This window comes from Eschscholzia californica, unplaced genomic scaffold (genome assembly GCF_041429995.1).
Source record: "Eschscholzia californica isolate CP2 unplaced genomic scaffold, dmEscCali1.0.p SCAF_2, whole genome shotgun sequence".
Lineage (NCBI taxonomy): Eukaryota > Viridiplantae > Streptophyta > Magnoliopsida > Ranunculales > Papaveraceae > Eschscholzia > Eschscholzia californica.
Window position 1 is genome coordinate 33,602,681 of NW_028238309.1, and position 72,089 is coordinate 33,674,769.

At 38.7% G+C, this 72,089-nt stretch overlaps 3 protein-coding genes across 4 annotated transcripts; 1 reads left to right on the top strand and 2 right to left on the bottom strand.

The window, feature by feature from the left end:
* Nucleotides 1-9,854: 9,854 nt before the first annotated feature.
* On the top strand, nt 9,855-12,024 carry LOC147557477 (uncharacterized). The gene is made up of 6 exons (XM_086658324.1): nt 9,855-10,068; nt 10,147-10,236; nt 10,329-10,433; nt 10,532-10,868; nt 10,989-11,039; nt 11,772-12,024. Coding segments are annotated over exons 1-5 (537 nt in total). The 5' UTR covers nt 9,855-10,065; the 3' UTR covers nt 10,991-11,039; nt 11,772-12,024.
* A 12,905-nt stretch (nt 12,025-24,929) lies between these two features.
* On the bottom strand, nt 24,930-30,363 carry LOC147557478 (uncharacterized). Its single transcript, XM_086658870.1, has 2 exons — nt 30,014-30,363; nt 24,930-25,134 (listed from the first exon to the last, which is right to left on the bottom strand). The coding sequence occupies exons 1-2, from the start codon at nt 30,361-30,363 to the stop codon at nt 24,930-24,932; spliced, it is 555 nt and encodes a 184-aa protein (XP_086514996.1).
* Nucleotides 30,364-33,829: 3,466 nt separating this feature from the next.
* LOC147557479 (RNA methyltransferase family protein) lies at nt 33,830-46,929 on the bottom strand. Of its 2 annotated transcripts, XM_086658325.1 has the most exons (7): nt 46,674-46,929; nt 45,176-45,229; nt 42,710-43,474; nt 42,422-42,631; nt 40,510-41,402; nt 35,706-35,951; nt 33,830-34,460 (listed from the first exon to the last, which is right to left on the bottom strand). In XM_086658325.1, exons 5-7 carry the CDS (start codon nt 41,248-41,250, stop codon nt 34,329-34,331), a joined length of 1,119 nt encoding a protein of 372 aa, XP_086514451.1. In that variant the 5' UTR covers nt 41,251-41,402; nt 42,422-42,631; nt 42,710-43,474; nt 45,176-45,229; nt 46,674-46,929; the 3' UTR covers nt 33,830-34,328. The 2 variants fall into 2 exon arrangements, with proteins under 2 accessions (XP_086514451.1, XP_086514452.1); XM_086658326.1 differs by lacking the exons at nt 33,830-34,460; nt 42,422-42,631; nt 42,710-43,474; nt 45,176-45,229; nt 46,674-46,929 and adding an exon at nt 34,863-35,429 and having other exon boundaries at nt 40,510-41,381.
* Nucleotides 46,930-72,089: the final 25,160 nt, after the last annotated feature.

The following is a 72,089-nucleotide window of genomic DNA, read 5'->3' on the forward strand; positions in this document are numbered from 1 at the left end:
GGAAGAAGAACATCAAGGGTTCTTCTCGACAAAAGAAAACATTAAGGAAGGAATAAATTTGCCTCGAAAACGTACCAAGTCATAATGACCATAGGTCAAATCGCGGCTAAAAGACCGACCAAGTCAGAGGAGAATTAATGAGACTTGACGAGAGTCAAGTTCTTGTCCAATCAGAAGAGACCTCATACCCCACACATGGCATCAAAGGTACCGTGGGAAGTTAACCAAAATATCAACGTTAAAAATGCATGATCAGAAGATCAGATATGTGATATCATAAAATCAAGTGAAGAAGCAAAAACTTAATTCCCAATACACGGAGTTAACTCCTCACGTGCAAATCGACACATAGACCTCGGGCATTCTCAATTAGTGAAGGAGACGTATTTCGACCAAAGATGCAATGCGAGCAATTTGTCGGATAGAACAATTGATAAAAAAGGTCATCAAGTCCGGACGATTTAGGGATCGTAGTGTTTAGCGAGACACCGACTACAATCGTCGGATTACAAGGTAATTCGCGGCTAACTTTGTTTGAATCCTACATCGAGTTACACCAAAGAGTGTCTACTTGATCAGAAGATATGACTAGAGGGATGAGACATATATACACGGATTAGATTTGGAAATATGTCCAAAAGGAAAAGAGAAGGTCAAGGCAAAGATAGTACGAAGGACCGAGTAAAGTGGTATTTGGTTCGGGCACTTAAAAGGGTTTTAAGGGCCATTAGTGGGCCGACCAGATCTGCCCTTTTAGGGCATGTCTTGGCCGACCACTATAGTTGTTTAAGAAAATAGTAACTAGTTTCTATTTTCTGAAAACCCTAAACCTCCTTCTATTTTGGTCTTTTAGAAAACCTAATAAGGGTTGGACTCTAACTTTGGGATTCTATATAAGGCCCTCATTAGAAGATATTTGGGTGTGGAAATTTTCAAAGAGATTTCTTACTCTAAAACATCAAGTAGAGAAAGAAAGAGAGAATAGTTCCCAACTATCTATCTAGTCTAAAGAAAAAGGTGTTCTTCGTCTAACCACCATTAAAGTTCTAGATAAACTTGAGGTGGGAGATCAAGTTGATTACTCAGTATCTCAAGTATAGGAGCTACAATTGGAGCTCTTGGTCTTCTTATTCAACAGGAACGGTTCTAGGAAAAATAATAATTAAGGTAATCTCTAATCTAACTTAGTTACATTATTAACTTATGCATGAGATTCTGGGAATACTAGTGTTAAACATTAGATGTCTGAGATTCCACTTAAACACTAGGAGACACCATAACCCAACAGTGGTGTCAGAGCCTCTTGCACGTAACTAATTTTGGCTAAGTTTCAGACTAAATTTGCTTGTTTAGAAAGATAGATGAGTCTAAAAGAAGTTTAACCATCAATTTGTTTAGTTCAGAATGAGATTTAAAAGTTATTCAAGTTGATTTCAAAGTTGATGATTGAAAAGAGTTTCAAAAGATTCGATTTTGATTGATTTCAATTTTGAAAAGTTTTTCAAAAGAGTTGTTTTTCATTGATTTTAGAAGTTGTTTGAATATTAAAATTGGGTTTGTAGAAGTATTTTAAAAGTTTGGAATAGGAACTTGAGAAGCAAAGGAAAAAAATAAAAAAATTTGGAAGTTTGTAATTTTTAGAAGTTGTTAAAATCTGGCCACGACGCGTCTGGGACGCGTCTCGGCCAGTCACTTGCACATCTCGGCCAGTCGCGTGCACGTCTTGACCAGTTGCGTGCACGTATCGGCCATCCGGCCGAAACTGTTGGGGACTTAAAGTCCGGAACGTACAAAACTCGGTTTCCAGGTCGCGTCTGGGATGCGACTAAGAGAAACCGAGTCTGTCTCGGACAAGTCCGAGACGGTTGCGCGCACCAACTTCTCCAGACGAGTCTGGGTCGTCCGAATGAACTACGGCATGAATGGATGAATAAACCCTTAGAAGAGCTTGGTGCAGTGCTTCAGGGAGCCGAGCCATTTATAGCATAAGTGGAACCAAAGAATGAGATTCTTGTGGTTCAACAGAACAAAAGGCAGAAGACAAAACCCGTGTTCAAAGGAAAAGGCAAGAATGCTAAATCCACGAACAAAGGTTCCCCTTCTGATGCTAGATGTTTGTAGTGCGGTGGCAAGGGTCATTGGAACAGAAACTGCCTTAAGTTCTTGAAGAACACGAAGAACGGAACAGTAGCTTCCGCTTTAGGTGTAACCGGTTAATTTATCAAATACTGTAAAATCCTAATTTGGTATGAGATACCTAATGCCCTATCATTGTGAATTTACAGAAATAGTCGGGAATTAAGTATTTGGCTAAAGAAGAAGATATCCAAGAGAGAGCAGAAGCCAAGACTGCTAAGGATACTGAAAGGGATCAGAATCATCTTTAGGAACTAGTCTAGAATGACTTGTTTTTCTAGTTAGACATCATCTTTTGTACTAAGTATTATGGAGAATCAATAAAAGAGTTTAGTTCTTAATTGAGATGTCTTAAAGGTGCTAAATTAACAATATATATACTGAAAAGATTCTAAACTTGGTTATACCTGTAAAAGAGACACATTAAGATGTGACTCATACAACAAGGTCATCCTAATGATAAAAGGATGTGAACATAGTGAATATAACCAAGAAACACTGAGAAGCGAAGAATCAAATTGACAAGAAAGAAGGTCTTGAGTCAGAAACAAAAGTGATCGTCACTTCTAACCTATCCAAGTTGGAGCGTCCAAAAGGATAAAATTAAAGAATACAAGTCAAGCTCTGTCCTCAAGAAAGAAGGTCTTGAGTCTAGGCACAACTTCCCACACATAACCGAAATCCGTCTAAAAGCTAAAAGGCCATGTACGAAGATTACAAGGCATAAATTAGCAAATCTGACTTAATTTCTTTAGAAGAAATTTGGGCTTTAGACAACTCATCAGAGAACAAAGTGGTTGTTGCTCATGATGGTATCCTCCTAATAATTAGTTCCGAGACGAATAATTAGTTACGTTGGATAAGTGGGAGGAAAAGTCGAATACTTCGACCAAGAGCAACAAAACTGTTATAGAACAGTGGGAGGAAAAGGAATAAGTACCTACCTCGTAAGACGAATAGATATTAGTTAGAGAACTATCGAAAAGTTGAAAGTTAATCTAAAGAAGATATATCTAGTGTTGAGAGTATCACGTTGCTCCAAAGCCCTGAAGGTCATTACTACTTATCTAACAAGCTCAGAAGATTAAAGTCTTACTGATAAGAGATAAGAGCATAGACCTGCGCAGAGACGGAAACCAACTCTAATATTGGCTAGGACTCAATAGATTATGGAATCCTTTCTCATCAAGATCAGGAACCTTGATAATTTAATCAATGGAGCGAAACCATTGGATGGATATTAGTTTTCAAGGAAGAAAACTGAGAAGGTTTGTGCTGATGTCAAAAAATGGCCTTCCGCTATATCAGCATGAAACAGGGAGTTGATGCATGACAACTTTTGTTATGGTCGAATATTTTGTTATGTTAAGTTAGATTCGCAGAGTGTTCTTACTTCCAACTCTGGTTTTCTGCTTCTTTACTCCTGCTCCTCTCTCATGCTCTTTGCTCCTTGCTCCTGCTTCTTACTCCTTACTCCTGTTCCTTGCTCCTTACTCCTGTTCCTTGCTCCTGTTCGTCTGATCTCAAAGGGGAGAAAACCTGCAAAGGGTTCGAAAACCCTCTGACGCTCAAGACAGGCAGGATGCTCTTTGCAGTAAAAGAACGAATTGTGAGAACTCAGAGTTTTTTGTGACCTTTTTAGGGTTCAGAGATCGTATCTTTTGAAAGACGATTTGGGGGCCTTTTATAGGCTTAAGAGGCGGCGAAGATTGCCGTGGAGGGAAGTTTTCCTTTTGTGTTTATCTCATATCCAAGATAGATGAAAGTTCCTAAATTCAAGGATCTTTCATAGATATCCTGCCGACATGATAGATCTTTTGAGAGAAGTCTCCTCCCTTAGACGCGTGAAGTCCAAACTTGCTTAAACACTTAGATCTGTAACCGACTGAGATCTCTGTAGATATTCTGGGATTAAGTCGGTAGGCTGCTAGTTCAATTTTGCCTTCCGTTCATGCCAAGGGCGTTACAGGGTTAGTTTCCTTTAACCGGCCTCCCAATTAGGAGAATATGTGATGGATCGTCAAGGGTTCAGCTGACCTGTTGCCTTAAGCCGGGTTGACCCGATGGACTTCAGGTCTGATCTCGACTCTTCAGACGTTAGTCAACGTTTGGACATTTTATGCATCATCATGAGTCCCGCCACTCCTTAGTCGAAAGTAATGAGACCGAGGAGTAGAAATAACTCGTGTCTTTTAATCATTGAAGACGCTAAGGACAGAGGGTTAACCTGGACCAGAGCTGTTTTGCGAAGCTTGGTCTTTCCTTTTGGTTTTCCGGAGCTGCACATTTCCGAGCTGATTTGTACTGAGTCGTTCGAGGTGCTTTGTGAAATCTTCTTTCTAATCAGTACTGATAAGGTCTTCTTTGCAAGGCTATTTTCGCCCAGACTGCCCCTAGTGCTGTCTTCTCTGAGACGAGGTACACGTCTCTCTTCTTGCGTGACACGTCTCGGGCTCTACTAGAGCGATCACTTTTCTTTCCATGCGTGATTTTGTGACATCACAGATCTGATCTTCTGATCATGCATTTTCGATGCTAATCCTTTGGACAACTGCACATGGCAGCTCCATTGCCATGCGTGGACACGTGGTGTTTTGCGGGTGGAGGAACCAGCGTTGTCTCCTCGAGCTCTGCTAATGTCTCCTTCGAATGACCGTTTCGAGCTGCGAGTTTCTCTTAGTCATTATGGCTTTGCTTATTCCCGAGGTGCGTTTATTCTTCCATCTAAATGATTTTCGTTTGTTGGGGAGATCCCTCTGTGACTATAAATAGGCACCTCTAGTTCCTGATTTATTTTCAACACTTAGACCCTTGTCTTCCTCTCTTGCTTTACTGAACTTTCTAATTTTTGTCTTCAGCTGTTGGAATTTCCAGATGAGACCCTTGTTCGAGTTTATATTTGTTGCCCGTTCGATGGATGATTCTCCATAATGACCATGGTAAAAGGTGGATTTTTCCATAATGGTCGTGGTAACCCTATGTGCTATTTTGGTAGATTCCACAAGGAAGCGTGGTTACCAGTGCTGCATCCAACTGGGATGCAGAGGAGAAGGTGACGGTGATGGAGGAGAATCTTCCCTCCAAGTTGTCTTCTTTCCTGTGCAATTCTTTGGAAGGTGGTTTTTTACGGCTTCTCAATTCTTCCTCGCCGGATAGCACAGTCAATCTTTTATTGTTCTGTGCTTTTCGGTTTCCTTCCTGTACCGTTTCTTCTTTTTGTGGGTTTTATATCTTTTTTCGCAATTTCTTCTGTAATAGACCCCGATGCCCACACTCGTCTCGGTGTCCTTATTTGTAATTTCTTCTGTAATAGACCTCTTTTGACAATAAAAGGTTACCGTCTTTTATTTTGCTTTTCTCTCTTTCGTTTGCTTCTGTATAAAAAGATCATGGACAAATTTCCATTATGGTTAATTAGCCCTAATCTTACTAATATAATTCTCCTATCTTAATACGCATGCTCCAGATGATCGCTCCTGCACAAAAGAAAGGTTAGACCTATTCTAGCATGACCTGACTGACTAATTCCCTCTGCAAAATAAAGCCCAAATTAGCCCTGTGTAATTGTTTCCGGCTAATTTTCAGATCTGAGTTCTGCCCTTGGTCGTGGCCTTAACTACCAAGGCTATCTTTAGACCCCCTGGTCGTTGCCTTTAAAGGATTTATCCGTTCGGTCTGAAGGAGATGTCCTTCCGAAGGAGTGTCCTTCGACCAAGGTGGCAATGCGATCAATTTGTCAGTTAGGATAACGATGACCACACGTAAAGATCATCCAGTCCGGTCCAATTAGGGATTGTAATGCTTTGCTAGAAGCCAACTACGATCGTCGGATCAAGGAGTTGATTCGCAGCTAACATAGACCGGATCCTACAACGGGTTACACATAAGAGTGGTAGCTTGATCGGAGAGAATTGACTAGACGGGAACTGGCTAAAGTTGGATGGGATTCGACTGGAAAGGCCGAAAAGGTCCGAATGGAGATTCGGGACAAGATAGAAGGAAGGCTCTTTGGGCCGGCCATGAGATGGCCGACCAGAGTAAGTGGGCCGGCCATATAAGGCCCATGGTGGGCTGTCCTGGCCGGCCACACTTAAGGGGATTATCAAAATACCCCAAAAAGGGTATTTACCCCAAAAAGGGTATTTTGGTAATTATCTTTTCTGTGACCCAGAAATAGAAAACCTAATCTGAATGAGATTCTAATTAGGGTTTGTCTATATATTGGGTCAGTTGAGAACAGAAAAGGTGTGGATTTTTCTCTAAGAAAAATATACAGCTCTCTCTCTCTCTCTGAATATACAGCTATTGGAGAGAGAGGAATATAGAGAAAAAGCTCCCGTTCTATCAATCTAGTCAAGAAGAAGAGTTCTTCTCAACCTTCTAGTAAGTCCTAGCAGTCTGAAAGGAAGGGAGATCAAGTATATTCACTCGGTGTCTCAAGTAGAGGAGCTACAGTTGGAGCTCTCGATCTTTGCATGCGATTGGAATGGTTCGAGGGAAAAACGCGTTAAGGTATTTATCCCTCTCTAGTTTATTTATTAGTTTATGCATGTCGATCCTGGGCAATCTAGTGTTAAACATGAGATGTTTGAGATTCCGCTTACAACACTAGTTAGTGTATAGGATACACAAAACCCTTCAGTGGCATCACGAGCCGCACTACAAAAATCCGGAGTTTTCGTAACGACTTATTGTAACGGCCCCCGTGGAAGCCGTTACAATAAGAACTTTTTATAACGGCTCTCTCCAGTAAAGCCGTTACAACTAACACAAAAAACTGGCGCCACTTCCCGCGCCTATAATTAGTGTTTTGTAACGGCTTTTATTTTCCAAACGCCGTTACAAAAGCCGAAATAATGGCGGCAGAGTTGGCGCTGGTGGCAAAACAGTTGTAGCGGCCCCTAGCCGTTACAAGAGGTGCCTATTATAACGGCTTTTTTTTCGTAGGGCCGTTATAAATGCGAAACACCTAAATTAGTAGCTATTTCGTTTTAGCCTTCAACTCTTTCATCTTCTCTCTCTAACCGTGAAGGCGAAATCTCGGTCTCCCTCTCTCGCAGTTAGGGTTCTATCCTGGTAAAGATTTCTTTCTTCTCTTTCTTCTTTCATTACTCTATAGGGCATATTCCCAGGTAAAACCCTAACTCTATCTTCTATGTTGTTTCTTATTTTTCCACCTATCTAGGGTTTCTTCAAAAAACTTGTAGTCCTAGATGTTATGAATCTTCAACTTCTCTGGTACAACTCTAATTTGTTGTTACTTTAATTTTTACTAATTTGTTGTTACTTCAACCCTAACTCTTTCTTCTTATTTTTCTACTAATTTGTTGTTACTTTAATTTTTATAGATGTTATGAATCTTCCTATAACTTTCATATTTCATCGACATCCTCTTTCTAATTCACTTTTGATCTTTTCTATTTCAACAGTCGAGCTGAGTATCAATTATAGCCCTGAATTTCAACTTCTCTGGTACAACTCTATACCTTATTCTTCATGTTCACTAGGACTTTAATTTGCTTCATTTTCTTGCTTTTTCTGAGTTCTTATTTCTTATATAGTATTTTCTGATTGCAAGAAGTTTCAATTTGAACAAAATTAGGGTTAGATTGATTTGGGGGTGTTTCCATAACATAATCTGGAATAATAACACTATTATCTGAATGGGGATTAGGGCATTCAATCATTTGGGAACAATAAAGAGTACTTGGAAAGAAATTAGGGCAAAAAAATAGGGAGTAGGGATCAACAAATTAGTAGTCTTCTCGGATTTCCTGCTGTGCTTTCTAAATCCCTTTTTCACCATGATAGTTAGAAAATTTCTTATTCACGAGCTTTATAGTTAATTGGTATATTTTAATGAGTTTAGGGAATATGTTGCTATGCAGACTAGTAGCTCTCTTAATGAGAAGAGTGAGTTAATGTGCAAAGAGCAAATCATATGTTGTTGTATCGTCCCAAATGAAACCTTGGTTGGTCGGTCGGTCTAGTACCTAAGACTGTCACTCGTTTAGAAATTCCAAAGATTTGGTTATTGATATAACAGTTTCACATCACTTGGGGTAGCGTCTAGAGCCTAGACTATAGGTGAGAAGCCAGTACTTAAGTGGGCTTGTAGTTGTGAGTTGTGAGAGTTGAGGCCAATGTAACTTCGTACATGTTGGACTTTTCCATGGGTTCAGAGGCCTAGCAAGTCGCCGAAAGATTGATCGACACAGTTGTAAGATTGATCGAGACATAATTACCTGTGGATTAGTTTCAGCTGCGACTCATTGAAGAGGGCCGGAATATTATTTGAACAAGAGCAAGAATGAAGAAAGAAAATGAGGCTCAAAAGATAAAACAATACAAAAAAGAAAGATAAGTTTTGATAAAGCAGCACAAGATGACCTATTATGCTTCTTAGTTCTTTGGTTTAGCTAATAGAAAGTTTGCAGTTTTATATTTCATCTTCTCTCATTCTCTGTTACATATTTATACCATTGTTAATCACCTATATCTTAAAACAACTATGCCATTGTGTCATAATTCTATGTCTGATTACGACGCGAACATTAAGTGGTAAAACTTGATTTAACAAAGACTCTTAACAGCTTACTAGCTACTTTGAACCCAACAACTTAGGAGAGTGAACTCAAAATGTCCAAATATAACGAAACCTCTGATAAAGAAAATAAATATAAATGGAATATTGGTTGTGAAGATGAGGGAAGTTTCTGTCTCTGTCAATTTGGATGGTTTGAACTTTAATTTCCATTCACATCAATGTGAATGGAAATTAGTGTTGCTACATCAATGTGAATGGAATAGATGATATTCATTTAATTTGTTAGGGGCTTAGGGCATCGGTACTAAGAATTCTAGTTTAATATAGTCGAATATAGGAGGTGAATAATAAATTAATAACATGATTACGTGATCATACCTATTATCTCTTTTGCTTAATATAGGTAAATCGTTGATCTAGTTGGATTTATTTCGGAATGATGGTCATTTCGCCAAAAGAAGTAATGCCTTGCAATTATAATGTAATATACATATATCTTGTAAGAGTATTGTTGTTAGATATGTTTGGTAAGTCATTCGAGTTTTCATGTTTTTCTTACAGGAAACATGGTTAGCATTGGGTGGGTTTCATGATATCTTGTAAGAGTATTGTTGTTAGATATGTTTCTTAAGTGAATTATTCCAGATAAATAATATACGATAAAACTGTGATGCCAGTCACCCGCTTTATAGATCTGACCTTATTTCTGTCTATAAGGATCTTTTAGCATCGAGGTTGTGTTACTATTGAGCTTTCAGTGATATCAGTGTCTTTCTTATCTACTTCTATGTTTAGTTGTTACTGTTATGAGAGCATCAGTTTCTTAGTATAATACTACTGTAACACAATGACAATCCCAGGTAGCTTTTCCGTGTTTGTACTAAATCGTAGTATACTGAAAATATTGCTGAAATTCAGGGGCATCGATTTATCTTTTCATAGCACATCTCATTGAGCTCTTTAATATCTCCGTTCCAGCTAAGTCCATTCAAGTTAAACTACTTGCTGCTTGAAGCGATGTCTTGCCCTGGTTGTTTAGGTGCAGTTCGGCTGTGAATGGAAATTAGTGTTGCTCTCTTCAGTCTTCACATATTTCCTACATTTTCGTTATAGTATAGTATTTTTTTTATTTATTTCATATATAATTATTTTACCATGTTATTTTCTTAAAGGTGTATTTTGATTTCCCTGAGAATGACGAAGTTATAAAATGGATTAAGAAGGAACTCAAAGAAAGATGGAGAACTTGGAAAGCAAGAGTTAAGAGAGAATATTTTACACCTCACCTTCCTAATATAGATGAGTGCAGAGCAAATATCCCTCCTGGCGTTGACCCTACTGATTGGTTTGGCTTAATTCGATATTGGTGTAGGGATGACGTAATGGTAAATATGTCTTTCCTTTAATAGCTACACTGAGTTTACTTCATAGGTACTAACAATGTACCATCTTCCGATATACAGAAGGTAGCTGAGACCAACAAGAAAAACAAAGCTATGACAAAACATCCTTATGTTGGAGGGCGTCAATCTATGGCCCAAATTGGGCATGCGGTAAAAATTTTCAGTTTCTTTTACAATTTTTGGTTCAATTCAGTTGGTTTTGTTTGAAATTGATAATTGTCATTTACTTTGTATATTTGCAGTATAAAAAGAAGTATGGCACTCAACCTAGTCGATTTTGTATGTTCCACAAGACTAGATTAAGAGCGGATGGAACTTGCGTTAACCAAGTGACAGCAGATATAATTGTAAAGTTTTAATTAAACTCAATTAAATTTTATTTTGTTCATATAATGTGTAAGAACTCAATCTTATATAGGTAATCAAGCGCATGTAATGTTAACAGGAGCTGATGGAGGAAGATCAGGAGAGGCGACGAAGCGAGAGCTCGAGCGAGTTTGTCGACGCCCCTGGTCCAAATGATGTTTTCGGTAGTCATATGCCACCAGAGTCACGTGGGCGAATCCGAATGATGCCCTTTATCTCACCTACGGATGCAGGTTTTAGAAATTCAAGCTCGGGTGGTGTTTCAGGTCTTCGAAAAGAAAATGACGGGCTGAGAAAGGAATTGGCTGAACTGCGTGAAATACAAGAGAGACAAGGAAGAGATATGGCTGCACTTATGGCACTCATTCAGCAGCAACAACGACCACCATCAACTTCAGAATCTTCACAACAACTCTGTAAGCATGTTTTCTTCTTCAATTTCATCTTGTTCAATTCCTCAACCATCTTGTTGTAGTCCTTAATTTGTGAATGCGTGGTTTAGGCAAGTTTTATAAACAACTTTTCTGGTATTACAGAAGCGGGGACTATTGAAGGAGCATGCAACTTTTTGATCAATGTTTTTGGAGGTTTGGTCTCTCCTTCATGGTTTCCCATATATGTGTACTGTGTTTTGAATTTGTTTTGATGACCATCTGAATTTGGCATGTAAACTACTAAGTCTAGGTTGTGTGATTCCGATGTTAACAAGATTCCATTTGCATCTGAATTTTCCATGTAAACTAGCAAGTTTAGCTCTCTAACCCCATCATCACTCTACTAACACTACCCACTCTAATTCAGTTAAGTCATAACACCAACAAATTAGAATTTACTTCACTTTTGCATCTGTTTTATGCTATGTTTTGTTGTATTTCATAGGGAAAATGTGATCGAGAAAGGCAAACTCTTTAGTGTAAAACGTACCCTTATAGTGAGTGTGTATATGAAAGAGTACTTCTTAGTATTTTTATGAATTATCATTTCCATGCCTACAGGTTTTATGCTTACATTTGCTTTGATGACCATTTGAATTTGACATGTAAACTACTAAGTCTAGGTTGTGTGATTCCGATGTCAACAAGATTCCATTTGCATTTGAATTTGGCATGTAAACTACTAAGTCTAGCTTTTTAACCCCATCATCACTCTTTTAACACTACCCACTCACTAGAACCAACTGTAATCATATTGTAATTTGGTTACTTGTTTGTGCTTAAATTGGTTGTTTCTGAAGAATTCTCTACTGATATCTCTGTTTCTGAAGAATTCTTAATGTCATGTTAAATGCGCTAATGTGTATATATTCATCGTTTTGGCAGGGTTTTTAAAGTTTTGCGCAATGATGAATCCACACCGATTAGAGATTTTGCTTGAACTCTCATTGCGTATGAAATCTATCATCACCTAGTACCTACTTGTTATCTCTATTTCGTAAGTAGTTGAAATGCATTTAGGGAGCTGAACCGTTAGTTTAGTTTATGATATTGTACTCAGATAAACAACTATCGACATCTTGTGAAACATATTGACATTATAAAGTAGTTTACTAGTTAATTCATCATCTTTTCTATATATTTTCATCTTGTGTAGCTTAAGTTCTATATTGTGTTTGGGTTGAATGTTTAAAGGTTTTGTGTGGTTGGGTTGAATGTTTATGACTTTGAAACAGGGAAATGTACAGCAAGTAAAAGCAGCAAAATAGTGCTGCTGGTTTTCAGATTTTGCTGCAGGTTTTTTTTTTTTTAAAAACAACATTTGCAACGGCTCAAAGCCGTTACAACTATTTATTTGTAACAGCTGGTCCTCCCTCACGGCCGTTACAAATTGACTCCCGCCAACAATTCCCGCGCACTCAGTTATAACGATTTAAAAGAGCACAGCCGTTACAATAAAACTAGTTGTAACGGCTTCTGCTCGTTACATTTTTTATTGCCACGGCACTTATTGTAACGGCCTAGGCATAAATAGTAACGGCCCCAGGCCGTTACAACTACACTTTTTGTAACGGTTTTTCTCTTGTTGTAACGGCTTAAAGCCGTTACAACTAGTCCGTATTTTTGTAGTGCCGGTTGCATGAAACTATCTCTGACTAGTCGAATTAGATTCGAGCTTGATTGATTAGATGATTTTATGTTTAAATAGGGATTTAGACATGAAATTGATTAGTTTAAATTAGATTTAGACTTAATCGGATAGAAAATTGAAAGAGTTTCAATGGGAGGACTTTAAAATTTGGTGTTTTTGAAAAGAGTTTTCAAAAGAAAATTTTAAAGTGGATGGTTTTTTGAAAAGAGTTTTCAAATTGCTAGTTTTTGGATGAAGAATTCATCAAAAACAGCAGCAAAAAGATGGAAGAAATCGAAAATTAGATGGGAAGATGGTGCTGTCCAGGAGCCGGACTGACCAGGACGCGTCTGGCCAGTCGCGGACGCTCAGGACGCGTCCCAGTCCTTCCCGGACTGGGAATTCGAGAGCGTCTCGGATAAGGACGCGTCCGAGTTTTTCTCGGACAGGAAGACTCGTCCGAGAGCGTCTCGGACTGGGAGTCCGAGAGCGTCTCGGACAGGGACCCCGGGAGATCCGCGTCTGGCACCTGAGGTCGCGTCTTCCAGACGCGACCACAGAGAAGTCCGGACGCGTCTCGGATTGAGAATCCGGACGCGACCAGGACTATACCTCTTCCAGAACGCGTCTGGGACGCGTCTGGTGAGACCAGAAGCTGTCTCGACTTGGAGTTCGAGAAGCATAGGCTTGGGCAGAGCGTCTAGGACGCGTCTGCGGGGCTAGGAAGCGTCTGGCCTAGGGCCAAGACGCGTCCACCCGAGGGACTTGGCACGGTCTGGAACGTGCCAATCCGGGTCCGACCTTGGTTCGGACGTTGACCTTGACTTGACTGGGTCTAGTCAAAGGGTCCCTTGACCAAGTTTGACTTAAGTCTTTGGAGTTAGACTCGGGTCTTTTGGGCCTTGACTTAAGTGGGAGGTTTCTATTTTCTTCTTCCGACTTTGACCATATTTTTTCCGAAAGCGACCCGGGCCAACCAAAGCCTGAATCGGAGTTTTTCCAAAACGATTTTAAAATCTTTTAGGATAAAACCAAACGAGCCATTAGTTGGACTTAAGGCACGTTAGACATAGAGATGTCGGTAGTATCTCCCGAATAGCTATCTAGAACATAGCAAACCTAGATTGGACATAAGGAAGCGAATCTCATACATACTTGGGTGTTTTATGAGTGTCATATTATTATGTATGTATGAATGTGAATGCGGGTTCTAGTATGGCCATAGAATTCTTCTATCTTGTTTTTAAGCATGGATGGGTGCCCGATGTAATTAATTTAATTTCAAGTTTTATACGATCTGCGAATCGTTGAGTCTTGTAATTAGAGTTAAGGGTACAATTGAGTCCATTGAAGAGCCAAAGGATGAGATCGTGGTTCGAGTGGGAGAATTCAATGGATGTTCGAGGATGGAGATCCAGGCGAACGGAGGCTAAACAAGCAAAGAACCTAAGAAGATTAGATCTTTTAGGTTAGGGGTCATACTAGGATCATGTCTGCTTGATTTATTTTCTCGCGCGCATTTACTTATTTACGTTTTGTGTGGTGTATGATTATGTTAGAGTTCACAGTAATGCATGCAAACAAAAACGTAAGAGTCCCCAAAAAGAATTTTGAGTAATGCCTACCCAGATTAAGACACCTGTTGCGCCCTTGTTCATCGATGGTGGGTCATGCCAAAGCAGGGTGCCATCTTTTACCTCGGGACAATACGGGTAGACCTATGAAGAGGTCTACATGTCTAAATGGTTGTTCTCAACGAGTCAGCAAAAGGGTTTTGGATTTCGAGGCAAAAGGATGAATTGAACACATAAGTGTTATTCATCAACCAAGAGTCATATGAGATATGATCAGTAAGGAGTTACTCACCCAGGAGGGTGAAGTTAAGGGCAGTGCCAAAGTACGCTTAACTTCACAGGAATGGGATCTTGGAATCGTATTATTCATAAGGGGACGGTTTTCATTGAATAATATGGCAAAAAGTGTTTTTGCAATGATAATAAGTTTTAGGATTTTGTTTTATTTTCTTTTAAAAGTAGAGAATATATGACTGTTAGAAAATAGTTTTCCAACCTTCGTTCATTCCTTTAGAAGGAATTAAACGAAAATTATTTTCATGATTGGAAAGGAATCCGAGAAGCGTTCTCGAAGTCGAAATAAAGAAAACGTCCGAGAATATATCATTCCTAATGTTCATTGTTTCTTCGGACGACTGAGGATATGATTATCCAAAGTCTTTTGTGAACATCCATAAAATTCTTCTCTAACGTAGGGATTAATGATATGGATGCGTGCACAACCATTCGACAACTAAAGGAAGAGTTCCACTAGAAGTCGTGAATGGAGAGGATGGTGCCTCTAAGAAAGTCGTCTTGAAAAAAAACATTGAGGAAAAGTGAATCTAAGAAACGTTCTTAAGATTCAGCTACCGAAAGAATATAAGAAGAGTTCTTATGATTCAAAAGGTTAAAAGGGTCGATGTAAAAGTTTGGCTAGGCCATTCAAGGAAACTACCCTGAGTACCTGGAAGACGAAAGAAAAGGAATTATGAATTCCGATTCTTGTATCTTTGTTAATTAAGTTAATCTAGCAAGTTTTGTAGATTCCCTTCGTGGAAATAACATACTTGACTGAAAGAAGAGAGGATCCAAGAGGGAGCAGAAGCAAGAGTTGCTAAGGATGCTGAAAAGGATCAAAGTCTTCTTTTAGACACTAATCTAGGTAGAACTTAATAAGAGTTATTATGTTCTTCTAGAAACATCAGATGTTTTAAAATAGTGCTAAATTAATGAAAGGTTCTTAAAGAACCAAGAGCATTAACAATGATACGATAGGCTATAATCAAAGGATTCGGAGAGGTCAACTCATGTTTTGTCATTGGTCAAATTGACATAAAACACATGAAGAAGATCCAATGGTATGGATTTCTAAGTCTAATGATTTTGAATCATACGACACATGTGAATTTTGTTCAACGTGGCCATTTGACAAAATCGCCTTTTAAAAGGGGAGAAAGGGCTAGTAAACTAATAGTTTTTGTACATACAGATGTACGTAAAACTATTGGTACACTAACTAGAGTCAACCTGAATCCACTTGACGAAAATATAAGTCATTCGATTGGATCGAGATGATGAATATTTGAATCAGAAATTTGATGACCATCAAAAGAAGTTGAGAAATAGTTTCTCACCTTGCTCCACAAACACATCATATGGATGATGAGTCTAGTGGGAGTAATCGAAGATGTGAGACATGAGTCGATCAGTGATGGGTTAAGGCCAATCTTCCGAACACTTTCTAGGATATATTCTCAAACACGGTCGTTCTTCCTAGCTAACCATATTCCGTCAAAAGCTGAAAAGACACCATAAGAGTATGGGTTTGGAAGGGTTCCAAAAGTGGTCTTTTCTGAAGGTCTATAGATAAGAAACGTAAATGGTTTCTGAGAACCAAGTTTGCGTATCAGGAAAGAATATTTATTTATGGGATAATTAAATATTGGGGATTCTTCCACAAGCAATCAGAGAACAAGGTGGTTGTTGCTCATGGTGGTGTTTTCCTTGAAATAAGAGTTATTTCAAGAAGACAAGTGGGAGAAATATTAGATATCGAAGAAATTCGATCTGAGCAACAAACTGACACCGTTGTACCGATGTCAGAAGTCGCGATTCCTAACTATTCTGAGCCGATAGAAAAGGAAAGAGAGGAAGAGATGGTAGATCTCGGAGATCCTCCCGCGCAGGGCGAATGTGATTCGCAGGAGAACCCTCAAGGAGTTGAGAGTGTCTCAAAGTTGCTCACACCCCTTATAGACCTTGAAAGCTCATAAATCTGTCTCAGAGGATGGAGATCCGGCTGAAGAAGAAAATGAGCTAGCTACACAGAAGCTGTGACGGAATCACTCCGAAACATGGCTTGGAGCCATATGATCAGAATGGAATCCATGTCTAAAATCAAGTTTAGAACTTGATCTATTTTGCTTAAAGGAAGGGTTCCTGTTAAGTCCAAATAGGTTTTTCAAAGTGAAAAACAGACAAGGAGGGAAACATTGGTGTTTCCCAGAGCATGACCATAATGATCTATTACTAGCAAAGGAATGTATACATGACACATTCAGGAGGAAGTTTATTCTTCTAAAGCTAGTGAGAATGCAAGCTTCAAAATCCATCAAGGGATTAAAGCGAGCAAGTAGGAGTTGAAATCTTCGATTCAGCAAAGAATACAAGAGTTGTTTTCTTTGGGAATGAAGAGAAATCTTGAATTTAAGAAGTTCAAGAAGGTTAGTGGGAGTGACCCAGTTTTCTTTGGTCCGGTATGTAGACGACATACTAGAGATTGAGAACAACATTCTGATGTTGAAAATAGTTTAGAACTGACTCAATAAAAGGACCACATAAAGGTGAAATGCTTTTGGGCACCAAAGATCTATGGAGATGGATCGAGAAGGCGATAAGACTTGTTCAAGAAAGGGTCTTGAAAAGTCCAATGTGAAACACTCAAATGGAGTATTTCTACCCAAGTCTCATGGCACACAGCTTAGCAAGATTTAGAATCTAAGGATTCTGATGAGCAAGCATGCATGAGAAAGATGGTTATGCAAAAGGCATAAGATCGGTCATGTGGGACATGATTAGCATTCGCCTCGACGTCACAAAATACTTGGAGTATTTATGGTCATCACCAATCAAATCCAGATAAGCTGATCTTGATCACACAATGTACTTGAGAAGAACTTGTGAGATCTCGGTATGAAAATAAAAGGTTGAAAAGTCATATGTTGCAAACTTCCAGAATAAGATGACAATCTTGACTTGGAAGAACAGTAAGCTGGAAGGGTTCCAGGCAGAGACTGTTGCAAACTTTACAAATAAAAGAAAATAGTTAAAACTTGGGAAGTTTTAATTCAGTATAGCGATACTGGAGATTATCATCGGATGATAACAAACAAAATCCATATAGATTTGATCTATTAACTAAACTGTCACCTTGACTAAGTATGGTGGTAATACTAAGGTCATAGGCATTAAGCTTTCCTAAAAAGCTTAGACTAGTAAACTTGGGGGTGTAAGGAGTTACACGGGAAGGCTCAAGATTTACAAACTCTTATTATCAGAAATAAGTTAGTTATTTCGTCGTTAAATCATGGTTTAGTGTTTAATGACAGTCCAAAATAATGAGGAATTCCTGGTAGGTTTATCGGATACTTGATCTGGTAAATGGAACCCTACTAAGTGAACATGGAATAGATTCATTATTGAGTCCCTAGTCCAGGTCATTGCATGGACAACAATGACTCAAGAAGACTAGCATGGGAATTGACTGATAGGGCAGTTCCATGGGCTATAGGAATATAGTATTTAAGTCAATTACATGGGTGTAGATTGGGGAATCTACACTGGATAACCCAAAGATGAGAGTTTTTTCAAGGAGTTGAAAAAGGCGTCACAAACTCTCATAGGCAAGATTGGAGAGATTTCGTAAACATGAGTGCTCCACTCATCTTATGTAAGGAATGTCGAACTTTGGTACTGTCAAACGCCGCGCCGTAAAAGGAGGTTATAAAGGCAGCATACTGGGGGAGACAGGAGAGACATGAAGTTAAGTGGGAGTACAAGACTGGATGATGTCCTCCTATTAAGTTAGGAATAAGTATCTCCGGGCCACTTGAGGAGAAGCAACTGGAAAATGTGTGGCCACACTCAAATGGATTAAGAGTTAATCATTTGAATTGACAGTTGTTCTCCGGATCAAGAAAGTCTGAACAGTGTGACGTATCAGATGAGATACTAAGCGACATGGGAATCGAGCATTGCACTTGTTCTAAGTACAAGTGGGAGACTGAAGGATTTATCCGTTCGGTCTGAAGGAGATGTCCTTCCGAAGGAGTGTCCTTCGACCAAGGTGGCAATGCGATCAATTTTTCAGTTAGGATAACGATGACCACACGTAAAGATCATCCAGTCCGGTCCAATTAGGGATCGTAATGCTTTGCTAGAAGCCAACTACGATCGTCGGATCAAGGAGTTGATTCGCAGCTAACATAGACCGGATCCTACAACGGGTTACACATAAGAGTGGTAGCTTGATCGGAGAGAATTGACTAGACGGGAACTGGCTAAAGTTGGGGGGATTCGACTAGAAAGGCCGAAAAGGTCCGAATGGAGATTCGGGACAAGATAGAAGGAAGGCTCTTTGGGCCGGCCATGAGATGGCCGACCGGAGTAAGTGGGCCGGCCATATAAGGCCCATGGTGGGCTGCCCTGGCCGGCCACACTTAAGGGGATTATCAAAATACCCCCAAAAGGGTATTTTGGTAATTATCTTTTCTGTGACCCAGAAATAGAAAACCTAATCTGAATGAGATTCTAATTAGGGTTTGTCTATATATTGGGTCAGTTGAGAACAGAAAAGGTGTGGATTTTTCTCTAAGAAAAATATACAGCTCTCTCTCTCTCTGAATATACAGCTATTGAAGAGAGAGGAATATAGAGAAAAAGCTCCCGTTCTATCAATCTAGTCAAGAAGAAGAGTTCTTCTCAACTTTCTAGTAAGTCCTAGCAGTCTGAAAGGAAGGGAGATCAAGTCTATTCACTCGGTGTCTCAAGTAGAGGAGCTACAGTTGGAGCTCTCGATCTTTGCATGCGATTGGAATGGTTCGAGGGAAAAACGCGTTAAGGTATTTATCCCTCTCTAGTTCATTGATTAGTTTATGCATGTCGATCCTGGGCAATCTAGTGTTAAACATGAGATGTTTGAGATTCCGCTTACAACACTAGTTAGTGTATAGGATACACAAAACCCTTCAGCCCTAACTACTAGGGCTATCTTTAGATCCCTTGATTGTTGCCTTAGCTACCAGGGCTGCTTCGTCGGCTTGAGCACGACTAGTTTTGCTAGGACTTCTCCTTAGGCCCCTGGTCGTTGCTTTCGCTACCAGGGCTATTGTCATTGGCTTGAGCTCAACTAGTTTAGCTAGGACTTCTCCTTAGGCCCCCTGGTCGTTGCTTTCGCTACCAGGGTTGTTTTCGTTTGCTTGAGCTCAACTAGTTTAGCTAGGACTTCTCTTTGAGACCTCTGGTCGTAGTTTTGGCTACTAGAGCTACCTGTTTTCACCGGCTTGAGCACAACTAGTTTAGCCAGTGTAGTGTTACGGATGTGTCTAACACACCTTTTCTAGTGTTTATTGCGGAATCTCAAACATCTAATGTTAACACTAGACTCCCAAGATCTAATTATATACATGTACTAATCAATGAACTAGATATGGAAAGATGATTACCTTTAATCGCTTTCCCACGAACAAAATTCCGACAAGATTCGGAAGATCAAGAACTCCAATTGTACTTCCTCTACTCGAGACACCGAGTGCATGACTTGAACTCCCTCCTTCGAGTTAGCTAGAACTCTCTTGAAGGTTGAGATGAAGAACACCTTCTTCTTGACTAGATAATCGAGAAAACTCCTTTTCTCTCTTTTGGCTTTTCTCTCTAAAAGCTCTCTTGAATTGTCTCTTGATTTCCGTCCATAATTATGTCTTATGGAGGTCTATTTATAGGGACCATATAGAAGGTATTTGACCCAAACTAGGATTCCTAAAATATCTCCTTCAAGACATATCTTTTTGTGTCCCATATGAAACCTAAAAGGGTTTATGTGTGGCCGGCCAATATAAGATTCGATGGGCTTTATGGCCGGCCCACACAAGGGGTCTAACTGGCCATGTGCTGGCCGACCCCTTCCTAAGGTCGGCCATCACATGGCCGGCCCCTTTATGGGCACCCCCGGGCTCCCTTTTTAGCCCTGTGTTATGTACACTTGTCCGGACTCTTCCGAACTCCTTTTGGTCTCAAATAATGGATCCAATCTACTTATTTTCCACTTCTCCTTGAGACCTCTGGTCGTAGTTTTGGCTACTAGAGCTACCTGTTTTCACCGGCTTGAGCACAACTACTTCGGCCAGTTTAGTGTTACGGATGTGTCTAACACACCTTTTCTAGTGTTTATTGCGGAATCTCAAACATCTAATGTTAACACTAGACTCCCAGGATCTAAATATATACATGAACTAATCAATGAACTAGATATGGAAAGATGATTACCTTTAATCGCTTTCCCACTAACAAAATTCCGACAAGATTTGGAAGATCAAGAATTCCAATTGTACTTCCTCTACTCGAGACACCGAGTGCATGACTTGAACTCCCTCCTTCGAGTTAGCTGGAACTCTCTTTAAGGTTGAGATGAAGAACACCTTCTTCTTGACTAGATAATCGAGAAAACTCCTTTTCTCTCTTTTGGCTTTTCTCTCTAAAAGCTCTCTTGAATTGTCTCTTGATTTCCGTCCATAATTATGTCTTATGGAGGTCTATTTATAAGAACCATAGAGAAGGTATTTGACCCAAACTAGGATTCCTAAAGTATCTCCTTCAAGACTTATCTTTTTGTGTCCCATATGAAACCTAAAAGGGTTTATGTGTGGCCGGCCAATATAAGCCTTTATGGGCTTTATGGCGGCCCACACAAGGGGTCTAACTGAACATGTGCCGGCCGACCCCTTTCTAAGGTAGGCCATCACATGGCCGGCCCCTTTATGGGCACCCCTGGGCTCCTTTTTTAGCCCGGTGTTATGTACACTTGTCCGGACTCTTCCGAACTCCTTTTTGTCTCAAATAATGGATCCAATCTACTTATTTGCCACTTTATATCTAGTCAATATCTCTCTGTTCAAACCATCACTCTTATGTGTAACCCTTGTAGGATCCGGTCTATGTTAGCCGCGGATTACCGAAGTTATCCGACGATCGTAGTTGACTTCTAGCTAAGCATTACGACCCCTATTTGACCAGACTAATGATCTTCCAAATAAGGCCATTATGATCCTATTCGCCAAATCGTACGCATTGTCATCTTGATCGAAGGACATCCCTTAGAAGGATACCATTCCTTCGGACCGAGGGAATATATCCTTCAGTCTCCCACTTGTACTTAGAACAAGTGCAATGCTCGATTCCCAAGTCTTTTCATATCTCATCTGATATGTCATACTTATCATACTTTCTTGATCCAGAGAACAAACTGTCAAATCAAATGATTAACTCTTAATTCATTTGAGCATGACATGCTTTTTCCAGTTGTTTCTCATCAAGTGGCCCGGAGATATTTTTATCTTGATTTTACTCAGGAAGACATATTCCATTCTTGTACTCCCACTCAATTTCATGTCTATCCTGTCTCCCCCAACAATCCTCCTTTATAACCTCCTTTTACGGCAAGGCGTTTAACAGTGCCAAAGTTCGACATTCCTTACACAAACTGAATGAGTACTCATGTTTTGAGGAATCTCTCCGATTTGCTAAATGAGAGTTATGACATCTCATGACTTCTTCTCTCGAAGTACTCTCACTTGGCGGGTTTCCAGTGTATCAACTTATACACCCATGAAGTTGACTTTGAATACTCCTATTCCCATAGCCCAAGAAACAGCGCTATCTCGTCAATCAATCATGCTAGTCTTCTTAAGTCATTGTTGTCCAACCAATGACCTGGACTAGGGATTCTTATAATGATGTGCTTCCATGTTCACCTAGTAGGGTTTCTTTCATTAGATCACGTATCCAATAAACCTACCTGGAACACTCCATTATTTTGGACTGTCATCTAAATTCTAAACCATGATTTAGACGACGAAATAAACTGAGTTTATTTCGGATAACAAGAGTTTGTAAATATTGAGCACCGCATAAACCCTTTTACGTTTCTCAATTTTACAAGTCTTTTTAGGATTTTCTTCCTTAATCCTAATTCCTTAGATCCGTTCATCTTCCATGTCCGTTCCAAGGTGACAGTTTAGTTTATGTTTTTCACTTCGCTTATTATTATCAGCTTCAGAACTCCTTCGTAAGCTATTATGATAATGTCAGTTTCTTGAACTGAAATCAGCACTTCCCAAGTTCTAATTCTGGTTTCTTATCTAGTAGAGTTAGCAACGACTCCCATCATGAAAACTCCTTTTCATTTGTTTGCCCTTCCTAAAAGATTCTTATCTTTACTTACGGAAGATTGCTTTTATGACTTTCTTCAACTTCTGTTTTCAGAGACATAATTTTGAATGCTCTCAGCACTTTCGGTCCTTTCTCTGACTTTCATGGGTGACGACATCTTTTGTACTCTAAGTACATTTTAGATGTGCGGGTAAACATCAATCATCTCCATGATCGATCTTATGTTTTCCTGACATAAGTATTTCTCTCATGTTCAGCTTTCGCTTGTCAGGATTTCCAAATTCTGAGTTTGGCTTGGCAGATCTCATGTGAGATGGGTGGAAACTCTTCTCCAAGAGTTTTTGATCTCTTTCAAAACTTCTTTTGAAATGAGTCTCTTCATCACTTTAATCTATTGACATAGATTGTGATGCCCTAATAAATTTACCCTCGTCTCTTGTCCCATCGAGTCAGTTCTCTAACTGTTTTTCTCAATCCCAGTATGTCTCCACATACAGGACTTTGAAACGATCTTGTTTCACTCCCACTTACCTTTTTGTCTAACAAGACTATTCATTCTAAGAAATTGAATCCGATCAAATTTCTTTGCGAATGTTAGAGCCCCCAGTCCTTTTAGACCTCATCTCTTTAGACTCTCAGTCTAAACTCGGAGTAGTTTTGCTATAATTTCTGTGAATCTTCGCTAAGACTCACTCGGGGTTTTGATCAATTATCGAGATACCTTCTCTGTTTCTTTAAGAGGTTTCATCGTGAGTAATTTCTTACTCTCGTTATGGCAAGTAACTCCTTACTTCCATTATAGCGAGTAACTCTTTACTCCTATTTGTTGCTCTTTTTATTCGAACTTCTTTCGAATGTTTTATTTCCTCCCACTTGTCCGATTATCAAAGAACGCTTTCTTTTTAATAGGACACCATCGAGAGCAACAATCTAATTGTGTTTCGTTGATTTGTGGAAAAACCCTGTTATTCTTTGCTTGAAGAATCTATGTCTAAAGGTCTTTAGACTTGGAATAAAAGATCATTTTAGAACTCTTTTAAAATCCATATTCGTATGGAATCCTTTTATTCACTATAGCTTTCTAGGTCTTAGTGGTATGGCTTTTGTGCATTTAGACTTTTCTTTCGGAAGACTTTATGACTTTTAGACTTATTATCTTATCATAATCTTTTAGTCAGATTTGATCCTTACTTGATTCAGGTTTAGTCTCCAAGACTTCATCAAATCAAGTATTTAGTATATTCCAGTCACATATCACTTTCTTATGTCTAACATAAGCTTTTAGTGAGTTGACTCTTGAGATCTTGTCAAGTACATTTGTTTGAACCATGATTAACTATCGTTGAGGGATACGAGATCACTCAACTTTTAGCTTCATCCATGTTCTTTCAAATTTGTTCGACTAGATTAGAATAGCTAAATTGGATTCTTTAGTATAATTCTTTAAGAGTTGAGTAGGCATCTTTTAATAACATCATAAAATACTGAATATTTTATTTATCTCCATAATCTCATTACAGAGTCAATGTTCGAAAAAGAAAAAAGGAAAAAGGAAAACTAAAACAAATTTAGAGTTATCCATATGGAGTCCATGATCCTTTGCTAGCTTTATGCAGGAACTATTGCTCCTTTTAGCTTTTGACAGGTTCATCTCCTTACTCATTAAATACTCAGCTTCCACTTTGTCGTCTAATTCATAATGAAAAGAACAATTTCAAATATCTAATACCTTTTGTGGAATTGTATTTAATTGAATCAACTTTTCATATATTTTACCTTGACCGGAAACCACCTTTCTGTTCTTTTTATCTTCCAGGAATTTGGGACAGTTTCTCTTCCAATGGCCTATGCTAATGCAGTAGAAACAGTTGGAATCATATTAGGCACTTCTGTTTTTGGCAACTTGTTTGCCTTTCCATTTTCCCATCTTCTTTTTCTTGAATCTCTGCTTTCCTTCCTTTTAAATCCCTTTTCCTTTTGAACCATTAGAATTTCTTTCTTAGGTTCCACCACTGTGATATTCTCTTCGGCTGTCTGGAGCATAGCGTGTAGTTCTTCCAGAGATTTATTCCATCCATTCATGTTGTAGTGCATTCTAAACTGACTGAACCCATCATGAAGTGAATGCAGGAAAATATCTGTGGCAAAATCTCGGCCATGGTCGACTCCAAGTCGAGCTAGTTTCTCAAAATGACTAATCATTTTGAAAACATGTGCCCCTACAGGCTTTCCTTTCTTAAGGCGCATATCCAATATTGCCTTTGAAGTCTCATACATTTCCATCCTCGACTTCTTTTGGAACAAATTCCTAAGTTGTCGAATCATGGTGTAAGCATCCATGTGAATGAACTTATCCTGAAGAGTAGGTTCCATGGTTGCTAACATAAGGCATGTTACAGGTTCAGCCTTCTTTCAGAGACTTCTTTCCGAATCTATCTTCTCATCAGTCGAATCCTCAGTGATTATCGGAAGTGGTGTGTCTAGAATGCTTGCCTTGTTTTCGGATCTGAGAACGAGTTCCAGATTCCTCTCCCATACAATGAAGTTATCTCCGTTCAGTTTTTCTTTCTCTAGTAGCCAGCGGATGTTGAAGGATTCTTTGTTTGTCATAATTAAACTACATGTAAGAAACGCGAAGTGATTTAAACTTGTTATCCTGGCATAATTCCTTTATGCCTATGTTATTCTATATTTGTTGTCCCCTAAGAATAATATAATTCCCAGATCCCATTCCTCCGGAATTAAGCGTACTAAGGCACTGCCCTTAATCCATCGTCTTGGGTGAGTAACTCCTTACTGATCATACTCTTATGATTCTTGGTTGAAAAATTTCACACTTGTGTGTCAAATTGTCCTTTTGCCTCGAAATCCAAAACTATTTTGCTGACTTGTTGAGAATAACCATTTAGACATGTAGATCTCTGCTATAGATCTACCCGTATTGTCTCGAGGTAAAAGATGGCACTCTGCGAAGGCCGACCTACCATCAATGAACAAGGGACAACAGGTGTCTTAATCTGGGTAGGCATTTACTCAAAATTCGTTTTGGGATTTTTTTACGTAATTTATCAAGTTTCGTTACTGTGAACTCTGGCATAACCAATTATGATTTATTACGTAAAGTTTATGTGGGTTTGCATAAAGATTTCTTACATCTTTTAGTATTACCCCTAAAAGATCTCATCTTTTAGGTTATTTCTTATTCGCCTACGGTTCGTACGGATTCTTATCCTTGAACCACCATTGAGTACTCCCACTCGAATCATGATCTCATCATTTGATTCGTCAATGGCTACTTAAGACCCTATACTCTAAGTATTATTCGGCCACTTTCACTTGTGCTTAGGAACAAGAAACGTTTACCTAACTAAAGGTATACTAAGCTACGTAATCACATAAAATATACATACATTCAGAAATATGACAATCATATAAGATAAAGTATGTATCCTAGATTCGTTTCTAGGTTCGCTATGTCTCGTATAGCTAATTGTGGGAAATTGTGACATTCCTATGTCTAATGTGAGTTCTAAGTCTATTTTCGTAAAATACAAACTTATAACATGTTATGTTTCTTCCTTAATGATTTCCAAAATCGATTCTAGGAAAAACTCCGTTTGGGTCATCCGATGGCCCGGGTCAATTTCGGAAAAATAAGTTTGAAATTCGGAGAAAAAGTTTGAAAAACTTCCACTCGGGTCAAGATCCAAAATCTTCGAGTCAAACTCAAAAATGGACCCAAGTCAACTTTGGTAAAACCCTAGACAGACCCTGGTCAAACCCTGGTCAAATCCTTGGTCAAACTCCTGGTCAAACCCGGGTCGATCCTTGGTCAAACCCTTAGTCAAACCCTGGACAGACCCTGGTCAAACCCTGGTCAAATCCTTGGTCAAACTCCTGGTCAAACCCTGGTCGATCCTTGGTCAAACCCTTAGTCAAACCCTAGTCAAACTCGGTCAATGGACCTTTGACCAGTCAAGGATGAACCAAGGTCCGGACCCAGCTCGGCACGTTCCGAGCCGTGCCGGTCTAATCCGAGATGCGTCCGAAGATATCGCAGGTCGCGTCTGGATATCCCAGTCTGTGTCGGTTTGGGATGCGTCCGAGACAATCTCAGAGTCCCAGTCCGAGACGGACTGGGACGCGTCCAGGCCAGTCCGGCCCGGGACAGACTTCATCTTCCTCATATTTTCTTGTTGTCCCTTGATTTTTCTACTGTTCCTTCATGGTTGAGCTGCTGTTTTTCACTGTTTTTGATGATTTTCATCATCAAAACAGTAGGTTTTGACCCTTATTTGCTAAATTTCAAAACCCTAAAACTAGTTTTCGAAAACCTTTTTCAAAAAACTAAAGTTTTAGTGGATTAGGCTATTGAATCTACATCAAACCCCCTGATTTTCATGTTCAAATCTTTATTTAATTAATGGTGTTTTCTAGTCATTAAGCTCGAATCATATTCGTCTAGTCAAAGATAGTTTCATCTAACCGGCTCGTGATGCCACTGTAGGGTTACGGATGTGTCTAACACACCTTTTCTAGTGTTTATTGCGGAATCTCAAACATCTAATGTTAACACTAGACTCCCAGGATCTAATTATACATGAACTAATCAATGAACTAGATATGGAAAGATGATTACCTTTAATCGCTTTCCCACGAAAAAAATTCCGACGAGATTCGGAAGATAAAGAACTCCAATTGTAGTTCCTCTACTCGAGACACCGAGTGTATGACTTGAGCTCCCTCCTTCGAGTTAGCTAGAACTCTCTTGAAGGTTGAGATGAAGAACACCTTCTTCATGACTACATAATGGAGAAAACTCCTTTTCTCTCTTTTGGTTGTTCTCTCTAAAAGCTCTCTTGAATTGTCTCTTGATTTCCGTCCATAATTATGTCTTAAGTAGGTCTATTTATAGGGACCATAGAGAATTATTTGACCCAAATTAGGATTCCTAAAATATATCCTTCAAGACATATCTTTTACACAAGGGGTCTAACCGGCCATGTGCTGGCCAACCCCTTCCTAAGGTCGACCATCACATAGCTGACCCCTTTTTGAGCACCCCCTGGCTCCCTTTTTAGACCGGGGTTATGTACACTTGTCCGGACTCTTCCAAACTCCTGTTGGCCTCAAATAATGGATCTAATCCACTTATTTGCCATTTTATATCTAGTCAATATCTCTCCGTTCAAACCATCACTCTTATGTGTAACCCTTATAGGTTCCGGTCTATGTTAGCAGCAGATTACCGAAGTTATCCGACGATCGTAGTTGGCTTCTAGCTAAGCATTATGACCCCTAATTCGACCTGACTAATAATCTTCCAAATAAGGTCATTATGATCTTATTCACCAAATCGTACGCATTGTCATCTTGATCGAAGGACATCCCTTAGAAGGATACCATTCCTTCGGACCGAGGGAATATATCCTTCGGCTAGGACTTCTCCTTAGGCCCCTGGCCATTGCTTATGCTATCAAGGCTTTTTCCGTTGGCTTGAGCGCAACTAGTTTGGCTAGGGCTTCTCCTTGAGGCCTCTGGTGGTAGCTTTAGCTACTAGAGCTATTTTCGTCGGCTTGAGCACGACTAGTTTAACTAGGTCTTCTCCTTAGGCCACTGGTCGTTGCTCTCGCTACCAGGGCTATTTTCGTCGGCTTGAGCACGACTAGTTTAGCTAGGACTTCTCCTTACGCCCTTTAAGACTTGTCTTAGCTCATAATAATACTTCCATTTACTATGATGTCGTACAGAAGAGTTTGTACTTTGTGTGGCAAATTTTAGGAGTCCTAAGCTTTCTTCTAAAAGGCTGGCTTGAGATGCTCGCATTCCAGAGGTGTGTGAGGACTTTCCCTGACACGTTTGCTAGTCTGTACGTCCCGGGTCCCACTACTTTTACTATCTTATATGGTCCTCCCATGTGAGAAAAAGCTTGACCGCCGATGGTTTTTGTGTAAATTTGGAATTTCTCCACACCATGTCTCCTACATCGAACTTCCTTATTCTCATATGAGATCTGTGCTGCTTCGTTATTGTGTCTTTAAAGGCTAGGTTTCTTAGTTCTGCCTGGTCTCGGACTTCGTCAATCAAGTCCAGGTGCTCTAACATCCGCTGCTCATCGGTTTCGGGATCGAAATGTTTAACTCTCAGACTTGGCTTGCCTATTTTGACGGGTAACACAACGTCCATGTCGTATACCATTCGGAAGGGTGTCTCCCCCGTGGCTCTCCGTGGTGTGATGCGGTATGTCCACAACACACCAGGGAGTTCGTAGACCCAGTTACCATTATCGTGGCACTTGGTCTTAATGTATTTTACGAGAGTTTTGTCGGTTACCTCGACTTCACCGTTTCCAGCTAGATGGGTCGGGCTGACGTAGGCCGGCTTGATTCCATATTCTGTGAGGAAATTCTTCATTGGTTCGTTGTTGAATTGAGGCCCGTTATCCATGACTAGAATTCTTGGGATCCCCAATCGGGTTATCACGTTGTTCCAGAGTGCGTTGATAATCTCCTTTATTCGGGTTTTGGTCAATGCTGCCGCTTCCACCCATTTGGTAATGTAGTCCACTATGACTAATATCATCTTCTTTCCTCCGATTCCTGCCGGAAAGGGACCTACCAGGTCGATTCCCCATTGTGCGAAGGGACATGGGCTCACTATTGGTGTTAGTTCGTTGGGATGTAGCCGATAGTCGTTGGCATATTGCTGGCAAGGCTCACAATACTTGGTGCACTTTAAGCAATCCCTTAACATCCCTGGCCAGTAGTGTCCAACCAAGGTTAACTGCCTGTGTAGTGTTCTGGGATCCGCGTGGTTTTTGGTAACCCCTTTATATATTTTTGTCATTACATACTCTTGTTCGTCTTTTGCCAAACAGTGTCGTAAGGAGTGGATTAGGGATTTTCGATATAGGAGCCCTCCAAGCAAGGTGTATCTTGAGGCGTTCCTGTGGACCCTCCTAGCTTCGCTGGCGTCTTCTGGTAACTTTTGCGTTTGTAAATATTACGCCGGGGATGGTAGTTTGACCTTTAGTCATCTTGGATAGGGCGTCGGTCAGGGTGTTCTCTTGCCGGGGGATCCTGGTAATGGTGACCTTTGTGAAGTGTCGGATTATTTTCCTGACTTTCTTTACATACTTCATCATGTCGGTCTCTTTTACCTCGTAGTCCCCGTTGGTATGATTGACAACAAGTTGGGAGTCGTTGTATACTTGAACATTGGTAGCTCTGGCTTTTAAGGCCAGTCTCTATCCCGCCAGTAGTGCCTCATATTCGGCCTCGTTATTTGTTACGGCGAACTTGAATGTGGTTGTTTGGAAAGTTCTACCCTCCTCGGGACTGATCAAGACAACTCCGTCCCCCTTCATTGCTTTGTTTGATGCCCTATCTACGAATAAAGTCCAGACCTGCTCCGGCCCTACGTCTATCGCCGAGACTGAGCACTCTGTTATGAAATCCGTTAACGCCTGTCCTTTTAGTGTAGTTCGGGGCACGTACCTGATATCAAATTCTCTTAGCTCTACTGCCCACTTGGTTAGTCGTCTTGACAGATCCATTTTTTGGAGTACATTCCTAAGTGGTTGGTCGATTTGAACGACCATCGTGTGAGCTTGGAAGTAGGGACGCAGCTTCCTAGCTGTTAAGATGAGTGCGTAGGCTAGTTTCTTTACGGTTGGATAATTCAGCTCTGCCCCGCTTAATACCTTGCTAACGAAATACACCAGATGCATCACCCCTTCTACCGTCTTGATTACCATTGCTGAAACTACTTCCCCTGAGGTTGCAAGATAGACGATAAGCTCATCTCCGGGGTAGGGCTGACCAGTAGAGGTAATCCGTAATCCCATTAAATGTGTTTTCAAGCTCTGGAATGCCTGTTCTGCTTCGGCTGTCCATGCGAAGTCTGGCACGTTTCGGAGGACTTTAAAAAAAAGGGAGGACCTTATCCCCCATCTTGCTTAGGAATCTGGAGAGAGAGGGAGACCAACCTTCCTTTTAGTCGTTGGACATCCTTTCTACTCTTTGGGCTGGGCAAGTCTCTCAGTGATGTGATCTTGGCCGGGTTAGCTTCTATTCCTCTATGACTCACCATGAACCCGAGAAACTTTCCTGATGTTACCCCAAATGCGCACACTTTTCGGGGTTCAGCTTCATATTATAAGCTAAAAGCCTTCCGAAAACGATTTTGAGCTTAGGTATCAGATTTTTGCGGACCGAAGGCCATCTGTTGGTAACAATATAGCCCCCGATCCGTCAGGAAGGCAGTATGCTCTTGATCGGTCTAGTGCATGGCTATCTGATGGTATCCTGCAAAGGCATCCATAAAACTAAGCAGTTCATGGCCAGCAGTGGAATCCACTACCTGGTCAATGGATGGTAGCGGGAAGCTATCTTTTGGCAGGTCTTATTTAGACTAGTGAAGTCTATGCACATCCTCGACGTGTTGTTCTTCTTTTTCACCAATACTACATTGGCCAACCATTCTGGGTATCGCGCCTCCCGTATGACTCCTTAAGCGAGGAGCTTCTCCACCTGTCTTGCGATTTCAGCCTGCTTGTCTGGCGCGACATTTCTTTTCTTTTGTTTCACGGGCTTGCTTCCTTCCCTAACGTTGAGTTTGTGAATGATGATGTCGGGGTCTATTCCAGGGACCTTGTCCGTTCCGAAGGCGAAAATGTGGCGGTGCACTTTCAAGAAGGAGTTTAGTTCCTCTTTCTCAATTTCGTTTAGGGTACTTCCTATACAGGTTACTTCCTTGGTTTTATCCCCAATCTGTAGGGGTACGGTGAGGTCCTTTGTTTTCTCCGCCTCTTCTTCTTTTTGGACTTTTTCTTCCTCAAGTCTCTTGGCCTCAAACCTCGGTTCCTCTGAGGAAAGTTGTTCCGTCGCCGGATACTCGGTGGTGTTGTCTTCTAGGGGCGTATCCTGGGATCCGCGAGGAGTGCGTTCCTCTAAGGGCATGATTACCTGGGGGTCTTAAAGAAAAAGTTATTCTGAAAAATAAATGAGGAGAGTTCGGGTTACCGAACTGACTATTTTGCTGGAGAGATCCCCTCTTTCTAGCGCCAAATGTTGATGTCAAAAAATGGTCTTCCGTTATATCAGCATGAAACAGGGGGTTAATGCATGACAGCCTCCGTTATGGTTGAATATTCTGTTATGTTAAGTTAGATTCCGCAGAGTGTTCCTGCTTCCAGCTCTGGCTCTCTGCTTCTTTACTCTTGTTCCTCGCTCCTTGCTCCTGCTCCTTGCTCCGGCTCCTTGCTCCTGCTTCTTGCTCCATTCTCCTTACTCCTGTTCCTTGCTCCTTGCTCCTGTTCCCTCTCCTGTTCGTCTATTACCAAAGGGGGGAAATCCTGCAAAGGGTTCCAAAACAGCTCTGACGCTAAACATAGTCAGGGTGCTCTTTGCAGTAAAAGAATGAATATTGATCGATCCTTTTGGGGGCGAGTTGTGAGAACTCAGAGTTTCTTGTGACCTTTTTAGGTCTCATTTGGGTGTACAGATAGCTTATTTTAAGAATTTCTTCTATCAGCCACAATTTTTTAATATTCCAATTAAGTCGTTTGATATCTATATAACAAATTAGCTAGGTTTGGTGTCATGTCATAACTTTGATTTATAAATCTCGGTCGTCCAATTTTTTTTTTTGTAAATCACGACCCTTCTTTTTAACGGGTTTTTAAAAGATAAAAGTGTAAAAGTTAGAATAACTACCCACTCCCTACAAATTCTCTAACTCTTTTTCTCCCTTCAAACAACTCAATATAATCTCGGTTATTATTTTAAATATATTTTTATTACTTCAATATTTATATAAGACCAAAATATTTGATAATTTTGTATAACATAAATATAGAAATTTTCGTGCCCTACGGGCACGGGCTATACCCTAGTGCTATATAAAAAGTGGTTGCATCTTAGAAAGCTGGAATACAGAGTTTTGTGAAAAAAAGTGATATTTTAGACGGTGATAATTCAAGTAATATATACCTACTTAATAATGTTAACAAGAAATATATAGGTTGAGAAAATATCTACTATAATAAAACAGGTCAGACGGTTATGAGAAGTATAAGTCTGACCGTCTGTTTATTTTGGGAGTTTGATAAAGATAACATACGACAGTTGGTATAAAATCCTCTTCGTGTAAATGTACTCAAAATATAAGGGTAATTGTGTCATTCTACTTTTTTCTTATAGTCGGTTAGGATCTCTCCACTAAATCAGTTATATTATCCTTAAACTCTAACGAAACCACTTTGATGCTTAAGTCAATATGGTGTTTTTGTAGTTTTAAGAAATGAATTCAAAGTCCGAGTCAGGAATTGAACATTTGATGCCTCGCGAGAGCATACCTGATATACTTATATAGGTTTGGTTGATCGGTCTTGATGCTCGACTGAGATAAACATTGTAAGGCGTCGGTCTTGACTAGAGCCACGTGTCGGAAATAATATCCCTTGAGTGTGTATCTTGTGACACTGACATATCATCTGATAGTTAAAGTTTCGTGTGTAGAAAGTGGCGTGTTCTAGCCTTCCACGTCATTTAGCTCTGTTCACGTTATTTCAAAAACTCAGACTGGTTGAGCTCTTCGACTTATCTATTCTAAGCCTCTGACCAAATTAAGACTCGGTTAGGTAAATCTCATCTCGAATCCACCTTCCCGTGCCTCGAGGAATTACGGGGCATAAGGTGCCGAACTAGTTTCCACATACTTCCGTTACTGTTACGAGACTTGGAGCAGAGCTCTTGCCAGGGTTGATCTAGTTTCTCTTCTTGGCTTATCTCTACACTAGAGCAGAGCAGAAAGCGTCGAAGAAACTTATGTCGACCTCCCATGTTAGGGCTCAGGTGGCAGGGCTATGTTGGATTCACCTCTTTGATGACTTCAACGATGGGTGCCACATACATATTTCGGTCAATGTGTTCACTTTTTGACTTAGGTCAAACCTGACTAACATTTGACTCAACAGGAGAACCACCGATTTGGTTTAAAGGAAACCCCCAAAATAAGATTCGTTCTTCTGGTAAATTGGGTCCTCCACTTGGCTAAAACAGAAAGAGAATAAGAGCGAAAGATGGGGAGGGTTGTGGTCGGTGGTGTCGCGAAGATAACAATATTACCTGGCGCACTAATCACTCTGGTACATGGTACAGATGATACTAGTACTCAGTATGCTACCATGTGGGTATCGGATACGGTAGGAGTATACTTCTTTGGTCGCCATTTCCGATTGCAGTACGTTTTGGACAATTTTCCTAGACAATATACGCTCTTTATGATGTATTTATAATAGATACACCTACTTTCAAACATTCTTTCTCCATAAAATTTATAATTTAACAAGTTAATCAAAAAAATTCATTTAGTCAACTAACCAACAACTAGCGTTTATATAAATTTACAAAAAATTTAGGTTAACTAAGACTAAACATTCCACCACGATACACGATACGCAAAGGGGAGGAGAGTATCCGGTAACATTTAGGAGAACATGAAGTTCTTTTTTTTCTAATGAAGGTCCGTTCAGAATAACAATATGCCGACGACCCTTTGTGGCGACCAACATGAAAGAGATTATTTTTAAAACCGAAACCACGGCCTTTTTTATACTGCAGTCTTGAATACCTACCTCCATTTCTTTCCACATTTCCAGGCACTCCCAGCAAGGGACTAAAGGCCGACATGCCAAACAAGATCTGATTTCATTACTTAATAATGGGGTGATGGAGTTGAACCATTTCTCCTTCATTGTTTTTTGTTCTTCAACAAAATTGTGATATTCTTACAGTAAAAATTGCATCATCAATAGCAGAATCCAGTAACAAATCGATCAATACCAGCAAAGTCAGCAACTATTTTGACATCCCTAAACAAGTTCTCAGGATGGGTTCTCATGAAATCTTGAAGAAATTTGGACTGTTTTTCTCCATTTGTCTGCAAAATTAGGAAAAAGGAGATGCATTTTAGTGCAACTTAAATCTTTACATGAACTAATATAACGATATCAAATATGTAAGAGCAAGAAAATCTCATGTCACATTTATGGTTGGTTTGAAAAATTATGAACTCATACTACTCAATGAATGAATTTCACAATTAAGTCCCCTTGCTCCAAAATCAAGTTGGAATGATTACACAGAGAGTTCATCATTCTCAGTGTGAATCAACTCATAAATCATCTCAGTTTCGCTATAGTACCAATACACCTCAGAAGCAACTGCTGACAAAGGGTTGTTTATAAAGAATTGATGATAAGCAACTTCAACCGCACGATAAAATATGTCCAGTTACCATCACTTATCAATTTGATACCAAATGTAATGTACTCAACTCATATAACTCATGGAGTCATAACCACTTACTGTGAAGGAGAAGGTTTTTCTTACACAATGTTTATGTTAAAGCATCTCTAATATTTTTTTTTTCTTCTCTTCCTCTTCATTCTATGAGAACTTAATATACATATGTTCACACCGAATTGCAAACTTTTTTTTTTGAACTTTGAATGAATATATTAAACAGAGAAAAAACTGTACAAAAGAAGTCAGAAGGGGAGGAGAGATGTGATAGGAACAGATTCCTCACATATCCAAGCCTCCCAATTCATCACCACGTCCTGAAAAAAAACATTCCTAAAGGCTATAACGTTTTCAATCCACCAGAAAATTGTTCCTTTTACATCCTCCACATCCACCTTAGTCGAAAGGTTTTCTTCTTTAAATATCTTGTTATTTCTATCCTTCCATATGTTCCATATAATCACTGCCGGCACCATACTCCAAGCTATCTTCCTGTGATTCTTCCTCCAGAGACCCTCCCACTGGTTCACCATCGAGAGAATACTATCGGGCTTACACCATTGGATGTTCGGAGAGGAGGTGAAATAATCCCACAGGGGGAGCGCTATTTTACAATTCAAGAAGAGGTGTTCTGAGTTTTCTTCATCGTTCAAATACCGAAGTGCAAACTGACTAAACAAATTATGACATTGTGTACTCTTCTGTCTATACTCTCTTAGTTTTTGTATTTGTGTTATCTTGCAACTTGTGAGTTGTGACACGGTTGTCAATGGGCTCCTATACTTTCAGGAATTCTTTTTCAACAGGAACTTAGTAATCCTTTATGTATAGAGCGAAAAAAAAAAAGTAAATGTGTTTTCCAGAAAAATGAAATTGGTACCTCAAAGGCAAAAAATCCACCAGGCTTCAACATTGAAGCAGCTCCTTCACAAAGATGAAGAAGATCATCCAAGCCCTTCTCGCCCCCATCTAGAGCAAGTTTTGGTTCATGTTTACCAACTTCAGCTTGAAGGCCACACATCTGGTTAGCTGGTATATATGGTGGATTACTCACGAGGCCCACAAATTTACCTTTAACATCCGCCAAGGGTTCAAACCAAGATCCTTGCCTTATCTCAACTTTATCCTGCAAACAACATCAAGCAGTAGCTAGAGAAATTGAAGGAGCATTTGCAACATATGTACATAACAATGTATAAATTCACTTTGAATTCTGGCTATCGCCTTCTGCGGTTGGTATTCACAAAACCCAAACAAACTTATAGAGAAAAAAAACCATTAAATTATGTAAAAGTTAATCCATGGAGTTGTGCGACTAGAAGATCTATTATATCCACTGCAAGAAAAGGAAATTTATAGATGGCACGAAGGAAGCAGTAAATACTCACTGATTTGGAACATGTTAATGGGCAAGCAGAAAATCATGATTACGTATTTACGTTACCTTTATTACCATCACCATCGTCAATTGCTAAAAATCCCCCGACCTTTTCATCGGAATAGGAAACTATTCGGAGGGGACTTGAAGAAATCAAACTCTTGGATCCAAGATTAAAAGCTATGATGCATGAATTGAATGAAAATAGAAGTCAAAGATACTTCCTCTTTTAGATGGTACATGATCGATTTCCTTTAGACCTCAACAAGAAATGAAATTTCCCATAATTTCGCGCGAAATGTTTCCTAGTTTAGATTAGGTGCACGAAATCACACTTGCAACTAATTCCTGCATAGTTTCCACCGACATGATGGAAATTTCGACCGAAATTGGTGGAAGTTTGGAAATTTTTACCGACATGATGGCAATTTCCACCGACAATATGGAAATCTAGCAAAAAATTTGAAGAAACTAAAAGTAAAAACATTTCTATTCCTTCATCTTTTTCATCGTCATTTTCTTCTTCATTTCTCATAGATATCTCATGATTTTTATGTTATATTATTAATGTTTTTTAAATCTCTTTCAACGATTTATCTCCTGATATAATTGTGTAATCGACTATACCTTCTCAAACTAACAGAGTTTGTCAACTATTAACTATCATCAGCAAAAATGTTATCTTTTGGGTGTTGTTTTCAAGAAGTTATTCAATTTACTCCGGGACGTAACTGTGTAATTGTTAATACCCCTCAAACTAATAGATTTTGTTAATCCATTATATACATCAATTTTATGCTTCATTATGGTTTGATAATCTTGAATACAATTAGACCGCATTTCTATCATTTCCATAGATTTGTAAAATTTCCAGACTAACCGAAATATTTCTATGAAAAGTTCCCATTTTGGGTTTGACCGAAATTTCCACCGAAACTGAAATTTTATTCAGGTCACCTCAAGCGCATATCCTTCAGTGTCGTAACATAACCATATACTCCCCCCGTCCCAAAATGAATGACCTAATTTTCTTTGTGGGTTGTCCCATTTCTAAAAATAAAGAAAAGAACTTTTCGCTCTTTCCAATAATGCCCATTACTTTAAATTTAATGAGGGTACAATTGGAAAAACCATGTTATTTTGAAAGTCAAACTCTAATTAATGATGTTCACAACTCTAATTAATGATGTTCACTTAAAAAGTTGGGTTTTATAAATAGGTCATTCATTTTGGGACGGAGGGAGTATGTATGTGTTTCAAGATAAATGTCCACTTCTTATAAGGATCCTTCTTATAACCCTCGGTTATTGGTGATTGGACAAGAATAGTGGAATTAACTTAATCCAAGCTCTCAACTCTGGTAAAAATCTACAAACCTATTTTTATTGTCAAGGTGTATAAATGGATATATTCTCCAATTTCTCTATGAGCTAGTGAGTGATTGAGTCAATATCTAATACAAGCAACGGATAGACATCTTAACACTATGTGAACTATAACTATAAAACATAACAAAAACAATGTTACTTTCATTGTCAAATCTTCTAACTCCGAAGATTCTTAGCTATACGCTAGCCACCAATCAATAAAATCTGTGGATGTATCATTAGTTTGGGAACCCATTGTGGCATTAGAAACTTTTTTGCTGAAAACTACATAACATTCACGTAACAATCTTGATTTGTTTTCCTCCCAGATACTTTTTCAGTAAGTTCTGTAACTCCCATCATCATTTCTTTGTTTTGATTTAGGTTCTACTTTGTTTTGCCCCTCAATGCAGATGTAGCAAGAGATCGAGGATCATCATATCGTAATATTAAAGCAAATCGGACAATAAAAAATTAGAATATTTCAGATTTTCCCATTTGTCGCACACAATATTTTCAATTTGAAGGTACTAGGTAGTAGGTACTAGTGTACATGTTTTATATTCTTCGTATACTTATTTCACCAAGCATACTATCTACCCTTTCATAAATTTCATCCATCTATTGATCTTCTCCGTCACAGAAGTTGGTTAGAAAAATGCGATGATGCCTTACTATATTTTTCGCATTATCCCAAAACTCCTCATTACTAACTGTTTTTGTACCAAAATTTGTACTGTTATTAGTTGATCACCTCACTATATTTTTCGCATTATCCCAAAACTCCTCATTACTAACTGTTTTTGTACCAAAATTTGTACTGTTATTTGTTGATCACCTCACCTTTCCAACTTATCTTTTCATGTTCCACCCAATTACATTTACAAGTGTCTATTAACAATTGGCAAATCGCTTCAACAAAATGTAATGTGATGCAACACTAAGCTCTACTCTTAAAAGATTTAGTCTCGAATGAGCCCTAACTATAGATAGAGAATGGTCTACAAAGTGTTTCAAAATATTGTTTTCCCCTTACAAGTATTTGTAAACCAATTGAATACTTCTCCTATAATTTCGAAACTAAGATATTAAATGGGAACAACAAACGGAAACCAAAAGATACGTGTATGCCTTTTCAACAATCTCTTTGGAGTTAAGATTGTTGGATTACCCATCATAACTTGTAAAATATATGTCGATCCTACCTCTTCAATTACTTAAAGCAAAAAAAAGTTGAAATCAATCAACCAATTCATCTTAACCCCTCGAAAAGCAAGGGATTTCTTAAAACATGCTTGATTTGTAACCTTAAGAGATTTATTTATTGTTGTGATCATCTCGTAAAGCAAGGGATTTCTTAAAACATAAAAAATAATTCATTTGCGTAGAAACCCTTCATATCAACTATAGGATATAAGCAAAGCTTGATTTGATTTTGAGAGTGTAGAATATGAAGTTACAAAAAAAGTCTTACTTTTCTGTGACACTCTTTATCTCACTTCCTCATATTGAGCTTTATTGTTATGTAAAAATCACATCCTGTGGTTCTTCATTTTCCTAACTAGAACACCAAAGAAAGTGATGATGAATACGAGTACATGAACTAGTTACTACTAATGCAGATACTCTCTAATCAATGTACCACATACCCATGCCACGGCCCGACCGTACAACATTTTAGGTAATATTGGTTAATATACAGTGAGAGTATGAACTTCTCCAACGTCATGTTTATGTTAGGTAGTCTTGGGCCTTTTGCATCTCCAAGTAATCTTGGGCCTCTCTCACTCCAAAAGCTAGCTCAAGAAGTGAGGCTCTCTTCACACTTATAAACTGATCAACATTTCCTCTCACGACCAATGTGGCATGAATTCAAGTATTCAACCAGTTCTCCTTTTACATACTAGGACCTGGAAAAAATTCTTTCCCTTTCACTATTTGACCTGATTACCTGAAAGACTTCAGTAAAACTGGACTCTAATACCATTTATTGGGAGGCATTTGGCATCTTTTGACCCAAAAACCTAGTTCAAGAGGTGACGCTTTTAATCAAACTTATAAGTTGATAAAGGACCCCCACACACAAGAATCTTTCCCTTCAGAATCAGGGACCTGGAAGAAAATATTCCCCTTCCACAGTTGGACCTGAAACACTTTGGTAATCATAGACTTCGATACCATTTGCCAATCAATTGACTATGTTTTTCATACAAACAGGATGCTCTCATGACTTGGTTTCGTAAGTAAAAACAGCAGACACTGAAAAAGAAATTGGACTGCGTATCCATTTATCCACAATGTGAAAGGAAATAGGTTGAATTCTAGAAGGGCCGATAAAGTAGTCTATATTCATTCAGTTTCGACTTCAATCATCTTTTACTAAAATCTATAAGAACGGTCCTTATAAGGACATTAATCCAGGGTACATATACAAATGATTTGTCGTGAGACTAGATGATAGGCGTCTGAGGTCTCCGTATGATGATCGTGTTGACGATGATAATGAAGAAGACAATAACTTACCAGTATACTCCTATTATCTTTTTTAAGTTTCATGCTATTTTATGTTTTATCTATAAAGATTAATAATATAACTAGTACTGAAGTTTCAACATCTTGAACTTTGAACTAAATGTTTTCAGATTAACATAATGCACTCATGACTTGCTTTTGAAACTAAGAACAATAGACAAAATTAAAAGACCTGGATCAATCTATATAATTGTGTTATAGTGAAGTGAACTTAGCTTACTAATGGCTGAGTCCGCCCCGAGCATACTTGAACAAAACCCTAAGTAACCTTCAACTAAATAACATTGCCAGAAGATTACTACTTAAATCGAAATCATTAACTAGCGAACTTTGAGGATAAAAAAATCATAAATTAGCAAACATTGAAAATAAGAAACAAAATTGAAGAGTTACTGGTATATACTAACCTGCAAATCATACCTCTTCACATTGAACTCAGATACAGCAGCTGCAATTGGACTCAAATCTGTAGCAATAACCCTTCCTTGAGTGCCTAAAATCCTGGCAATTGCAATAGCAAGTGCCCCACTTCCAGTTCCCAGATCCCCCCATAAACCCTCCCTAAAACACCCATCTTCCAACACCACCTTCTCCACCAAATCCACAATTAATTCAGTCTCAGGTCTTGGAATCAAAACTCCTTCTTGAACAGACAAAATCAAATCCTTCCAATGTTCACATCCCACTATATACTGAAAAGGCCTCCTTTCCACAATCCTTTGCTTCCATAAAAGATAAAGTTCTTCCAAATTTACTCTTAATCTTATTAATTTCTCACTTTCAGAAGACACCCAAGTTGCGGAATAATCTTCAATTGCATCTTCTAAGAACCATTGAAGTTCTCTGCACAAAATAGTGACATCTGGGCCATTATCAATGTCTGAAAACTTGGAACCAACAGAGAAAGCTAGGTTTTTAGCCCAGTTGTGCCATTCTTTGAGGTCTGATGAAGTTGCAGAGAAAGTGGATTGTCGTAAAAACAGAGGAATTTGAGGGGTAGAAGAAGTGGGTGTTGTTGATATAGATGAAAGGAGAATGGGTGATAGTCGTAGATGAGCACAGGAAGGAGACTGAGGGTGATTGGTGAGTTTGCAAAGGAGAGAGAAGCGTGAGACGGTGGAACGGAGTGGTGATAGAGACAAAATCATCTCCGAGAGAGTCTAACTGCAAATCATCAAATAACTCTTCGCTCAGAACGTTGAAACTTCAACATTAGCAATCCTAGGAGATGTCATAAAATATACGGTAATGTTCGGAGGGTGTTTGATTTTTTAGCACTGAGAAGTAATAGCACTTAGGCCTCGTTTGGTTCCGCTTAAAAAAAGCTAAAAGCCAGCTTTTAGCATATTTTAAGCGCTTATTGAAAACTTTACGCGTTTAGTTCAAAAAAGCTGTAGCTTATTTTAAGCTAGAAAAGTCTATTTTCTCTAAAAAGCAGAAGCCACAATTTTGTGGCTTTTTTATAGCTGCTTATTAAAAGCTAGCTATGAAAATAAAATAAATTTTTTTTTTTGTCACCATCAATAAATATCCACCACCACCCCACCACCTCTGCCACCACAATCACTCCACCACCTCTGACAATCACCCCACCACCTATGCCACCATTCCACCACTTCCATACCACCTCCGGCGTAACTCCATCACCACCACTCCAGCACTTTCGCCGCAACTCCACCACCATCACAACTATTCTACAACCATCAAATTTTTTTACAACCACTCCGCCACTTTCGTCACCACTCAACCACCATCACCGAACGCTTCGCCATCTCCCCCGGAACTCCACAACCTCCGACGTAGCTTCACTTTCGGTGCAACTCCACCACTACCACAACCACTTCACCACCATCGCCACAAATCTACCACTCCACCACCACACTATACCACCTCCACCAACCCCATTTCACTACCGTCGTTGCAACTTTATCCCCTAACCACCAACACCCCCTCCATTCTACAACCACCATCACTACTATAACTCTGCCACCATTGAGCACCACCATAACACGTCCACCACCATTGAGCACTATCACCACTGCATTAGGTTCAAATTTTGATCTTTATGTGTTTATGAAAATTAAAAAAATTCTATTATTTTATTTTAGTATTTAATGTTTATAAATTTTTTATTAACATAATGATATAAGCATATTGTTTGATAACTACAATACGAAGATTACATTTTTTTACCAAATGTCATACCTAGCTTTTAAAGATATAAAAACACTTTTTATGTAGCGTACCAAACGACTCAGACATATTTTTAAAAAGCGCTTTTATTTATGGGCTTATAGAAAAGCTCATAATATTAGTCACTTAATAGTGCAACGCCGTTTGTTTTTTATCACTTACAACTGCAATGTCGTTCAACCACAATTCTTAACCGGGCATGCGCGCGGTTAAATATTTCTTCTTTACCAACAGCAAGTCCAGATTTTCAACTCGACAACCAATATCTTTGATTGCGATAAGGAACTATAAACCCTTTAGTGTGCGTGTAAGCAAGGTCACATAAATAATATTTATCTGCACCAACAAATACAAAATAAAATCAACATTAAAATTCTAAATGAAATCTTATTGTAAATAATGAACAAATTTTACCTCGAGGGGGCAGTGGAAATTTCAAAGCTGGGTCACGCACAGTCTCAGATAAAATCCTAGAGTCATGGCCTACACCGTCCCATCAAGCTAACACAACTAAGAACTTCATATCAAAATCTCATACTGCCATCACATTTTGAAAACACTCTTTGCCACCTCGTCCTCTAAAAGGAATTATTTTCTCAACAGGAATCACTCCATGGATTAATGTGCCATCAAATGCGCCGATAGCTCCTCTGAATTCCCCTTCTCTAAGTCGCCTATGTGTTCTTACTGGTGGCATTGGTTTTTCAAAATTTGGTAGAATTATCATTTCCTTTGCGAATTCTTGCATAGCCCTCAACACTTCATGAAAACATTTACTTATAGTTTGTCCTGAGTGTTGAAAACGATGTTTAAGCATGCGATTGGTTACTTTATGACCAACTGTCATTAAGAACATGGAAGTTTTTCTTCAACATCTACATGTTTACTATCACTAAGAAACCCTTTATATCTTAAATGAGAAGACAACTCAATAAACGCATTTTTATGCATTCCTAATAACTGATACATCACTATCGATGGACCATCTAACAGTTTTCGTATGTATGCTTTGCCAGTGAGCGAAGAAACACGTAAATTTGGCGAACGTTGTGGCTACGAACTTCGTTAGGTTTGAAACGTGAAAGTAACAATAATGTAAAAAAATAAATATTTCAACTTCTTTAATGAAATGTAGAATTATATCCGCATTTGATACCATGTCGACCAAATTTAATATATCTACAAAGAAAAAAATATAAATCATAAGCAACACAAACATTCATTGAAATAAAAATGAAAATCTAAATGTCATATAAAATAAACCGTGAAAAAGATAAAATTAGTTTATGACACTAAATGTAGTAAGAATCTTATTAGAACAAAACTTAAAGAAAAAAAACTAAATAAATATTAAACTTAAATTCAACCCTACGATTGTTTCACTAATTCTTCTAAAAATACTACCTTATCATCTACGTCTTCTTGCATTACGAAAGCCTTTTGCAATTCAGTATTTCTACAAAGTTTGATTGTAGCAGCAGCATAAACTTTTTTGTCTAATTGAAATCTGGTATGACCTTCATTGCATTTATGATCTTAAGGCGTCATTTGGAAACACCTGTAGCTTATTTTAAGAGCTTTTCTATTAGCCCGTAAAAAAATCGTTAAAAATAAGCAGTTTTTGTCGTTTGGTACGACATAATAAAATGAAGCTTTTAATCTTTAAAAGCTGAAGGGAGACGTTTGGTAAAAATAAGCTAAATGTAATTTTATCTAATAACAAATTTTATTTAAATAAGAAACATAAATCCAAATTATAAATATGTTATTAATTTTATAATCTACTAAACTAGTTGTACTATAAGAATGCTAATAAATTCAAAAAAACTGAAAAAGAAATGTTGTTAAAGTTTAAGATTGAATACATAACAACTTAATCATCATTATCATTTGTCTGGTTGACATGAGCAATAGTGTCAGCAATTTGATCTCGAATAATGTCCATTTGCATTTGTTGTTGTTGATTAATTGTTTGTGGTTGTATTTCCTCGTAGCTTTCTTCGTGTTCGTTTTCATCATCGTAATCAAATTCAGTTCCATCATTATCATATTCCTGCGTTAACCAATCTGTAGCCATTTTGTTGCGTATTGATACGGTGGCATACATTTAAGGATCGGAAACCTTGCTTTCAATACACCGAAGCATCGTTCTATAACACTCCTCAATGATGAATGACGATGATTAAATATTTCTTTCCGTGTTCTCGCTTGACCACTACGACGAAAATCAAGAAGATGGTATCGTACGCCACGATATGGAGCCAAATAACCGTTCATGTTCGGATATCCGGCGTCAACAACATAATATTTACCTAAGATTATATGCCCTTATGTATCAGTCTAACAGTATATATGATATTACCAAGTTGTGACCTGTGACGCCCCGTGTTCCGAATCACGGTTTGCCCGGCAGTTTATAAAAGAAACTCGGTCTAATACTAACTCAAACCAGTTTCAAATATAAACCCAAGCCAAAACTCTCATCACGGGTTATAAATCAAGAACAAACACAGCGGAAAATCAAATATAGTTTAAACCTTTTGAAAATATGCTCGGAAAATTTGTAACCCAAATAAGTTTTCATAAAGAGAAAAACAACTTGAATTCATGTTTATGAATAGTTCACAGAAGAGACTGAATTTGGACAGAGTCTCCTCTATAAATTGAACATATCAAACCTGAAAAACCATACAAACATTCATACATATCTCACAAACTTCTAAATAACAATAGCATCAAATAAAAAGTGATAATGTGCATACTATCTACATGTGTACAATCGCAAACGAGTGAGAGAACAATCCTAACTATTCTAGATGATACATATATAATATTAACGTTGTGATTATGTTGAAAATATAATAGAAATTATAATCTTACATAATGTGAGCCGTCAAAGTAAACTATGTCACTCCGGGTCACCAATACCTGCAACTGAACAACAACAAATAGGAATGAGATAACCCGAAGGTCAGCTCAGTAGGATACCTAGACATCCTACCCGCACCACACACATCAACATTTTAATACATTAATAGTTATACGTGTTACATATATACAGATATACATACAGAAATATCAATATGCACACGAAGCAAAGCAATATAGCAAGATAATTCTTCTAGCTTACCAAGATCACAACTGAATACGCCCTCAGTCGGGGTCACCTACTATTCGGTGAGGAAGAACCGTTCGGCCTTTGTTAGTGCGTAGGCAGGCGGCGCCTTATCGAACGTTTGACTACTGCATACACATGGATCCACTTAATACCCCGATAAGAGCTTCCGTAACTCTCCCTTCGTCATCATCGCCCATCGGGCTAGCTTGTGATCTCAATACGCATCGAATAGTAAATCTCACCCAAACAATGATAGCTTAGAATATGTCATGACTTACCCAGACGACTATAAGAGTATCGTCGCTTAGTAGAGCCATATACCCACGGCGATACAATTATCTCGTCTTGAGGCGCGTCCTATCTCCGGTCAGATCTGACGCTTCCTCGCAAGGTAACTCATTGACCATTCGAAGAATAGAATACTCAACCATATGCATGAACCTATAGTAATATTAAATGATCTGATAGGCTCCCAAAGCTACAAGAACAGAGCCCTCCTAACAAGTCCCATCAACTGAAGGAGAAGAGCGTTCTTGTGTCTCAAGGTAGGGTAAACCCTATTTAAAGCCAAGCTTTTACAAGTTTCAACTTTCAGGGATTAAGTATTTTCTTATTAAGAAAACTTGGGTAAACACCCTCTTTCAGTTCGGTGAAACATTGTAAGTATCAAACACAAGTCATTACAGAATTCAAACCACACTCACCAGTGGCTTAGTAGAATAAATAAACAAACATGGCACTGGTCAGTCCCCTAATCACTCCAAGGGTCGGAATACCCCAACTCCCAATCTCTCTCGGACCCCATTTCGGGTAAACAAGAATGGTCGTTACCAAACGGCTGACCACACGCACCGAGTGTAACCCTTAACATGAATTCATGGCTAATCCATAACAGAAATATAAACAAAGGGACCAACCAATGCCCGGCGTCAAACAATCAATACACGTAACACAGATCAAGCGATTCCGCCTCCATGTTATACACGCAGCTCAAGCGATTCCGCCACCACGTGTTTACAATTCACACAAAACGATCACACAGATCAAGCGACTCCGCCTCCGTGTGATTATCTTTCAGAAAAACTAATTTGTTTTGAATAGAGAAACATCCATAACATAGAGCACACCCCATACATTCACGTCATCCCATATCGTATCATAATTTGATTTAGATAAATATAAAAAGAATATAATAACTGAATATATATAATGGTGAAATGGGGAATACCCGTGCTCCAAGTAAGATTCATAGTATCCTACCTCTCCTTGCGCTTCCAATAATGTCTTTGACTAAGCTCCACCTCTCCTCGAGCTCCCTATAGTTGTACAATAGTCGCACTGGAATATAAAAGGACAAAATGGTCATTTGACAGCTACATAACTGTCAAGACTCCTCTTGCAAAGCAAGAATGCATAAAATGAATGAAACTATACTAGGAATGTCCTATCGGCACTATAGAGATCACAGGAACATTCTGCCGGATACCTGAAATTCATACAAACCAACCAACCAACTTCCCATAAACTCTATTTTACATTTCCGATATCCCATAAGCTGACAAATAATATAATGAACCAAATACTATGAATCTAGAACCGTCAAATCATAAAATGAAACCAATGTTACGAATCCATAACTCAACCTATCCATTTATGTTAAATACGACAAAGTTCGGGTAACTATCTTTATTCCAATTCATTATAAAACTGATCCAAATATGAAATTCGAGCACTAAAATAATTCGCCAGCACCCCGTCTATATTTGGACACCCCGAAATAGTCTACAATCTCCTAAACATGTTTCTGAACACAAATCATTCGAAGAAATTGAATAATAATCGTCTAAATAGCTCCAAATTTCGATCCCAAATGAAATTATACCCAACCATACAGTTATCGAAATAACAACCAAATAACCACCAAATACGGACGAAATTGAAAATTCTAAACGGATAGATATGTAGACCGACTCGAATAGGATTACCTGGAAGATGTTTCATTGAATTCCGTCTACCGAATGCGAAGAAAATGACCAAAGTTGTTCACATAATACGAAACCTTCTGTTTCCAAACATTAAAGCCACTGCTCCTTCTAACTCTCTGTTTGCAAATGAGGAATGAAGAGAATGGAATTGGATTTCAAACAGGGTGGGTTGGTGGCACGTGGAGGTGAAATGGGTAACGTGTTCAGCAAAGGAAGTTTCACAAGTTCTCTTAAGGGTAGTGCTATGGGCGCCTTCAATTTCCTATTCTCTGGTTGAATGGAGAAAGTGAGTTTGAGTTTTCAACAAAAAAAAAAAGAATGGAGAAAGTGAGTTTGATTCCAAATTAAAGCCAATGGATGCCACATGTCGCCAAACAAAGTAGCCATGTAAATTAATCCATTTCAGGTCCTTCATTTATATACACTTTATAAACAAATTCCACCATATATATAACCCACTAATTCAACCCTCATTAATTATTTTCTTGACCCCCAATTTAGCCTTTTCCTTTCTTTTTGACCCCACAAGTAACCATGAAGAAACTATATGGTCCCGCTAAAATTCGATACTGAAGAAAATTGTCGAATACGAAACGATAGTCAGACCATGTCCAATGTTTTCCCCTGACTAGTCAAAATTCATAATTTTTCGAGAACTGTCCAATGAGCTATCTGAAGCAATCAAAATAAGTATTCGAGACAAAATCCCAAATGAAGCCACTGGATCCGCTCGGCGTTCTGACTCGTCTGATTCTCCGACTTGAAGGTCTGGGCGCTACATGAACCGTCATGCATGCTACAACAATTAATACTTGTGTTGCCTACGGGTACGGTGGCATACATTTAAGGATCGGAAACCTTGCTTTCAATACACCGAAGCATCGTTCTATAACACTCCTTAATGATGAATGACGATGATTAAATATTTCTTTCCATGTTCTCGCTTGACCACTACGACGAAAATCAGGAAGATGGTATCGTACGCCACGATATGGAGCCAAATAGCCGTTCATGTTCGGATATCCGGCGTCAACAACATAATATTTACCTAAGATTATATGCCCTTTTTTTTCAGTCTAACAGTATGTATGATAGCATATCGATATAGTAAATCATAATTATTACATACCTGCAGGTGGATGTGGAAAATTCATCGATGGATTATTAATTGTCTCAAGAAAAATCTTCCAATCATTAGCGGCACCTTCCCATCCCGCAAGTACGAAAGTAAACTTCATGTCAAATGAGCATACTGCTAGCACATTTTGAGTACATATACCTTTACGTCCTCGAAATGGTACTTGTCTTGCCAACGAAATATGAGCACTTATATGAGTGCCATCAAATGCCCCAATACAATCCTACAAGTACAACAGTAATCATAAAAAAATCTATTATAAGTTAGACAATTCATCAGAAATTAAATTTAATTATTACCTTAAAAAAAGGCCAATATTTCGAGTTATGGCAGATATGTGATGGAACCGCATTAGTTTCTGCAGGTTTGATAATCGAAATAGAAAACTTTGCCATAGCTTTTAATACAGAATTAAAATGTCGGCTGATAGTTTCTCCAGAGTGTTGGAAACGGTCAGACATCATAGCAATTCTTTCATTATGACCAATTGTCATAAGAAAATTTGTCATTTGCTCTTCAATAGATATATACCTTGTGCTCTTCAATAGACCCTCTTCTCTCATTGTTTGATACAGTTTTATGAAAACATTTTGATCTATACGTAATAAATCACGACATGGTTGAGGGTGCCCATGCAAAAGTTCTTTTACGTATGCATTCCCGTTTAATGCAGATTTTGTAATTGGATTCTTAATAACACACTTCTCACAATAATATTGTGCAACGTTGTAAGTTGCAATTCTTATGGCATCTTCTTCGTCAGAATTCATTGAAGTTCTTCAAAAGAAATGATTTAAATTATCAATTGTAGTGACATAAAAATTATTCATAAGAAAATGACATAACTAATAACATAAATGATCAATTGTTCATAAGTAAATGATATACATTCACCACTCATAAAAATCAGTTATCATTGTCAACAAAAAAACTCATTAATAAAATCAAAATATCTAATCTAAACTGTACTAATATTTAATTATGATGGCGATGCCTTCGCTGTAACCATTCAAAACGAACTTCATCAGGTAGTGACATAAAAATTTCTCTGACATTTTTGTCCATGAAGCTGTCAATAGTTGCATAGTAAAGTTCACTTCCTGCTGGTATTACATCTGCCATCGTCCCCAGAGTCTCAATGCACTCTTTAATACTATGTACTTTTTCTATACTTTTTGTCCTATTTTCCACTGCATCTATCAATCTTTCAATGGAAGTGCTAATCTTCGAAGCTCCAGATGATCTTCTACGTCTTTTATTTTGAACTGATTGTCTACTACTGCGTTGAGTTTCATTTGGCTCACCTATTTCAACGTCATCATCAGAAGAATGTTGGGTTTCGTATGTTTGAGCATTAACTGAAGGTTGTCCATCATTAGTTTGTTTTTCAGTTAAGTTCTGAAAGAATGAAGGCGTCTCACTAGAACTTGGAGCAAATGTCATTTCACCTATTGCAGTGGTACCGCCAAAATATATTCAAGCTCTTTCTTAAATTGTAATCTGGACTCACGGAAGTCAGCAGCCTTTGGATTTCTCTGGTGAAATCAGTTGTATGGTTATTAATACTTAAATATGTATATATAGTAGCAAACACTAAATTACATGTTACCGAAATATTTTACCTGGATATAATCGTTCCAAAAATCCGTTGAAGCAGTCAATGTACCAGCTACCGGATCCCAACCCGAGCCTGTGTGGTTTATCAACTCATTCCACACTTTCCAATTTTCTTTAGTTGAATCTCAGTGGTTCTTTATCTTTTTTTCATCATATGATTTATTGGTCCGAGCAAAAAAGTTAGGACACAAATTCTTATAACCTTCTTTGTTCAAGGTACTATGTGGTTTATTTCCCTTTTGTACTTCCTCCACACACAACTCCACAAATATCTTATGAAACTCAGAAGTCAAATGTGCTCGAGTTTGACTGCTAGTTCCTGCCATTCTTCATTGAAAATATCAAATAACTTAAAAGAAAACCAAGCAGTACAAACATAGAACCAAACCAAAAGAAAATCCAAAATCCGTATTTATCTTCAAAAATAATCCATAAATCTACAAGATTGTTATGATTGGAAATCCTAAAGTTCGACTAATAATTCCGTAAACATACTTGCTTAGCTTGAACATGAATTCAATTAAGACCACCAGTTTAGTACCCTAAAATTTACTGTTCAACTAGCTCGGATTCAAGCTTGAACAATTTCAAATGTTTGAATCAATCTAAGCCTTAAACATATTATTCTCTACCTAAACATACTTGGAGATTGCTAGGTTTTTTTTAGATAGTTCTCTCTCTAGATCATTGTATAACATAAGAGAATTTTTCTTTCTCAAAAATTTTTAGAGAGATAACAGGTTCTAAATTGATTTAAAGTTATGAATTTGAATAATAAAAAAACTTATATATTTTTTAATCTCATCTAACATGAATCAGGAATTCATGGTATGACAAGAAAAACGAAGTTTGAATCAATCTCAGCCTTAAACATATTGTTCTCTCCCTAAACATACTTGGAGATAGCTAGTTTTTTTAGATAGTTTTCTCTTATCTAACATGAATCAAGAATTCATTGGTATAACAAGAAAAAAGAAACTATCTCTCTAGAAAGAAATTTTGTAGAGAGAGAAAGTGTGAGAAAATATGATGAACCTCCCAAACTATTATTTCTCTACTACAATTTCAACAAAATCACAATAAAAACTTCAAATTTCTCTGCTCAAATCCAACAAAAACAAAAACTCATCAAGTAAGAGTACAAATTTCAATGTAAATCACACAAAATAGTTCAAGTTTCTTTAACATATTCAACAAAAATATAAACTGATCAAGTAATAGTTAGAAAGAACTATTTCTCACCAAATCGATGTTGCTTTAACAAACTCGAGATTGGTAGTTCTTGTTGATTAGGGAAACCTTGGCCAAACCCTAATTTGTTGAGAAGAGTTGAAGAGGTAGAAAGAATGAATAAAAAGAAGGTTTTCAAAAAAAAAAAAACTCTTTCACGGTTGATGAAATCACCGTGAATGGCTTCACGAAAAAGCTTAAAGCAAGAAGCCAATCATTTTTGGCTTCTGCTTTTTGCGATAGATGGGCTTTTTCGGCTTAAAATAAGCCATAGCTTATTTCATCTAAACGCAAACAATTTCTTAAAAGCGCTTCAAATCAGCTGAAAGCTAGCTTTTAGATTATTTTAAGCGGAACTAAACGAGCACTAAGACATTCATCAACAGAATAAGTTTTGGCTTCTACATCTTCTTTAAGTTCTTGTTCGATTTTCTTTGTTAAAATTTCTCTATCAGCTTTGGACCCTTCAAGATGAGAGTACATTATTCCAATTAATTCATTGTACTCCGCACTTGTTCTTTTTCTTTTTCCCGAACCTTGAGACCTTTCAAGAGTAGGACTTTGTGAAATAATAAAATCTTCCACACAAGCATCATTATCTTTTGAAAAATAATCATCTTTGTCAAGATCCACAAAAGATTCACTATCATTAGAAGTGAATTTATCATAGTCATCCTTAAATGAATCATCATGCACATCTTGATCAAATAGAATGGGACTATAAGCAGTTTCTCTAGTTGAGAGTGTACACTCAAAGAGTTGCTCCAACTCCTTAAAATGATTTAAAGGTTGACTTTGAAACTTTGCAACCCTCTTATCTTTCTGCACATGCAAAAAGAAAGAAACTAAATTATTACTTATGTTATACTAAACTTAATAAACTAGACTTTATCTTAAATATGCTACTTGCCTTAATTAAAGTTTTTCGAATCTCGTCAGGCCAACCGAATGTTCTTTGATCAGCGTTGTAACCATGAACAGTCTTATGTGTGAGTTGTCTCTAGACCATATACACACTCTTCAGATAACTCCACTTATTCTTAAGGGTCTTTTGATTAAAATTCTGATTGTAGTTATTATTCAATTCCTTAATAATGTTAGACCAATTTTTTTTAGAGAACTTCCAGGGTAACCAAACACCGCAACCGACTCCAAACATAAATCGACGAAATCTTTCTCCATTGCTGGATTCAATTTCAAGATTTGCATATTTCTTTTTGTCTATTTCTTAGAAGAATCTTACGATTAATATTTAGCTTCGACATTCTTCTCATACAAAGTAAACAAACAAAAAGACTTAATAAAATTTTGAGATGATTTTTACTGAAGTATTTAATAGTGAAAGAAATCTTTTACTGGAAGATTGTATTGAGTGTTTTTTTTTGTGTCATAAAAGATTATATTTATCAATAAATAATGTAGGAATAACATAAAAACCATTATATTTTTAAATGAATTGAACTTGTTTATATATATTAATGGTGGCCAATATATGGACAACCAAATATGTTATGTGGACAATCAATTTTGGATCTGGTGTAAGTCAACTATGTTTGACTTATTTGACTTAGATTTAATAAGGAGACACAACTATAGAGTCTTAAATACTAAACCAATAATTATTAGAGGACTAAAAACAAAAACAAGCCAACTTACTCTTTATTCCATGAATACATCAACGTAACACAATAGAATTCATAAATTCTCTTCTTCAAACTTATTTTTCTAATGAGAAAATTAGAATTCTGAGTTTTTTTTCATTGTTTGATTTTTAAGCTTTTTTTTTATCGTCCCACTTCTTTGTTAACAGGAATTAAAAGTACAGAGATAAAGAAAGTCTTTCTTATTATGAACGGGGGATAGAAGAAGAAAAACACTAAATTTGAACACCAAAACCATATAAAAACAAAAGAAACACTAAATTTGTAACAACAGATTCCAAATTTCAATCTATTTTCATTTTTGCAAAGGATTGAGTTTTTGCAAAAAGATATCTTATTTTCGTTATTTCTAATATAAAAAACTACAAAATTTATAAACCCCTAATTATGCAAATCTCTCTTCAATTCCACAAAAATTTACAGCTTCAAGTGGAATTTTGCACTGTTATTGATCAACTTCTTGAAAAATCATATCTAACACATAACCACCCACAAAAGTTCTCGTAAAATACAAAGGCTTATTTGGATGTCAATTTTTTCTACTTCATGAATTCCAATTTGAAGTTAAAAAAAAGAGATATAAAAAATACAAAGGCTTGAATTTGTGATAACAATAGATTCTTAGATCAGACGGAGGAAAACATTCATGAATCTTTCGTTACCCTCGCCCTCTCTCTTATGAAACTTTCAACAGAAGTAAGATACATCTGTCAAACTTTTTAGGGTTATCATATCTATGGGATCTGAGGTTCATGAACAGACTAAGGTTAACCTGCTAGGTTTTTTTCAACAATCTATATTTGGGACATATTCAAAATAAAACCTAACAATTTGATGAAAAATCAAATTCAAGTTTTATGTTGGAACGAAAATTAGTTTCTCTTCGGTAAGATTCTTCAATAATTTAATTTGATTTTCTCATGATCAACAATCCTCCATAATTTCTCTCCTCCACAATTTCTCTCTGTAAGTTTAGTGGTGTTGTTGGTGATGAAGACGAAGAAGAAGGTGTTTTAGGGTTTATGGAAGAAAAAGAGAGGGAAGACTTAAAATAAAAATTCTAAATTTTGGGGACATAAGTGAAATATATTAGAATAATGTCCCCTAAAAATGGTTGTCCATGTGAGATTTCTAATTTTTTTCATTTGTCCACATAAAATTGTTGTCCGCATAAGGTATTTGGTTGTCCATATATTGGCCACCATATTAATTAATGAATAATGTAAAATAACTATGATAAATGAACTTGTTTATATATTCTCTCTTTGGTAATGTAAAAAAAACTATGATTAATGAATAACAAAAAAAATAAAATAATATTATAGTAATTAATGGCATAACTTAATTAATCTAAAGAAAACTATGGTGGAGACAAGACATATCAATCAAACAAAAAATTAATTAAATAATAAGAAAAACTTATGGAGAACGATACCTTATTAGGTGTCTTCTTCTCTCTCTAGCTTTTGTCTTGACCAAAATCCACACCATGGCCCTCAGCGCTAGAGTGCCCATTAAGACGTCAAGCCCAGCGCAACATTCTCGGGCCCAGCCCAAAAGTCTCTTAATGGACCCTCGTCGACTAGACCCTCCAAGCTCATGTCAAAGCCCAATCACGTGCCAAGAGTTTCCACGTGCACAAAACTCTACACGTCTGAATCTCCACACGTCTGGTGTTTGACACGTCTAGATCTCCACGCACCACGTGTAAGAGATCCCTTAATGAAGATATCCTCTACATGTCAAATATATCCATAATGACAAAGATCTCAGACTTGGTCAACGTAACTCCAGAGACAAATATCACCGATTGATGACATGCATAACATGATAACGTCTCACATAAATATGAGATCATGTACATGTACACCCAGAGTAATTACCAGAGGCCATGCACAACCATTGTGCATGTACAACTCGTGTACACGTCACCACATCCCAAGTATCCTGCCACGCATTTACTCCGTAACGGACAGCCGTTACTCCTCCCAACGATCATTCCTCACACCTATATAAAAAGGAACACTTCCATTTCACAAGGCATCGAAAAGCAGAGCAGAGCAACTACTTCTTTTTCTCCACTCGCTCTCTATGCTTCGATTGTTCTTGAGACGCTTGCATACGAGTTCACCTGGTTCTGGTCGTTAACATTACTAGACGCCTCAAGGGTGTAAAAGCTTCTCCTTGCTCGACGCTTTCAGTGATCGTCAAAGAGATCAAAGCCTTCTCGACGCTTCCAGAAAACATCAAGGAGGTCATAGCTTTCTTCTTGCTCGATGCTACTGGTAACATCTGCTCTCACAACTCTGATCATTTCACTTCCGTAGGCTCGAGCTCCGGCCATTCTACGAGCCTAGCCACTCTCTGATTACACATCAACGGTTACATCCTCAACATTCCATTTATTATCCTTTATCACATTTTGCAGACTTGACCGTCGGATGGCCCTAAGCAGGCACCATCCCGATGTCCCCCAAGTCTTCACAGGTTTGTTCGTGTCTGTTCACCTTCTTTTGCATGTGCCTTCCACACGTTGTTGGTGCCCATCAATCAAGAACTTGACGTTTGGAATTCTAGAAGACGTTCACGCTTCTAACCTTCTGAGTTATGACCTGTAGACTTCTCATTGTCTACAGTTTGGCGCCCACCGTGGGGCCTCAGCAACTAACAGCGAAGATTATCAACCAAATGGAAGAGAGCATGACATCTGCTTCACTCGACATTTCTTCTCAACTTGTTGTACTTAATGCTCAAATGCGAGAGAACGTTGAACGTGTCAAGGCATTAGAAGAAGATAATCAACTGGTCAGAGCAGAGAACCAGTTGCTCGAGGAAAAAATTACGGAACTCTCTATGACGACTCTAAGGGGTTCCAGAATTCGCACCTCCACAGATGCTAGACCATCTTCTACAAGTATAGGTGGAGCAGGCCCTTCCAGTCAAGAAATTCCTGTAACAGTTGGAGGACCAACTTCGATTCCTGACACTACTCCTATCACGCCATTACGTGTCTTCCCACACACGCATCAAGCTCTTCCAACTACTGGCCCCCCTTTACTCTTCTCTCCTATATACTTTACCTATTATGTATCCCATGACAAATGGATTAACTCAGGTTAATGCGTCTATTCATTCACTACCGTTTACATTTACAAGTACTCCTCTAAAACAGGTAATGGCAAAGAAGTTGGCGAAAATGGAAGCGTTGATTACAACTATTCCAGGAAATACCTACTCCTTTCAAGAAGAGCTTCCCCTAAAGCTAAGTCGACTCCCCCTTTGTAGACGCTATTGCACTGGTGGAGATACCAAAGAAATTCTCCTTCCCGAACATGAAGATGTATGATGGTACTTCTGACCCAGATGATCACTTTACATCTTACAAGCAGGGAATGTTCGCAACAGCTATTCCCAGAGATCTGCGTGAAGCGTGCATGTGCAAAAGTTTTGGGTCCAGTCTGACCGATCCTGGCTTACAGTGGTACACGAACCTCCCAAATAATTCAATTGCATCATTTACTCAATTGACAGATACCTTCGTCGAACAGTTCGCCAGCAACAAAAAGTTAGAAAAACTTTCTAGTGGCTTGTATGGGGTTCACCAACGAAGAGGAGAACCACTACGAGACTACGTGGGTAGATTTAACATAAAGAAGGTATCCATTCCTTATTGTAACCAGGAAACTGTTGTAGACGCTTTCAGGAAAGGTCTCCTACCAGATGGAGAATTTTACAAAGAACTTACAAAGTTCAATTGCACCACTATGGAGGACGTGTTCGCAAGAGCATAGGTTGACATTCTTTGGGAAGAAGATGAAGTCCACCGGAACAGGTCATACTCATATGAAGATAGAAACAGAGACAGGCGCTCCAGATACTCTGACAGGAGAAACGACCGTCGACATGCAGAACCGTATCAAACATCTAGAGGACCTCTGTCCCGGGATAACAGGAGACCCCCAAACACCTCTTCTGGACGACCAAGTGAAAGAACTCAGACGCCTGTTCGCTCAAAGATTCCAGAATACAATCTCAACATTGAATCGGTCCAAGTAGTTGTTGTAATGAAAGGAGTAGGCAATACAGTCAGATGACTCGCGAAGACAAAAATTCCTAGTGAAAAGAGAGACAATACCAAGTGGTGTGAATTCCACACTCATCATGGACATCCGATCGCTAATTGTATTTCTCTTCGGCTAGAAGTAGCGGAACTGCTGAAGAGAGGTCACCTTACTGACCTACTGACAGATAAATGGAAGAACACTATAGCCCAACGAGATGTTCATAAAAAAGAACCCAGGCAACCGATTCCAACGAAGACATGTTTTGTTATCACAGGAGGATCAGAAGTAAGCGGAGTCAGCCATTCAGCCGCCAAAAGAAGCGCACGTGTAACAACCAATCCAGACCCTCACTCATGTAAAACATCTTCACCTGTCTTCACCGACCAAGTTCTTAGCTTCCCAGACAGTGAAGCATCAGGGCTCGTCAACCCTCATCATGACGCTCTCGTTATCTCACTTACTATTTTTAATGTTCTTGTTAAAAGAATACTTGTTGATAATGGTTCATCTACTAACGTTTTGTTTTTACATGCATTGCGAGGAATGAGACTGAAGGAGACGAGTATCTGTGGCCGACTTACCATTCTCATTAGCTTCAGTCGCGAGCAGAAGTACACGCTTGACGAGCTCTCTTTACCTATTTTTGCAGGTGGAATCAACCTAAGTACAACCTTCGGGGTACTTGATAGTCCTTCTGCCTACAATATGATTCTCAGGCGACCTTGGATCCATAACATGAGAGCCTCACATCAACCTTTCTGAAGGATATAGTCCTTCGGTCTGAAGGAGATGTCCTTCTGAAGGAGTGTCCTTCGACCAAGATGGCAATGCGTACAATTTGTCAGTTAGGATAACGATGACTTTTTCCGAAAGACCATTTAGTCCAGTCCAATTAGGGATCGTAATACTTAGCTAGAAGGCGCTTACGATCATCGGATTACTTCGATAATCCGCGGCTAGCATAGACCGGATCCTACAACAGGTTACACCAAAGAGTGGTGGCTTGATCGGATAGAGTTGACTCATGGGAGCTTGCCTATAGATGGATATGATCTAGTCTGATAGTGTCAAAAAGATAGAAAGAATCGGGCTCAAAAGAGGAACCCGAAAAGGTGGGAAAACCCACTTATAGGGTGTCCTGATCAAGCCCATTAGGGAGTTGATCAGGACCGACCATAAGAGTAGGGTGGGTCGGCCAAGCCGAGCCCATTAGTGGGCTTAAGTGGCCGGCCACACACTAATTAAGGGAAACCCTAATTTTAGTTAGAAATAGTTCTGACGTGTTTATCTTTTCTAAGACTCTTATGGAAACCTAATTAGACCCAAATTCTAATTAGGGTTTCTCTATATAAGGGTCATTAGAGAACAAAAAAAGGGTTGGATTTTTCTCAAGAGAAAACGGTTTCTCCTCACAATATACAACTAAGTGGAGAGAGAGGGTTTTAGAGAAAAAGCTTCCAATCTATCTGTGGAGTCAAAAGAAGAATGGTTCTTCTTCTCAACCTTCAATAGAGTCCTAGCTGACATACAAAGAAGGAAGATCAAGTTATTTACTCGGGTGTCTCAAGTAGAGGAGCGACAATTGGAGCTCTCATCTTCTTCGCGATAAAGTTATTAGAATCTAGTTCGTCGGAAAGCGAATCCAGGTATTCTACTTTCAGTTTCTAGTTCATTATTAGTTCATGCATATGATCCTGGATAACTAGTGTTAATCATATGATGATTGAGATTTCGCTTACAACATTAGTTAGATGATAATGTGTATTAGATACATACAAAACCCTACACTTTCACCAAGTCGTAAGGTTCCCTGCTCCATGGGGAGTACGCGAAGTTAGAGGCGAACAAAGTACGTCAAGGAACTGCTACAAAAACACCTTGAAGACGCCTAAAGTTCCTTTATAATAATTATTGACAGAACAACCACTCCATAGTGATCCAGACAAACCAACTATGGAGGAGTTGGACGAAGTTCAGATTCACCCGGAGCTACCATATCATAAAGTGCAAATTGGCTCAGGGCTAAATTCGACACTTCGAGAAAAGCTGGTGGAATTTCTAGTCGATCACCATGACTGCTTTGTATGATCACACGCTGACATGATAGGTATTGATCCTCAAATCATAGTTCACAAATTACAGGTCGACCCAAGTTTTTCTCCTGTAAAGCAAAAAAGGAGGAAGTTTGCTCCAGAAAGAAACAAATTTATTAATGAAGAAGTCCAGAAGCTGATCGACATCGGGTCAGTACGCTAAGTCAACTATCACGACTGGCTCCTAATGTAGTTGTGGTAAAAAAGAAGAACGGTAAGTGGAGCGTCTGCATCGATTTCACCGACCTCAACAAGGCGTGTGTGATAGATTCTTTTCCATTACCACATATTGACATGTTGGTCGACGTTACCTCTGGCCATGAACTTTTGAGTTTTATGGACGCCTACTCCGGATACAACCAAATCTTGATGCATCCTGAAGATCAAGAGAAGACGACCTTTGTGACAGAACGAGGCATCTTCTGCTATAAGGTGATGCTCTTTGGGTTAAAGAATACAAGAGCCACTTACCAGAGACTTGTCAACAGAAAGTTTGCTGAAATGTTAGGTGATACCATGGAAGTATATATTAAAGACATGTTAGTTAAGTCTTTGGAGGCTGAACAACATTTAGATCATCTTCGCTAGGCCTTCGACGTCCTCAAAAGGTACAACATGAAACTTAATCCTACTAAACATTCATTTGGTGTTTCCTAAGGAAAGTTCTTAGGTTACATGGTGACCCAAAGAGGATATGAAGCCAATCCAGAACAAATACAAGCAGTCGTGAATATACCATCTCCTACTTTCATAAAAGATGTGCAGAAGCTAGCAGGAAGGGTTGCTGCACTTAGCCGTTTCATATCAAAATCTTCCAAAAAGTGCTACCTTTTCTTCACTACTCTATGCAAGTCAAAGAACTTTGAATGATCTCCAGCATGTGAAGAAGCACTTCAGAAATTGAAATTGTACCTGACTACACCACCTTTACTCTCAAAGCCCAAAGAAGGTGAGAAACTTTATGTTTACTTGGTTGTTGCAGAAATGGCAGTAAGCGCCGTGCTAGTACGAGAGGAAGATAAAAAAACAACTTCCAGTATACTATGTGAGCAAGTCACTTCTAGACGCAGATATGCGTTATAGCCAGTTAAAGAAGCTTGCACTGGTCCACGCTGCTCGTAAACTCAGACCTTACTTCCAATGTCACTCAATTAGTTGTTACAGAGTTCCCGCTGAAGAACATTCTCCATAAACCTGAACTCTCGGAATGCCTTACCAAATGGGCAGTAGAGTTAAGTGAGTATGACATCTCATAGCAACCGAGCAACGCCATCAAGTCACAGGTACTAGCTGATTTCCTTGTTGATTTTTCACCTAACATATCGGTGCAGGCAGAAAAAGAATTGTTATGCTTAACCGAAAAGAGCCAGCAAAAATGGAACCTATCGGTAGATCGCTCAAGTAACATGAATAGCGTGGGATTGGGAATAGCTCTGACTTCTCCAGAAGGAGACTTAATACAACGTGCTATCCGATGCCCGTTCAAGACAACAAACAATGAAGTTGAATACGAAGCACTTATAGCTGGATTTGCACTTGCAAAAGAAATGAGAGTTTAAAGGTTAGACGTTAAATCAGACTCTCAACTTATTGTGAACCAGCTACATGGAACTTACCAAGCACGTGACGCCAAGATGACTGCATATCTTGCTCACGTGAAAGAATTACAAGCATCCTTCAAGGAAATGAACATAACACAGATACCTCGACCAGAGAATGGACATGTTGATGCTCTCGCCAACCTTGCTCTTCAATTCAAACAAAGGTAACTCAAAACATTCCTCTAGTCTTGCTCGAGTAGCCAGCAGTATGGAAAAATCCTACCTCAGAGGTAGCTGCTTCGGGTCAAATCGATAGCTGGATGACTACCTTGATTCGGTACTTGCATAATGATGAACTACTTGAGGAGAAAGTGGAAGCGAGAAGAATTCGTGCTCAAGCCGCCAGATACACCATCATAGATGGACAACTACTCAAAAGATCATATTTAGGACCATATCTCAAGTGCATTACCCCAAAGAAGCTAGTTACGTTCTCACTGAATTACATGCAGGTGAATGTGGGAACCATTCAGGAGGGCGCAGTCTAACAACTAGAGCACTCACTGCCGGGTACTATTGGCCCACTATGAGGTCAGATTGCATAGACTTCGTGAAGAAGTATGATAGTGTCAGCTATGCACCCACATCTCATCTCCCACCAGAACGTCTCAACTCAATACTATCTCCTTGTCCATTCATGAAATGGGGAATGGACATAGTAGGAAAACTTCCTAGATCACCTGCACAAAGAGTGTACATGTTGGCTGTAACTGACTACTTCACCAAGTGAATTGAGGCAGACGCATTTCATCAAATCCGAGACAGAGAGGTAAAAAGTTTTATTTGGAAGAATGTCATTTGCAGGTTTGGAGTTCCAAAGGAAATTGTGACCGACAACGGCTCATAATTCATCAGCTTCGACTACCAAGATTTCTGTAGAGAATGGGGATCAAACTAAACTTCTCAACTCCAAGATACCCCCAAGAAAATGGACTAGCTGAGTCTTCCAACAAAACAATCATGAACACAATAAAGAAGAGATTGAAGAAGGCCAAAGATGTCTGGGCAGACGAACTACCAGGAGTCTTGTGGGCATACAGAACCATTGTTCGAACTCCAACAGGAGAAACTCTTTTTTCACTCGTTTATGGCTCAAAAGTCGTCATACTCGCAGAAGCAGAACTTCCTTCCACCCGTTACCAGTGGACGGTAGAAGAAAGTTACTGGCAACAACTTAATCACAATCTCGACACGTTCGATGAAATTCGTGATATGGCAGCCATTAGAAATGCAGCTTACCAGCAAAAAGTGGCACGTCATTATGACAAAAACATACGAACTCGAACCTTCAAGGTAAGAGATTGGGTACTTCGAAAAGTGTTCCAGAACACTAAAAATCGGAGCTCGAAAACTTGCACCCACTTGGGAAGGCCCGTATCAGAACACCAAAGTGGTAGGACAAGGCGTGTACAAAATTCAAGCACAAGATGGACACGACATAAACAACAGTTGGAATGTCATCCATCTCAAGTTGTATCACTTCTAAATTCTACTATTACTTCTTCATGGTCTCTTCTCATACATGTACTGACTTAAGCATCGGAGAGTCGGTGGGACTCCCACCGACTATGGCCCCTTGATAAAGAGCGTGCAGGTAGAAACATCTCCATCCAGTACGCGTTACACGCTTTCAAAGACATGTCAATAGGAAATAGGAAGTCGTTTTCACTCTAAATCCAAACATTTCATCTTTCGCTTCTCTTTTAAGCACTTGACTGACTTTAGCGTCGGAGGGTCATTGGTTATGCCATTGATCACTTATTTATTCCCCCGCAGGAAAACTGGGAGACCTCTTGCCGAAGGATAAGACAACATAAGTCCAACACAAAAGTTCAGCACTACACTTAGGCTAGGGGGAACACTCAGGAGATACTTTGACAAAACAAGCAGAGATGGAAAAAAGCAAGCACGAACGAAGAAACAACGATGCACGTACAGACATGTGAAGAAGCAACAAATGAAGCAATAAAAACACATGAAAAATAACAAAAAACTAGGTGTGAATTGATGAGAAACTCGGCTACAAGGCAACCCGATTGTCTCTCTTTCTCTACTCACCTTTGCAAGCATCGATTAAATGGCAACCCGATTGCTCACTTGTTTTACATGTACTCGGTAACCCGATTGCCTTTCTTCTTGTAAAAGGTTTACATGTGACAACCTGAGTTTTTACTTATCTCAATAAAGGCAACCAGGGTATTAGTTCACTTATGTGTGCACTCCAAAACCTAAGTTTTTTACTTCTACTTGTCTTTGTACGTACACAAGTTCAGCATGGTCTACATCTACAAAACATAAGTCAACACGACTTATAAAAGGCAACCCAGTTGCTTATACAAAGAACGCGTTCATAACTTGTATGCACAATATAAGCGTAAACGAAATACTTCATTCAAAATATAGCAAGTGAGAATCAACGTCTCACTAAGTTCAAGTCACAAACACTTAAAATCAAGAATGTAGTGAGAAACTCACCCATTCATGAAGTTTATCAACTAAAACAGAATAAAAGACAAACAAGCAAAGAAAGAAATGGAGTCCCCGACTCAAAGAACTCTCCTAGTCAGAGCAAGATTCCACGCTACAATCAATGTCCTTCAAGCTCACATAACGCCCAATCTCCCCCCTGAGGTCCCATCCTGTGTGCTCCTCTGCGATGTACTCCTTCATCAGCTCCCCTCGAACTACCACAACGGTACTGGCAGCCATCTCGCCAAGTATTCCTGCACACTTCTTATGCGAGATCTTCAACTTCGAGTACTTGGCCTCCAGCTCCTCGTAACGCCCCTGCATTTCTCGCTCTGACTCTGCATGACAACTGCTCTCTGCTTCGATATGCTCATGTGCATAGTTTGCACTCATCGTCGCCTATAAGAAAGAATGGAGATGTTAGCACTACGCGGGTCGATAAATTAATAATGTCCAAGAAACAACAACTATAAACCTGGTAGCTGCTCAGCGTCGTTTGTTCCAAGGCTTTCTGAACACCTATCTTGCTAAGATAGGTCGTGTCACTCTCAGAAGTCAAGAGACCAGTGTAGGGATTTACACCCTTCTACTAGTGTTTATAGCGGAAATAAGACATCTAATGTCTACACTAGTATTCCCAGGATCACATGCAAAACTAGTAATTAATCTAATGGAGATAGTAGATTACCTTAATCGCTTTTCCCTCGAACTAGTTGAATTGATTGAAGAAGACCAAGAGCTTCAAGTGTAGCTCCTCTACTTGGGACACGAGCAATCAATTTGATCTCCCACCTTGTTGTATAGCTAGCACACCAATGGTGGTTGGATAGAAGAACACCTTCTTCTTTGACTAGATTGATAGTAATGGGAATTAGCTCACTTTCTCCTCTCTACTTGATGTGGTAGAGTAAGAAAGCTTAGAGAGAAATTCCACACCTTATTCTCTGCCCTAAGAGTGTTTATATAGAACCCTAATAAGAATCCACCTCCTTTTAGGTTTCCTAAAACACCCTTTAGAATAAGATTTAGGGAAATAGTCGAAAATAGCAACTATTGGTATTTTCTCAATTTCCTAAGGAGGAGGTGCCCAAACACCACGAAAATTGGCAGATACAATATTTATTATATCAGCAACTAACCCTCCAAAATTCAGCCCAATCCGAGTCCTAGAAGTACCCGAACCGGTCTAGGCCCAAAAACCCTGTTTTTGGCCTTTTTGTACTATCTTTGCCTAATTCCTTTTTAGGCCTATGAGATATGTTTATGGGACACTCCCATGATTATATCTCACTCCCACTAGTCATATCCTAGATCAATTTGTCACTCTTATGTGTAACCCGTTGTAGGATCCGATCGAAGTTAGCCGCGAATTACTTCGTAATTCGACGATCGTAGTTGGTCTCTAGCTACAACTCTACGATCCCTAAATCAATCGGACTTGATGATCTTCCACATCAATTGTCCTATCCGACAAATTGTTCGCATTGTCACCTTGGTCGAAGGACATCTCCTTCAACTCCTTCAGACTCCCACTTGGACTTAGAACAAGTGCAATGCCTCGATTCCTGTGTCAATTTAGTATCCCATCTGATACGTCACGTCATTCAGACTTTCTTGATATCCGAGTACAGCTGTAAAAGACAAACGATTAACTTTAATCCGTTTGAGCGCGGCCACGCATTTTCAGTTGCTACTCATCAAGTGGCCTTGAGACACTTTGTACCTAATGTGATTAGGGTGACACAATCCATTCTTGCGCTCCCACTTAACTTCATGTCTATCCTGTCCTTCCCAGTATCCGTCTTTATAACCTCCTTTTACGGCGCGGCGTTTAACGGAACCAAAGTCGGGCATTCCTTACATAAGATGAGTGGAGCACTCATGTTTTGAGGAATCTCTCCAATTGTCTTTATGAGAAGTATTGACGTTCATCACGAATGATGTACTTCTCATTTGAGGGTTATCCAGTGTATAAACCTTTTACACACCCACGTAGTCGAATAGAATATACTATTCATATAGCCCATGAAACTGCGCTATCCCATCGACTCCCGTGCTAGTCTTCGTGAGTCATTGTTGTCCATGCAATGACCTGGACCAGGGATTTTTGATAATAAATATTCCAAGTTCACTTAATAGGGTTTCATTCATCAGATCACGTATCTGACAAACCTATTCGGAACGTTTTATTATCGATGGACTGTCGTTTAAACACTAAACCAAGTTTAGACGACTGGTGAAATAATACTTATTATTTCTGATAACGAGAGTTGTAAATCTGAGCCTCTTCCGTAAAACTCCTTTTACCCACTCAGTTTTACTTGTCGAGGTTTAAAATTTATACCTCATGCCTTAGACTGTGTATGAATCTCATACTATGTCTTAGGTGACAGTTTAGTTTGACTACCGTGGTAGTCGGTTTTAAACTTTGCTTATTATCAATTAATTTGAAGATTACTATCTTCAACCTTGATAATATCTAGTAATCTTTACTAGAGTTAAGGCCTTTAATTCTTTGTGTAGTATTTGCAACAGTTCCCGGCTTAAAACACTTTTAGCCTACTTTCCTTCCATGTCTGGAAGTTTGCTACGATGACATGTTCAACTTTGTACTACTTCATCCTTTAGCCTTCTAGGATGTACTAAGTAGTGTTTCGGTTTTCCAATCCGAATTCGGATGTTTAAATGCTAATCATGTCCAACATGATTGACTTTATGTTTTCGAACATAAATGTCTCTCTCATGCGTGCTAGCTCATCGGTGTCTTTTAGACTCCGAGTTTTGCAACGCCCTCTGTCATGAGTTTTTGGGTCGAAATTCTTTTAGACTTTCCGAGTCTTAGATTTTCTGTCTCGGATCTCAAGCATCTCAGCGTACTGAGTCTCTCTAATCCTATCATCCTTTTGATCTATGCTTATTATTCTTCAGATGCCCAAAATGGCATTTTATCCTTTTGTGTGTGGTCCTTTATTGAGTCAGTTGGTTACTGTTATACAACACCTTATGTCGTACTCAATCTTTTGTATGTACTCTGCATACGGACCCGGAAGGTTTGTTTACTCCCACTTACCTTCTTGAAACTCGTGATTCAAGATTTTCTTCATTCTCCAGGAATCAAATTTCTCTGATTGCCTTTTGAATCGAAGATTCTAACTCTTGCGTGCTTTTAATCCGTCGATAGATTTCTGAAGCATGCTTGTGGACATAACTTGATTGGAAGGATCTTTATTCTTCTTGTCTCGTTTCGGGAAACACGAATGTTTCCATCCTTCTCAGTCTTCTATTTTGGAAAACCAATTTAGGTCTTTTGTTGACTTAAATTATCAAGCTTCATGTCTTGACGAGATATGGATTCCACGATGATTTTGGGTTCTAGCCAAAATCTAGAGTCAGTTTCCGTTTCTGCGCAGGTCTTTTATCTCTTCAGAAATAACCTTTATTTTCTGTGTCTTTGAGATTTGACCTTTTAGGGCTTTTGAACAACAACTTGGAATTTTCTCAACTACTTTGAGATATTCCTTTAGAGACACTTTCACTTGTTTTGAGAGTTCTCCGGCGAATGACATTCGCTTTTGTGCGGTGGGTTTATAAGATCATATCTTTAACCTTTCCTTTTCCAAGGAGTCGCAGTTTGTTGCTCTTGGTCGAATTTAATCGACTTGTACAAGTTCCATGATTGTTCTTCATGACCCTCCATGATTTTTCTCATGATCGAATTAAATCGACTTGTACTTTTCTCCCACTTATTCTTGTAATAATTAGTGTTTTCTCCCAGACTACTAGGTGTGCTAATTATTAGAAGAATACTATCATGAGCAACAAACACTTTGTTCTCTTGATTGGTTATGGAAGAAGCCCAAATTTCTTTTTAAAAAAGAAATTGCGTCAGATATTAGCTAGTTTTGTAATGCTTTTACAAATTTAGCTTTAGACGGAATTTTGGTAAGTGTGAAAACAATCGTTTATAGAATATGTCCCAAAATATTCGGAAGACTGGCTTAAACCCATCTTTGATCGAATTATGCATAGCAATGTTCGATTGCTCCCACTGAATCCACCATCCGTCGGATGTGTTCCATGGAGCAGAGTTGGGAAACTGTTTCTCAACTCCTTTGATGGTTATCAAGTGTTTGACTCAAGTTTTTACTATCTTGTCAAAGTGATTCTTTACTTCGGTTTGTACTTTGTTTGAACCTTTCAAACATTCTGACTTATACTTTATGATTTGTACGTTTCCATACTTCATGAAGTTGTCAGAGTACGTATTTGAAGTTTCTCTCGTTAGCTTCTGCAAGTAAACTTATAGGTCTGCATAACACCGTATGAGTCCTAATAGATTACTAGTCTTTATGCCTTTTGAAAAGGGTGACTTTGTCAATTAGTCCTTAAGACCCAATTGACAATGCTGAAGTTTAATGAGTTTGAATCTCTTGATTTTAGCCATTATCAATGTTAACCTTCAGTTAATTTTATCACTGGTTTAAAACATCAGACGTTTCTAGAAGAACAAAATAATCACTATTAAGTTCTAAGCTAGATCAGTGTCTAAAAGAAGACTTCGATCCCTTTCAGCATCCCTAGCATTACTGCTTCTGCTCCCTCTTGGATCTTTACTTCTTTTAGTCAAGTATGTGATTTCCTTGAGCTCCCACTGAGCCGCTCATCTGGTCTTAAATACCTGATGAAGGAATTTTACGATACTTGTTTTTAACTTTGTTAACAAGGATACGGAATCGGAATTCATAATTCCATTCCTTTTGTCCTCCAGGTGCTAAAGGTAGTTTCCTTTTAAATGGTCTAGCCATTGTTCAGAAACATTCACAGTAATGAGAAATACTCTTGATCATGTACTCGGTAGCTGCTTTTCTTTGATCAAATGTTTGTCTCACTTGACTGATCCTTTTGCCCTTTTGAATCTATTTCTTAGATTCTTTGTACCAAATCTCAAGAACCTTTCTTAGACTGGATATTCCCGTATGTTCTGCTCAGTTTGTTTGTAACAACCTGAATGACTCATCTAAGGTCTTATCTATCTTTGTTCAATCAATATTGAATTGGGTGATAGATGTATTCGGTTGTCTTCCGTTAGGATGACTTTCAGATTGCCTTGGAGGTCTCGTACCTCTCCATTTATGACTTCTGTGGGAAATTCTTCCTCAGTTTGTCTTAATGGTTATGCTAGCATTCATTATTCTTCCAAAGAGAATGTTATACGATTGCTTGCAAATGGCTTTTGACCTTCTCTTGTATGAGTCAACATTGGGATTGGGTATTCTAGTGACCTTCCTTTTGAATCTGAGAATTATTCTCGGATTCATTCTTCCATTCTAGGAAGTGGATCAGCACCTCCCTTAGGTGTGATTCAATGTTGAAATCGTTTGTGTCATCTTAATACTACATAAAGAAATGGCAAAATTTTAAAACTCGTTATCGTTTTTGAAAAACATTAGTTTTCCCACATTATTCAATAAAAATCGTCCCCGATTGAATAAGTGATTCCAAGACCCCAGTTCTTCGAAGTAAAGCGGACGAAGGCCCTACCCTTTGACTCCGTCGTTCCGGGTGAGTGAATTCCTTCACTGATCATACCTTATGACTCTTGGTTAATAGATTTCATTAATGAATGACTAATCTATCCTTTTGCCTCGAGTATCCAAGACTCTCTTGTTGATCTCGTTGAGTAGAACCATTTAGACGTGTAGGCCTCTTCTATAGACCTACCCGCATTGTCCCAAGGTAGAGGAGGTACTCTGCGAAGGCCGACCCACCTTCCTCGAACAAGGGCGCAACGAGTGTCTTAATCTGGATAGGCGATTACTCAAGATTACTTTTGGGGACTTTTACGCTAGTCTGGCGTTTGTTATAGTGAACTATTTAGCCTAACTAACATCCACGACATAAAGCGTAAATAAGTAAGTAAATGCGCGCGAGAAAGTAAATCAAGCAGACATGGATCCTAGTATGGCCCCTAACCTAGAAGATCTAATCACCCTTGGTTTTCTTCTTGTTTCGCCTTTTGGTTCGTCTTAGATCGCCATCTTTGAACCTCCATTGATTTCTCCCACTCGCCTTTGGATTTCATCCTCGAGTTTCTTCAATGGACTCATAGACCCTAAACTCTAATTACAAGACTCTAACGATTCGCAGATCGTATAAACTTGAAATTAAAATTATTACAAAACATGCACCCATCCGTGCTCAAAACAAGAATAAGAAATAAATTCTATGGCCATACTAGTTTCCGCATTCACATCACATGCAATCATATAATATATTTCAAGGCTAAGAATTATATATGCATGATTATCTTGGGAGATACTTTTGTTGACATCACATGTCACATTACGGACCTTAAGTCTAAATTCGAAGAATTCAACTAATGGTGCTTTCCGGTTTTATGTTTTATGATTAAAATCATCTTTTAGAAAAACTCCGTTTTGGGCTCGAGAAAGCCCGGGTCAATTTCGGAAAAAATATTGGTTCGATTCTTAATGATTTCATAAATCAATTTAAAGAGAAATCCGTTTTGGGCTCTTGGATGGCCCGGATTGATTTTGGAATTATTTGGTTGGAATCGGAAAAAAAATTTGGCAAAAACTCCCACTCGAATGATGGTCCCTTTTCGTGGTCCGAAAAGCCTCGAAAAAAGCCCGGGACAAGTCCTAGACAAGTCCCGGCCCAAGCCCAAAAAGGGCTCGGACAAGGTCCGAACATAGCACGGCCCATAGGGCCGGCATGTCCTGGTCGAGGCCTATCAAGGCCTGATCTCGTCCTGGCCGGAGCCAGGACGCTAGTCCATGTCTAGACGTGTCTGGTATTGGACCGGACCAGCACTAGGTGTCTCGGACTAGTCCGAGACACCCAGAACCTCCCAGACGCGTCTTCAAGACGCGTCTGGTCGAGTGCTCTGGACGCGTCCAGGAAGCTCCTTCGCAGCTGCTGGTCGCGTCTTAGACGCGTCCTTAGTAGCTGCTCTGGACGCGTCTTCAAGACGCGTCTCAGCAGTTGCTCTGGACGCGTCCAGAGGACGCATCCAGGAGCTTCTGGTCCGGCCAGGAAGCTTCCTGGCCGGACACTAGGGTTTTTCAAAACCCTAGTTTCCAAAAAGAAATTTTTTTTTTTTCTTATGCAACTTTAAGTTGCTATTTTCCAATTTTAAAACTTTTCTTAAATTTTTGAAATTCCTTTTAGAACACTTCTAAAATTTTTCAAAACTTTTAGAAACTTCTTAAATTTTTCCAAATTTGTTTTGAGAGTTTCCCAAACTCAAAACTACTCTTTTTAGAACACTTCTAAAATTCCAAATCTTTGTTTTTCAAAAGTTTCCAAAATTTAAAAAACAACTCTTAATCAAACCAATTTTGGATCAAAATCTAGGTTTTTGAAATTTTTCAAAGAACAATTTTGAAATCAATTTGAAAAATCTTTGAATCCAATTCATAATTAATCAAATTTTATGTTTAAAACCTTTTTAAATATAACTATCAACATAATCAAGCATGGATTAGTTTGAAATTCAATGAAATTGAGTCTTTTAAAACACTTTTAATCATCAATTTGATTCTCAATTTGAAAATTTATTGAATCCCATCAAATTATGAGTTTAAAATACTTTTAAAAACATCTTTTAAAATACTTTTATTAACTCAATTTTCAAACTATTAAGCATATTAATTAGTTCGATTCTTAGCAAAAACTAGTTAATGGCAAGAGGCTCTGACGCCGCTGTAGGGATTTACACCCTTCTACTAGTGTTTATAGCGGAAATAAGACATCTAATGTCTACACTAGTATTCCCAGGATCACATGCAAAACTAGTAATTAATCTAATTGAGATAGTAGATTACCTTAATCGCTTTTCCCTCGAACTAGTTGAATTGATTGAAGAAGACCAAGAGCTTCAAGTGTAGCTCCTCTACTTGGGACACGGGCAATCAATTTGATCTCCCACCTTGTTGTATAGCTAGCACACCAATGGTGGTTGGATAGAAGAACACCTTCTTCTTTGACTAGATTGATAGTAATGGGAATTAGCTCACTTTCTCCTCTCTACTTGATGTGGTAGAGTAAGAAAGCTTAGAGAGAAATTCCACACCTTATTCTCTGCCCTAAGAGTGTTTATATAGAACCCTAATAAGAATCCACCTCCTTTTAGGTTTCCTAAAACACCCTTTAGAATAAGATTTAGGGAAATAGTCGAAAATAGCAACTATTGGTATTTTCTCAATTCCCTAAGGAGGAGGTGCCCAAACACCACGAAAATTTGCAGATATAATTTTTATTATATCAGCAACTAACCCTCCAAAATTCAGCCCAATCCGAGTCCTAGAAGTACCCGAACCGGTCTAGGCCCAAAAACCCTGTTTTTGGCCTTTTTGTATTATCTTTGCCTAATTCCTTTTTAGGCCTATGAGATATGTTTATGGGACACTCCCATGATTATATCTCACTCCCACTAGTCATATCCTAGATCAATTTGTCACTCTTATGTGTAACCCGTTGTAGGATCCGATCGAAGTTAGCCGCGAATTACTTCGTAATTCGACGATCGTAGTTGGTCTCTAGCTACAACTCTACGATCCCTAAATCAATCGGACTTGATGATCTTCCACATCAATTGTCCTATCCGACAAATTGTTCGCATTGTCACCTTGGTCGAAGGACATCTCCTTCAACTCCAAGTTGGAGCTTACTTTTTTGCACTTACTTTGGCATCACTTACAAGTGATTTTCACCTATTAAGTGAAAAAACAAACGACGTAAAATTGCCGCCCCGCACTTATTAAGTGAAAATCACTTAATAAGCGCAAAAAACAAA

Coding starts and splice junctions, on each gene's coding strand:
- LOC147557477 (XM_086658324.1), top strand. Junction 10,237..10,328: donor TGGCCCAAATTGGGCATGCG/GTAAAAATTTTC, acceptor GTATATTTGCAG/TATAAAAAGAAGTATGGCAC. Junction 10,434..10,531: donor AAGTGACAGCAGATATAATT/GTAAAGTTTTAA, acceptor TAATGTTAACAG/GAGCTGATGGAGGAAGATCA.
- LOC147557478 (XM_086658870.1), bottom strand. CDS start 30,363: ATGGGATTACGGATTACCTCTACTGGTCAGCCCTACCCCGGAGATGAG. Junction 25,135..30,013: donor CTAAGAGAATTTGATATCAG/GTACGTGCCCCG, acceptor TCTTACATGTAG/TTTAATTATGACAAACAAAG.
- LOC147557479 (XM_086658325.1), bottom strand. CDS start 41,250: ATGATTTTGTCTCTATCACCACTCCGTTCCACCGTCTCACGCTTCTCT. Junction 35,952..40,509: donor TGAAGAGGTATGATTTGCAG/GTTAGTATATAC, acceptor TGTTGTTTGCAG/GATAAAGTTGAGATAAGGCA. Junction 34,461..35,705: donor GTGGATTTTTTGCCTTTGAG/GTACCAATTTCA, acceptor CTAATTTTGCAG/ACAAATGGAGAAAAACAGTC.